Below are 66,363 nucleotides of genomic sequence, written 5' to 3' on the forward strand. Positions count from 1 at the left end.
TAGCTGACAGTGTACTGACAATGAAATATATGTGAGTGTGTTTGGCTTAGATGATTTTTCACTTATGGCACAAACATTTTCATCATATTCGATAGCATACACTACTTGAAGTTTAAGTCTGCTCTAAAATTTCTATGATTAATATTAAACAGTAGAAATATTTTCAATAAGTTACAACAATAACTGAATCAAATTGTGGAAGTATTTGAAATTATACAGATTAGTTCCAAGTTAATAATCAGCTTATTATCAAATTTTATTTTAAATTATACGAATATTTCCAAATAAATAATCAGATTATTATAAAATTTTATTTTAAATTATTCAGATTATTTCCAAGTTAATAATCACATTGTTATCAAATTTTATTTGAAATTATACAGATTATTTTTAAGTTAATCATCAGATTAATATCAGATTTTATTTGAAATTACCACAGATGATTTTCAAAGTTAGTATTTAATCCAATTTAATGGAAATATTTCTTATTAAGGGTCGGAACCTTGGAGTTTGTTTAAAGAGACTGTGTGTATTCCAAGGTAGGTGGAAGTGAGTTTGAAGGGAATCCTTCCCACCGTATGTACCGTCGCTACTTAGGACTAACAGTGTGTCTCCGTTTAAGCCAACTCTGTTTACTGCCTATAGACCACATCTATACTACAATTTATTCTATATATGAATTTTGTGTGATAAGCTCCTGTGGTTAATTATTCCTAAATGTATAAATACATCTGTATACAAACTAATGAATTATCGTTTGTAAACTATTAAAATATTCTTACTATTATAATTCTGAAATAATATAGATTAATTTTCCATCATGTTTCTTAATATTTTCTAATCCACATGATCACCGAGATTTATATTATATATTATATATATTTTTTTAAATTCTATATATGTTTATGAATAGAAATTTTATCTATCATATTCCCAACTCTCAAATATTATCTATTGAACTGCCTATGATCAATTTAGATACCAATGAAGACTCTCCAGTTACTGCGAAATAGATGTCAATATCGATCACACAACAAATAGTACACTAGAAATAAAACAAAAAAATATTATGTGATACTAAAATAAGATATATGCTGAGTAGACTGTCAAGATTGATAAGAACAATAAACGGAGCGACTGACGACTCAGCGATGCCTGAGCCCGGCAGTGACTTCATCATAGTATATTCGGCCCGCGTTCGACGCTTGCTCATTGCACTTGCTATATCATAACAGTCATCACCGACCATTTCAACGCCTGTTCTTGTTCTTCTGCGTTGTTGTCCTATGGCGCTCCTATTTCCCCTCTCGTTATTGAGTTTTCTGCGGGCCCTTGTTTCTCCACACTTCATTCAGCCACTAGACGTGACGTCGCTATTGGGCATCAATGTGTCCATATTTCTTTTCATTATTGCGTATCACACTGCGTTATCTTAATCCGATATTATATATCTCAATTTCGCCATAGACACTATTCCATAGAAACCCAGTACAGTAAACAAAGGCTAAGAATGACAAAAACTATGTTTGAAAATAAGATTTTAAATACAAATAAAAATTATTAGTTATTTCTGATTAGCTATAATTAATAAAGCAAATTGTAGTTATAGCAATATTATTATTGTAAATTAATTTGCTTATTAATTTTATACAAATAGGAAAATAAATATTTGTATAACAAATTTTTGTTGGCTTACCTTACTTATAAAAAATATAATTTATTCAGCAGTAGCATATAAATTTTTAAAAATTAATAATATAAAGATAATTTATGTTGCTTTGCTCTTAATTTAATAAATTATTAAATTTAAGCTGCTATATTTATAAAATAAATATAAATATTTTTATTACATTTTTGCTGGCATATTTACTTATAAAAAATATAATTTATTTAGCAGTAATTAATAATAAAAAGCTAATTTATGTTGCTTTTATTATTATTATGCTATGCTATATTCTTAGGTTGCCTCTTAATTTAATAAATTATTAAACTTAAGCAACAACAATTCGCTTATAGTGCGTACTTACTGTTTGTGCTATATTGATGAAAATTAGTATTGACTGAATGCCCATTTCGTGTTCTTATCGCTGTCACAATCATTAGGCAACGCCCAACTTTCACCACCCACACAGACACACAGACACACACACACACACACATACAGAGACACCTTTTGACAAGGCCAGCGTACTTAGAACATAATGGAAATATACTCAAGTATATAGTATGCGCTTTTCTTTTGTGCTGTTGCTGAATTGTTGTTGCTTGCCTGGCAATTATTCTTCTTATCATTTGACACAAATCGCCATTTAATTAGTCCAAAGCTCTGCTGCTTGTTCATCGATACGTTAACAATAGCAATTGTCACTTTAGCAAAGCATTTGAGATTATAAATTTAATAAAACAAACGAAACTTTCATGCGAAATATGCAACTTAAGCTGCTTTTCTGCTTTAGTTCATTTCAATTTCATGATAAATAATAGAACTTGCCACTTAAAGTTTAAATGTTACAATTTAGCTTGCATATTTCTTATGCATATCAAACATATTAATTAACTGTATTTATAGCACAATTTGTAGTCGGGCGAGAGGTCAGTTGGTTGGACAACAACAATTACTAAAAGTTTTGCTGTCGCTGCAGCTGTTTGCCCTGTTTTTGTTAAAACATAAATCTGCATAAAATAAAATCCCATTCCGCTCTGCCAAGGTAATAACTAAAGCCGAAAGGGTTCAACTTGTTTGTTTCCATTGTAAGTTTGTGTGCGTGTGCGTGTGTGTGCTGTGGCATGCAACTTAATTAACATGAAGTGTGGCTATGTGGCAGCTATAATTTACTGCTTGCTGCATTTACACTAAATACACTTGCCCAAATTATGTATATTGTAAAATATTTAAATTTTGATTTCTTAAATTAAAGTCATAGCTTTTAAATTTCGATTGTGATTAGCAATTTACTTTATTATTTAATTAATATCCCAATTACTTGATTGATAAGAAATAAATGAAAAAAATTCGAGTGTAGTATTTCAGATTATTAAAAATAATTCAAAATAATCTTTAAAGGTAGTTAGTAAAAATTTTAATAAATTATTTATTTATTTTATAATTACAGCGAAGACTATAAAATTGTAATCGGAGCCAAATTATTTCAGCAATAGCTACGGGTCCTTAAGCTGACATTTTTCTTATTAGATGTTGACATAATTTTTAACACTAGTTTTATATTAAATTAGTTGAGCTATGTACGGATAGTAGTTTTTTTTATTATTTACAGGTGGGTTGTTTATATTTTAATTAAAGTTTGTTGATCAGATTCTTATCATGAAGAAATTGAGCTATGAAATTTATGTTTTGCGAGTTGGGGTTGAATATATGATGAAGAGGGTGGGGGAGTTTAATAAATATTTTGTTTTATTAAGGTAATTCCTCAGATTGATGCGATAAATTAAATGCAAGTATTTTAATACTATAATATAATAGTATATGCATACTAAAGAAAAATTTACAACCAACAATTAATATAAATTGTTTAAAAAAATTATTTTGTTGAAACTTAGTGAAAATAATCTACGTAATATTTTCTTAATATTTTTTAATTCAATTAATTTTCAATAATCTGAAGCTAATGCCGAATTTATTGACAATTCTTTTGAATCACAATTGAGCAAACTGTACTTTAATAATTTGTTCATCTTATAAGAAATTAGAATCTAATTTCTAACGGTTATTTAACAGCTATGTTCTATTTGAAATGAAGTTCAGTAATAATTTTAGCTTATAAATAATTATAATTGTTAATTAATAATTTGAATAATCATAAATTATAAACTAATCATCCATATATTGTATTTATTTAACAGCTATGATTTAAATTAATGCAAGATTTAAATGTTTCATATTTCTGAGTGTATTGCATTTTATGCTGCTGCTGCTGCTGCTGTTGCTGCTGTGTATCTTTAAGATAGAACTTTGTTAAAGTGCAGTTGGCTACTCGTTTTGTAAGCCGCTTATCTTAGCGCCAAATGCGATTAGCTGACAGCATCGACTTTTAGCACTTAAAATGCAATTGCCATAATGTCCTTAGTGCAAAGTCCAAAGTCCAAACGCTTCGGCATCCACATGCGCTTGCTGCGCTCGCCTCTTTTCGTATTTTATAGCTTAACTTTCGCCAATGCCACGCCCTCCTAGTTCAACAACGTGCATGTGCAAGAGCATGTGTGTGTGTGTGTGTGTGCGTGTTTGTTTGCTATTGTTGCTCTCTGTTATCTGCTTTGACATTCTATGCCATCGTTCATTTTGTTTTCACTGCAATTTCTTGCTGCTTGTTGTACACAATTAACAGCTATAGTCACTGCTGCTGCTGCTCTGCCACGCCCTTTATGCCTTGTTTGGCCTTCTGGGCGTGCTCCCATTGTAATATGCATTTTAGTTGCCCAGCGAGTTGTCGGTCGGCTCAGCTTAGCTGTGGCTCAGTGCTTAGCTTAAGCTTGATCCCTGCCCCTGCTGACTTGCATAATGACTCGACAAATATTTACAATAGATTGGCTTAGAGCCGCTATTATGCCATTATATAGATGCCTAAATTCTTAAACAATTCTTATTTAAAATTGTAAGCTCGCTCGATATTTATTTTAAATTTATTTCGAAACATTTGTTAATAAATTTGATTATATAGATGCCTTAACTCGTAAACAATTCATATTTCAAATTGTAAGCTCGCTTAATATTTTATTTCAATTTATTTCTTAACATTTTTTAATCAATTTGATTGTGCATATTTCTTTAGCTATTTGTTGTTTCTATAATATTTAGTAACCTGAATTAAGTCAATTCTTTCTTTATTATTTTTATATAATATTTATATATATTTATATTTATTTTCAAATATTTGTGTGCTTATTTTTAATTTTATTACCTAACATATTACTATCGCAACTGTTGTGCTTTTATTTCTATTGTATTTCTGTGATTTTAAAATGAACTGAAACTCATTTGAAATTGAATTTTTCATGCGCTCGCTTCACTTTGATGTGACAACCATTAAGCCATGACAGCTCTAAACAATTACATTGCACGGCAGCAAACAAGGCATAACAAATTCGCTTAACGATTGGCTAACAAAAGTCATTAGCCAAAAAAGAACACACACATACAGAGAGAAAAAACTGTCAGTAGCAGGGGCAGCAGCGCAGCAGAAATCGAATGTCAAACTAACATGGCCATAATGACAAATCAATAGCAAAGCATCTAACAAATTGTGCATTGCACAAAATGTTTTTCGGTTTTTCTTGACTAACTGAAAATAAAATACGATTTTATGTGTGTCTGTGTGTGTGTGTATTGGTTACATTGTCATTACAAAAATGGTTACATGTGGCATGTGGCAACAACAACAATCAGATGCTGGCAACAACACAAATCACATAACTAAAACGCATTTGCTTGTCAACTTGTTTGAGGGCGTTGCCTGCCAAAGTGAAAATTATAATTGATGCGTTATTAATACGCGTTACGCCAAACAGAGAAAGAGAGAGACAGAGAGAGAGAAATGCTGAGCGACAGGCAGCTGCTGTTGGAGATTGATGCGCTGCACTCGCGGGGGAAAAAAGATTTGGCAACAGGCTTTTCCAGTTGAAACAAATGCTGCTGCTGCTGTTGCGCCGCATAAACTGATGTTGGCGCCATTAATGTCACACACACACACACACACACACACGCACAACAAAACGTTGACAATTGTCAACAGCTTTCTGTTTTGGCTTTTTGCCTTATGGCCGTGGTATTGGCTCAGCATGCAGCGCCTGCCCGCCTGCCTGCATTATTGTGGTAATTAGTTCAATGCGCCATAAATCATTTTCTAAATCATTTGCTCTCAAATCACGAGCCCATTGCAATTGCAATTGTCATAAAGCAAAGCTTTTAGCATAGACGCAGTTCGTGCTTAGCAATACTATTTGCTAAAATTGTATTAAAAGTTAGTAAACTTATTAATATTTATGTGTATAACAAATAAGAAATGTTCAAGCAACCTAAAAGTATGCTACATAAAACTAGCATCAGTTAGAATTCTGTGTTTGAAATTCATAGCTAAATTAATAATACAAAAAATGCTAGAAATAGCTAAAAGTTAGACAATTTATAAGCTTCAACTGCTTGTTTATATTCAACAGTTTCATATATAGAATACAGTTAACAAATAAATAAATAAAATATTTTATGTTTATTAAACATTGAAAATATTTGTTGGGCAATCTGCAAAAAGTTTTAAAATGTAGTTCATGTTTCAATTGTGTGATTAACTTCAAATCAAAATTTAATTTACTATTTATAATGTTAAATGGCTTTAGCATTTAGAAAATAAACGCTACGTTTTAAATCATTTAAAAATTTTGTGCAGCCTAATTTTGGAATTTTGTTCTATTTGCTGTTGTTATTTAATTTATATATATAGCTCAAATTAATTAAATTGCATTAATTACTATTTTTTTAAAACTTACAAACCAAAAAAAAATATTCTTTTAAATTTTAAATGAAATTTTCAAATCCTGGTATAAATCGTTAATTTAAATAACAATTTCTTGAAGATTATTTCTCTATTTTTGTTCTATTTGCTGTTATTATTTTATTTTTGTATATATAATATTGCTCAAATTAATTAAATTGCAAAAAAATGATATTCTTTTAAATTTTAAATTAAATTTTAAAATTCTTTTCTAAATCTTTAATGACAATTGCGATACTACTTTGTGATAATTCTTTACTCACAATTGTCCACTGTTTTGTTAAATTCAATTTTCCAGCACATAAGTAAGTTGGCACTTCAAAGGACATAAATATGTTTTTGCCGCATATAGATCATCTTCAATGTCAACTGTCGCTGACAATAGCTTAAGCATATCAACAAATGGTAAAAAGAATTTAATTCGAATCCGACGAAAAGAAAGAGAGAGAAAAAAATACAAGGTAAACAAAGAATTTCAAAAGGTTTTGCCTGGTGGCTGCGCTGGCTGTGCTGGGGTTTGGTTGCTGTTTTGTCAGCATCTGATAGAAAAATAAACAAAAACTGTAAATTTTATCGTTGTGAAACGTTTATGCGCAAATTGCTTCCAGGTTTTCTATCCGTCCGTTCGTTCGTCCGTCCGTCTGTCTGTGCGTCTCACTGTATGTCGCCTTATCGAATTTCAAGCAACAACAATGAGAATGAAGCTAGCGCAGCAGACAGGACTACAAGGAATTGCTTCAAGTGCTACAGACATTCAGTTGCGTTCGTTGTCGTCGCAACTCGCGTGACAATGGGCACAGATTTTCGCATCATAGTAAAGTTTCTTTGCTCAAGGCGTAAAATGAAATCGACAGTAATTTGTGTTTATCTCCGCTACCACTCACTCACTCTCTCTCTCACTCTCTAGCTCTATCTCTTTCACTTGTATGTGTGCTAAAATAACAATTGTCACAACTTTTATGCGACTTGAGCGGAAGAACTTATTTTTACAGGAAATTACTTTAATTTGTGCAACATTATCCAACTAACATTGACTGACGAAACATATTTGATTTTTCATAAGCCATATGACTTGCTCAATATGGAAATTGATGCAACTATTGGCTCCAAAGTCACTTTGATGCCGCATAAGTAAGTGCCCATGAATAATTCATGCGCTACCAACACACACACACACAAAATCGAAATGATAATCGTGCACTTTAGCATTTAAATCAGCTAAAGCTACCGAAAAAATCGAAGCCAATTCAGTTGCAAGCAGCAGCGCTTAAGTAAACAAATTTACATAGAGCTAAAGTCAATGATTTTTAGCAAGCTTAACACTTAGATATTCATGATTTTGAAATAAATATAGCAACGTCTGTTAGAGATTTAGGTCTCAAATCAGTAGTTAGAAAGATTTTGTTGCAGTTTAAAAATAAATATTTTAAAATATACTTTATGCCTCTATTTAGAGCAAGCTGTAATTTTAAATTTATATGAAACACTGCTCATGCATTAAATAGCAAATATATTTAATTAAATTAATTACTGCTGCTAGTTTCCTAAGTTATTTTAAATTATTCACATTTTTTTATGGGCATTATTTTAAAAAAGTTAAAAAATATATACAAAAATTTTATTTATTTAAAAAAAAAATATTTAAAAATTAAATCCTAGTCAAAATTCAAAACTAAGTACTAAGCGTACTCATATTTATTTTTATAATCAGTCAATATGCCAAATTATCTGAACCTAGGTAAGTTACACATTTCGAAGATAAGAGCTAAGCGAATTTCTAATCTTGTTTTGTTATCAGTGCTTACATTGTTGCAATTTTTATCAGCATATAGTATATGTAATTATAGCTTAAGAGCTGCAATAAAGTTTAAACAATTTATATTTGACCAAAAATATCACTTTCCTTGAGATTGTACTGCTGCAAAAAGTTTGCAATCCATTGATCCAGATCCAGTCTTTGCTCTGCTGTTAATTCATCTTTGTAGGCACCAATAATGCCGCGACGCATGAATCTAATGTAAGAAATATATTTATAAGTATTTAAGCTAAATAAGTTGGTTAGGCTTACTCAAAATCTTCGCTGGTCTTAGTTGCATCTTTGAACAAACCGGTTAGATTGCTGTACTTGGTGACTGCGTAAAGTAAGAAATTGTGTTAAAGCAATATACAGGGTGTTGCAAATTTTTAAAAATTATTTTTAAAATGAATTTACAAAGTAAATCAAATGAAAATTTAAGTTTTAAATTTAAAAAAAGTATTACAAATTTGAAATAAATAAAAAAATTCCAATTAATAAATTTGCCATAAATAAATTAATAAATACACAAAGTTGACTAAGACTTGAATCTTTGCTTATATCGAATTTAGTTGAGTCTTTTGCTTACCTTTCATCTGCTTAAAGGAAAGATGCTGCAGCAGTTGATTTATTTGTGCTGCACTTAAGTTACCAACTTCAAGAAAATTGGCCAATTTGTTTATAACTTGGCCCAAATCACGCTGCATTTCTTCATATGTAACAAAGAAAATATTTGACTCATGGCGCATGTGCCAAAATTCGATCAAATGCTGCAAATATGAAGTGAACAGCAATTTATCTGCGATAAATTCTTCAATAAAAGTTGCCATGTCACCGCGCCACAAGCCGACGCCAGTAAAAAAGTGATAGCTGGACACTAGCACGTCCTTGGGATTGCGCGCCACATAGATGATGCGACGTCCATGTTGCCACACTTGAGATGGCAGCAAATGCGCAGGCAGATGCGACTTGATTAGACGTGGACTTGCCATTTGCTCACACTGCGCAACCGAATCAAAGTCGCGCTGCGACACCGTTGAGTGCCTTAAATAAAATTAGAGAATAAATAATGCTTAACTAACTGCTTAATTGCTTACTCTAAGTAATGACTACGCTGCCAGGCGTAACTGCTTTTGGCCAGCTCAAAGTCCAGTTGATTCAGCAGCAGCCAGGCCAGCTCCTGCAGCCAGGTGGAGCCTGTTTTCAGATAGGACACCAAATAGACATCGTCGTGACGTGTATCAAACTCACGTATGCGTTGCACAAAGTCATCTCTGAATCGTTGCGGAACTGCACACCAACGTTTGCTCCAATCCTTTTGCAGTGGCAGATTCTTTGCTCCACTAAATCGCAAACGCACCAACGGCAAAGTGGAGCAGCTAATCAATTCTTCGCTCTCGTACATTTCGACTAACGCACTGCGAATTCATTGCGCCCATTTAATATCTTGCATTTCATTTGTTATCTGGCAATAACAACGTTTAATTAGTTTTAATCTTTGTCATATAGATTGCAACAATCTAACAAAATAGAATTTAAGCATTAAAAACTTGCTTATCAAAGCCAGAGGCAGCTTCAGTATTTTTTGACAGCCGTAATGCTATAAAATCTTAAAGTATATATCTATTATACAAAAATTAAGTAACAGAAATCACTTTAGAAATTTATATATTATTATTTAGTTGAATATATGCCTAACTACAATAGTCCAAAGTCCCTTTAAATAATTTTTTTTGCTAACTTTTGCATTTACTTCACTTATTTTCTTAGCTCAACTCGCTCAATTGTGAGCTAAAAATATTTTCATTGCTTAAACAATAAGCTGCTCTTAATTAAGTTTTGCAGTCATGGCAACAATTTTGAGCATAAATTCAATTTATATGTAGAGCGCGCTTTTAAAGATGAAAAATTAGCACAAATTTGCAGCTGCTATTTTGGAACTAAATAATAAACAGTTGTAAATCATTTCAACAAATGCTTGCCACGTGATTTCCGCTTGCTGCACGTGCAGCAGCAGCAGCTGTCAAAGCACAAATTATTGGCAACTCGCTTAAGCGCAATAAATATGTTTGATTGCTGCTGGCAACTTGCCCGAAAATACTACAAAATACTCTGCTAGTATATTTGCAACTGAATGTGGGTGCTGCTGCTGCTGCTGCTTTTACTGCATTATCCTTTATGTGCTGCTCTCTTTGCTGTCGGCGTCAATTTGTAATTCATTTCAAGCAAGGCGCAAGCAAATCGCTGCCAGCTGTTTGTTCAGCATTTTTTAATAGTCGCTGGCTGCTGCTGCTGCTGCTTGAAATGCGAGTTAGTGCCAAAAAGTGTAAAGAAAACTTGCAAATCGGCGAAAAGCTAACATTTGAATTGAAAATTAAATGCTTGCAATTTTTGAGTTGAGTTACAATGAATTAGATTTGCTTTGATAACTAATATTATAATATTTTGATTGCTCAGTGTGTTTTCATCAGAAAAATGTTAAATAAATATATAAAAATAATAGACATTTGAATCTAACAAAATTTTTTAAGTCAAATATTATTAGAAATTTATAATATAATAAATCGCCTAAAAATTTAAAATTATGTTTTAACGAATTGTAGAGTACCAAATATTATCTAGAAATTATAAATATAATAAATATAATTCAAATTAAAAATTATATACAACTTCTTCCGCTTTAAACTTATATAATCAATAAATTATAAATATTTAGGTTCAGTTAAGTTACTCAAATAAAAATATATGCTGCATGATTATTTGAATAATTACCAAATGCTTAATACATTAATTGAATGAACTCTTTAGTTAAAGCTAAAAATATTTATGTATATTTTTGAAATTTATTTAGCATGCAGAAAAGCATAAAATATATTAAATAGTTATTTATAGCTAAACAAATTGTTTTAAAGCAGCTGAAGTGGCTGAAATTGAATTCAATTTGTTTGTCTCTCTCGCTCTATTTGCTTCTCTGTCTCTGTTTGTAGTGCTGGCTGCTTACAACCGCCAGAGGAACATTAGCAGAACATTAAAGCAAACTGCAGCAGCAGCAGCCAAAGTGGTGCCGTGGGTGTTGCCAGGGCTGGGTGTTGGCAAAAACGCTTTTGTGCACAATTCGATTATTTACGTTTTACTTTTTTTTGCTTTTAAGTTATATTTTCCGTTTGTTAAAACGAGTTAGCGTTAGCGTTAGCGTGTTTGCTTTGCAATTGAGCAGAAACAAGAGCAGCAGCAGCAGCAGCAGAAAGCAATTATCTGTGGCAGCAGCAGACGCTGCTGGCCGTGGGGCAAGTAGTTGGCAAGTAGCTGCAGCAAACAAAAGATCGAATTAATAGCATAGACAATAGACTTTAGACTTGCAACAACAAACACAGCTGGCCATGCCACTGTCTGTGGCACAAACATTTAAACAGCTGCTGTGTGGCATGCAGCGTGCGGCACTATAAAACGCATGCGATGTCGCAACAAAAGCATCACAAATACTTACAGAGTTCCAACGAGTCGAACATGTCAGCCAAATGTGCCTTGATCTTTGCGCTTGCCGCACTTTGCTGCTTGCTGCTTGCCACAGAGGCAGCCAGTCCGCGTCGCGTCGCCGTGGCACGCAACACGATCGTGCAAGCCGATGAAGATGACAGCAAGCTGCCCGCCTCCGTCGATGAAGAGGGCGTGGTAGATCATCAACAAGAGCTGGATTCGCTGGCCCACGCTGCTGCGCAGTTCAATGCGGGCAGACAGAGTTCAGGCGTCTACAGCGAGGACGATGCACGTGCCAGACGCGTCGTGCGTCGCTCTCGTCGTCGTGGCGGACGTCGTGGTGGCGCTCGACGTGGTGGACGTGGCGGTCGTGGCGGTCGTGGCCGTCGCTCTGGTCCGCGTCGTCGCAACTCGTTCAGAAGACGCAATGGCGCTCGCAGAGGTTAGAAGAGAGCTTAAGAGAGAGTGTAGAACTGACTTTTGTATGCAACGTCTGCAGCTTCTTTGAAAATATATTTTCACATTTTAACAAACTCTATGAAAAAAAATAGATTTCATTTGACTTGAGGTGTTTTTAGTATAATCGAAAATATTACTAGCGATTGCAATTACAAATAAGAAAATAATTATTTTATGTAATATAAATTATTTTAATTTTGAAACTAATATTTGATATCAAGCCAACCAATTAGAATCCAAAATAATTTCAAATAGTCGAAAATAATTCAAAGAATGTTTTCCCGATAATTAGTAATTGAGCTAAATGGGAAACTATTCATTAGTTTATTTTTGAAACTACAAAATTTCAATTACAAATATTTTTTTTCTAACTCAAGATAATTATAGTTTATGTTTCACAACTGTCAGTTCCTCTGGAAAGGGCATAGAAAGTAGATATATATCTCATAGATCCTACAGGTGCCAACTGACTCTACGTATAAATCATTCTATAACCAAAGCGACTTATTACATATGGTCGCATCATCATGGCATCTTCAGATATATAGATGATACATACATATAATATTGTCGTCTCGTGAGACATCATGTAGCCCAGAGCTTTACTAATGTAACTCCTTTTCTCTAGCATTGCCAACGTGTCGTGTAGCTACTGTTATCTGTCCATCATATCTATGCGCAATAGTTGCGTTTTTCAATGATGTTGTACCATGATCGTATAATTTCTTGATGCGCTCCTATTTGTGCAGATAGTGTCGAGCTGCTTCTCCGTTAAGCGTGAGAAAGTGTTCTACATTTCCTTTACCGGCTGACACTTATTTCTCTCGCGGCACATAATTCCGTGAGCGCACGGCGACAGATCTGCTCTATCATCGTCTCATTGAATAGCTCCAATCATCTGTGTCCCTCTCTGCTGTTTTAACTGCCGCTGCTTGCTCGATATTTGTATTATTCTATAGGTTGGATGCGCGTGAGTGTCAGGCACTACTATTATAACAATCGAAAGCCGGTTCGTGTGGGTATAGACCAGTACTGTCCAAACTGTGCTGAGTCTTGGTGAAATCCATTTTTTATATGGCCATCACGTGCTAGAGTTTTTCTGGGACACTATTAGGAAAATAGAGTTAGTCATAGACTCCCTTTAGTGGTGTCCTGAGCAAGGATTCGAAAGTGCCTTCTAGCTATGACAGACCTTCGACTCTCAGCATTGTCAATCAGGACTGTCTCCACTATCGCAAATGATGCTCATAGTGTGCATAGTCGATAACCAGGCAAAGTATTGACACAAAAAAAAAAACCCAAAAAGAATTTTGCCCTAGAGACTCAAATCCAGTGACTGTCAGTACAAGTGTAATTACGACATGTGGATATTTAGTCGATACTAGTCTGCTCATAGCTCCGACATTTTTGTAGCTTCTTATAAATAATATGCATTACGCAATAGTTGTAAAATTAGCAAGCGCACCCAGAATCGTCATATGAGTGCTGTTTGACAGATATATCATAGATGAATATACTTGTGAGTAATGGGTTATACTTGAACCGTGTGGGTGCGTGTGTACCTCTACTATAATATACATTTAATAGCTCCTAAGTGATGTGAGGCTGTTCCGGTGATGTGTGGACTAACCATAAGCGTGAACTTGTCGTCGTATAGTATTGCGCAAATGTTGGCAATGTATAGGCATCGCGACAATGCGCGACCTATCTCCGAGGCTGGTAACCTGTAGATGTTTTATACGTCTGTTCACATTCTATTTCCCAGAGATCTGAAATGGTGTAGTGGCCTCCGCTCTTGTCGCGCAAAGTTTATTGCTCGCGTGTCCGCTCGCTCGCTGTGTGATGATTACTCTGAGTCAGATCTACGATAGGCGCGCCTTTGTCACTTCTGGCAAAAGTATTAAAAGAAAGTCAAATGTGGCCAGCAAAACGGAGTAATGAGCAAAGCTCATCAGGAAGTTGCGCGCCACCAAGTACAGCATGTGAACATGCGTGGCTATGGAGCGTATGGGCAGGCCGCCGATTTGCTGGACCAGATTTAAGGTCATGAGCATGATGGCGACAACGGCAATGAAGCGCTGCCAGTCGAGCGTTAGACTAAGAAACTGCGAGTTGAGCAATGTAATCAGTAAAAGTGCGACCTCAAGCCAATTTGGACGTAGTCTGGTGGTCGCATAGGAGAAGATCATATTAAGCAGATTGTACAGCATAATGGTGCAGCAGATGATTTCGGCTGCATAGATGAAATACAAGTGCTCAGTGTGCTTGGGAAAACGCAGCAGCACTTGGGCTATGAGTGCAGCACTGTACAGCAAGAGGATTAGGAAATGCATGTAGAACAAGCTGCCCAGACGTTGCCACTTGATTTGCAGCAGACTATCAATCAACGGATGCTGCAGCAGCTGGTGCAGCTTCTCACATTTGGCTATATAGAGTATTGGCGCTAAGGCAGACGATTCGTCGGCTGTACAAAAGTTTTTATATTGCAAAGTGAGCTCAAAGTCTTTGCTGCCCAGTTTGCCGCGCGTGCTGAGGCAGTCATCGAAATGCTGCTCCAAGAGCTCGAGCGGAATGTTGAGCAGCGCAAGCTCGCGTTGAGCATTGAAGTGAGCCAAGCTGGCGCCATGTTGCAGCAGCAGGCGCATGGCCAGCGCATTCTCATGCTGTGCGGCAACGTGTAGTAAAGTGTCATCATCGATTGTCTCATCAATGCGTTCAATCCAGCCCAACAGCATTTCCATGCATTGCGCATACGCCGCTTGATCCACACAACGCGGTGTTTGCGCCACTAGCGCCTTGAACAAATTACACTTATCCTGCGTTTGTATTTCCTCCAGCGCCCATTCGTCAAGTCGCTGCAGCGCTTTCCAACACTGCCTGTCTATGGCTGCCTCCAATATTTGCATATTTTGTTGCTTCTGCGACAGCGGCATGGTAAGCAATAGCGTATCCAATGCGCTCTCCAGCTGTTGCTCCACATACGTCAAAAGCAGCGCCATCTGCATATGGAACAGCTGCCAATCGCTAATTATTTTCTCAAACTCGTGCAATTTAGCTACAAGTTGCTTTTCATTTAAGCCCAACAGTGCACGCACTAATCGCTTATAGCATTTAACTGTTCCGCCACTCAACTTGATGTTCTTCAATATAAATTTCAGCGCCAGCTGATAATCTTCTAGGCTCAGCGCTGGGTGTGCTAAAAAGTGTAGCAGCAATTTTGCTCGTTGTTCAGTGCTTAGTTCTTTATTGCTCCACACATAATGCATGGCCGTTCTTTGGCGATAATCCAGCAGCTCCGGTGAAGCGCCACATTCTAATAAATATCTCATAAGCTTGCTCACTTCAGCTGCGTTCTTAGCTGTGAGGCTTCTAGCTAGTCTAATTAGGGGCGTCATTGATTTATAGACACAATCTAAATTCACTTGTTCTTTCTTATATTTCACTAATGCGCAAAAGTTTGATAAATCTAGTGATTCTATTACATAGTGAATTGCCGGCTTGTTTAGCTTCGGGTTTATCTAAAATATATGTATATCGATTAACCACTTGGTATTACTTTTTATATGTAATATATAACATTTTTGTATAATGTTTCTCACTTACATAATTTACATCACATCCAGCATCAAGGCAAGCTCTAATGAACTTATGGCTTTGGCTGCTGACCAAAGCACACTCAAAGAAGCTCGACCGATTGCCCCGTCCATCCATGTAGTAACACAAATTTGCATTTGCTCCTAACTGCAAAGCATCCACAAAATTAGAAATATCATTTTTATCGAATGCCTCTTTGAGTCGAGCTTGTGCGACGGAGGGCATTTTTTATTTTCAATTATATTTCACTGTTTTTGCACTTATGCAGCACTATACACATTTCGACGTCTTATATAGTTAGTTAGTTACCCAAGAAAATAGCATAAAGAGCATATTGTTATTAAAACTCAATGTAAAAATTTAATGCTTATGTTTTCGAACAAACTAAATTTTTTTTTTTTTTTATGTATAATTTTTTAAACATTTCAATTATCATTAATAATATATTAGTTAATTAAATATACAGGGTATTTATTTATATATCATTAAAACTATTTCGCAATCGAATTTATGCATGCCATGTCTCATTTTTATTTTATTTATCGAATTTATGCGAATTTATGGGTCATACCAGCAAACTTAATGATTAATTTTTTATACATTTCTTATATATTTTTTATAAATGATGTATGAGAGAAGCAGCCATGGCTGACACCAGAAAGTGCAGAGATTGATTTTTAAATCTTTTATAGAAAAGTCATCTACTCAATTATGAACTGATCTCATAAAAAATTCCACAAATTCTATTTTGCAAACTATACCGAGAAATTTTGTAAAAGTATTTTATTGTGGTTAGTAAGCCAAACAGATTTTTTATATATTATATGTTGTGGTCGTCGTTCTGGTCTGCGTTATCGCAACTCGTTCAGAAGACGCAAAGGCGGTCGCAGAGGTTAGAAGAAAGCATAAGAGAGAGAGAGAGAGAGTAAACTCATAGAACTGACTTTTGTATGCAACGTCTGCAGCTTCTTTGAAATAAAATATATTTTCACATTTTAACAAACTCTATGAAAAAATAGATTTCATTTGACTTGAGGTTTTTTTTAGTATAAACAATCAGTTAGTATAATCGAAAATATTACTAGCGATTATATATAGCAGTTTACAAATTTACAATTACTTACAAGATTTGTTTAAAAAGAAAAATCAAAAATAATTCAAATGTTTTTTTTTAGCAATCTCGAATTATACTTCAAATATTTGTAATCGCAATTCATTAGTAATTGAAAATAATTTAAAATAATGCAACTTTCCAGAACAACTCATTATTAGTCAACTCGTTTACATAGACAAAAAATTTTTATTTTAATAATTGTGTTAATTAATATCAGCGGAAAATAATAGACGAAATATTTTTTATTGAATTATTACATACATTACATTACATATTGCAAACAAAAAAATTAAAATTATAATAAATAATAAGTAATTATGCTAAACTAACTTCTCGAAAATTTGACTTTTTTTAAGATTTAAGATTTCAGATCAATGCACTTTTTTATTTCTTTGAGATTATTCTGAATCTCGCCCTTAGCTTCCAAAAGTTCTTGTAGATTTTTCTGAAATAGACTGAGATGAAGTTGGATATCCTTAATCTGATTGTCTTTAGCTTTTGATTTTAGATCCTCTCTGTTCCTCTTTGATTTAAGTGCAATAATTCTCAGCACACGCTGAACAATTTCATCGTCCATTGTAAACCTAAAATGGCTCTCAATATCATGATTACTTTCAGCATCTATTTCTTTTTTTAACGGTGCGGTCATTCTATATCTCTTAAGTTTGTAGAATAAACTTGGATCAAATAGATGATTCTTGTATGCCTCAGCTCGATTTTCCAGCTGGGGATATATGCAAACCATGCCATAGTTGCCTTTACTGCGTATGCGGAAAATCCAGTTGAAAATTCGCTCTAGCCACTTGGCACGTTTCCAAATATGTCTCAAGACGCAGTCGTAGCGGTTTAAGATATCAGTGCGACATATAGTGGCATATATCATATTTGCGCGTACAGTCTGCAATGCCCAAATAATTACAATAAAAATACAAAGAAAAATTAAGGAAAATAAGTAGAAATTAATAAATATTATTTAGGAAGAAATAGTTAAAAAACAGTTTTTTTAAATTAAATTTCGTGGAAGGAAGGGGAATAGCTTTGCATCGGTAAAGAACTAAAACAAGTTTCAAATATATTTGCTAGATATAGAGCTATATTCGTTGAGATCTTGTTGCTCATACAGGCAGACAGACAGGCGGACGGACGGACAAGGTTCAATCAGCTTGAACTTGTCTTAATATATACTTAAACTATATATACTTTATAGGCTGTGCCACGCCTCGTTCTCCATGTTACATACATTAACCATTTATACAATTTTTCAACGAAATTAAAAATCTGAGCTTACCTTTGTATCGTGCACAGCCAAGCCGCTCAACAAATTGCTCAATATCATGGCCAAGAGCATAAAGCTGAGCACCACCAGTGTACTGTAGACGTTAATAAAGTCTGACTCATCGTATTGACCCCAGAACATGATGAACGTTTTAAGGAAAAGTGCTGCTGGGCTTAGTGTGTGTTAGGAACTTCTCATGCCGGAGGAAGCTGTTCAGTCTCTGGCCAAAGAGTATGTAAAATATTAAGTCCAAATGGTGGCCCAGCAAAACGGAGTGAATGAGCAAAGCTCGTCAGGAAAGTTGCGCGCCACCAAGCTACAGCATGTGAACATGCGTGGCTATGGATGCGTATTGGGCATTCCACCGATCTTGCCGGATCCAGATTTAAGTGTCCATGAGCATGATGGCGACCAACAGGCAATGAAGCAGCTGCCAGTCGTGCGAGAATTTCAGAAAGTCCGAGTTAAGAAATGTAATGAAGATAAGTGCGGCCTCAAGCCAATGTGGGCGATGTCTGCTGAGAAAATAGGAGGAGATCATATTGAGCAGATTATAGACCATAATGGCCCAGCAGATGAGCTCAAATCCATAGATCCATAGAAATCCATCGAAAAGCGCGGACTCATTTCGATTGGGAAAACGCAAAAGCACTTGGGCCATGAGGGCGACACTGTATACCAATGAGATGATAAAATGTATATAGAATAAGCTTCTCAGGCGCTGCCACTTGATTTGCAGCAGACTACCAATCAATGGATGATGCAGCAGCTTCTGCAGCTCCTTACATCTGGCCATATAGAGTATGGGCACCAATGCAGACGATTCGTCTGCTGTACAAAAGTTTTTATATTGCAGAGTCAGCTCAAAGTCCTCGGTGCCGTGTTTGCCGCTTGAGTCGAGGCAGTCATCAAAATGCTGCTGCAGAAGATCGACAGGCATGTTAGCCAAGGGAAACTGCTTTTGTTTATTGGAGCAGGTCAAGCTGGCGCCCCGATCCAACAGCAAACGTACGGCTAGTTCATTGTCTTGCTGTACGGCCAAATGAAGCGAAGTATTATGCTGCTCATCAATGGGATCATCAATGCAGCAATAATTATGACCCAATAACAAGTCCAGGCTGCCCTCATATTCCTCGCGATCCTCACACCGAGGTGAGCGCTGAATCAGTGCGTTCAATAGCTGAATTCTGTCCTCCCCTGAAACAGTGGAATTCTTTCTACAGCATTTTCCAACTTGCCACACCACTTTCCAGCAGTCCGCGAATATGGCCGCCTCCATCACTTTTAATATAATCTTCCTTCTGCGACCAGGGCACAGTTAGAAGCAGCGCATCTAGCGCGCTCTCCAGCTGTTCCTTTCTATACGTCTGCAGCAGCGCGATCTGTATTCTGTAAAGCTTCCAATCGCTTATCCTTCGCTGAAAATCCTGCAATTGATGTGATAGTTCCTTTTCATTTAAGCCCAATAGCGCACGTACTAATGTCATATAGTTTGTTTCAATTTTTGCATCGCATATAAATTTCAATGCCAGGTGATGGTTTTCAGTGCTAAGCGTTTGGTTTTCTATAAACGTTTGTAGAATGGTCGCTCGTTGCTGTGGACCTAACTCTTCATTTTCCAGCACATATTCGAAGGCTGTCTTTTCCTGATCATCCTTTGCCTCCAGCGATGCGTCATAATCAATTAACTCTTTGAAGAGCTTGATAGTGTTACCTGCATTACTCGAGGTTAAGCTTTTAGCCAACCTAATCAAGGGCGTCTGCTGTTCATAGACACTCTACATACTCTACATTCACCTTGTGATTATGGTTTAGTAATACTTGCAAGTTAATACTATCTAGCGACACTATAGCATAGTGAATTGCCGCCTTGTTTAGCTGCGGGTTTATCTAAAATATAAAATTTATTATTAATGCTCCTATTCTCTTTCAAGTCACTTATTATTACTTAAAAGGTTTAAATTTTTTATGTAAATATAAGGGTGAAAAGGTTGATTTCGATTTCCCTATCAAAATTACTACTTATTCGGTCAAGGAAGGGTATCCAAAAATATTTGAACATCGATGCATTGATAGAGAATATTTAGCGGGGTACCTTTAGGTATTATAGGGGAAAAAACCTTTTACAAGCCCACAAACAAGTTTTAATTTAAATCCTCCATATACACTTACATTTTTACACTTACGTATTAAGTGAACCCCCCATTTTCTACATATATTTCGAAAAACTTTTATAAGTTTTTGTAACTCACCATAGTCAGCAACTCAGTTCGCTTATTCATTTCAAATATTAGGAGCTAAATAATAGCTTGTCTAATTACATTTCTAATGAAACCCTGAATATAAAAGACGCTTTTTTCCCACTTACATAGTTTACATCACATCCATGGTTAAGGCAAGCTTTGATGTAATGAGCGCTATCTTCAGTGATCAATGCCAGCTCATAGATGCTCGTCATATTACCCGAAACATCCTCGTAGCAACAAAGATTGGCACTTGCTCCCAATTCCAATGCTTCGTTAAATTTCTGATATTCATCTTTATCAAATGCTTCTTTCAGTTGAGCCTGTGCATACATTTTTTTTGAAATTCTTCACTTTTTTTTCGCACTACTGAAAGGCAATACCGATTGCAACTGCTTATATACTTAGCTTGAATACCCAAGAAAATAATTCGAAGAATTACAGAGCATATTGTTATTTAATGTAAATGTAAACTTTTAAAATGCAACAAAATGAATTTATTTAAAATTAAAATAAATTATTTTGTCTAACCTTGCATATATATTAATTATATTTATTTATATTTGCGTAAAACTCAAAGATATGAATATTCCAATGAATATTAATACAAAGGGTATTTATATGATATCATTGAAACAGTTTCGCAAACGAATAAATTCATTTATTTATTTTTTTTTATGCGGGGGTATACCAAAAATAGTTTTAACATGAATTTAATGAGTGAGGTGAGTGATGCATTTTTATAAAAAAATAGTACAAATTCCAAAAATTCTATTTGGAAAACTATGCACAGAACTTCTTTTTGAAACTAATTTTTTATGCTTGGTAAGCATAAAACTGTAGGGAATAATATCAAAAGCTCTGAGTCTGTGTATATTTAATGGGAATGGATTATCAGTGGGTTTGGTTAAAAAAAGTTAATTTAAAGTTTTTTTATATATATTTTACATAAACATCTTTTTAACTAAAATTAGTTTAAAATGAATGCAGTTTAAAGTAAACTTGAAGCTGTTGCTGTAGCTTAAAGAAACGTTTGCAATGTGAACTGCACTTTGAGCAAAACTTTTGAACAGAAGGCGAAAAATGCCAGTGGCTTAAATAGCAGAGAGAGACAGATGGAGTTAGATCTAGAGCCTGAGCCTCTCAACTGAGGCAAGCAGACGTGACATGTGACAAGAACTTGCCGCGGCAGGCTGCAACAACTGAAGCAGCAGCAGCAGCAGCATCAAGAGCAATGCCATGTGTCCCTTTTGGAACTAGTGCGAGCACCGAGTAGCCCCGAAAAATATGATGAATGTGCCAATGTTTCTGGCCAGTCGTTGTCTCAACTACACTAAGACAAAGTTCTGAGCAAGTTTGCCAGTGGGAAGTCTATACAAGCAGTTGGTAAAAGTTTGTGCGGTCGCGAAGTTGCTGCATTATGTGTGTGTGGCAGCATTTGCTGCTACATTGTGGCAGCAGAAACTTTTTGTAGTGTAGGCCGCTCGCCATAAATGGGTAAATGGTAAATGAGTTTGTCAGCCTGGGCACGCATTAAAACTCAAAATAGTTGGGCCAAAGGAGCGAGACACTGACTCTGCCACACACCGGGGGCTATTGCAGGAAATTAAAACCATGTGTTGTGCAAGCAGCAGCAGCAGCAGCAGCAGCAGCAGCAGCAGCAGCAGCAGCAGCAGCAACAACAACAATGGCGACTGTAAGTGGCGCCACCATGTGCACATTTTGTTGAGGCAGCCAACCGCATTGATGAGCATTTGCTATTGTTATTGCTTAACAGGCGCCAACGGACGCATCAGCTTCATGGGCAGAGTAAGCAGGTCCAGAGGCCAACAAAATAATTACAATAATAATGAGCTGCTACAGCAGCAGCAGCAGTAGCAGCAGCAGTGTGGCAAGCAAGCTTGCAACGAATTAAGTTTCAAGCCTTAGACGTTAATGAAGCAAAGAATTTGGAAATTCAAAGTGCTTAAATTAATAATAATTTAAAGTGTGCTAAATAATAAAGTTAAAGCAAGTAATATGTTGGCAAGTGACTCAACTTGATACGCACAGTGGTGCACGCTACATTGAAAATCAATCAAATAATTTTAACGCACATTAGTTAACATTTGACATTAACAAAAGCAGGTTTTTTATTAAAAAGCTTAACATATTTTTTAATACACGCATAAATACATTTTTTTTAAGTTTTTTACTTTATTGTTCTCATAATTGCTATGGGAATTTAAATAAATTGCAGCTTAGCTTTAAAATAATATAAAATGCTTAATGCTAAATATTTTTTAATTATAAACTTTGAAGCATTTGTCTTTAAATTCGATCGATTTATTATGTATATAACAAATAATTAAATTAATATAATTTGATTACTTTATTTTTAAATATTTTAGCTTATAATAATTTTTACTCATTTAGTTTTTACTTAATGCTTTTGTAATTATTAACTTAGCTGATATAAATCTTAATCTTCAATTAATCATGTTTTTAAAATATAAGAAAAAATTATTCTAATGAAACTTATATTGATTCATTACTTTTTAACAGAATTTCGAATTATCGCAAGTTTTTTGTTGCATTACAAATAATTATTAAGTTATTTTTTAACATTTTGAATGCAATTTTGTTCTACCTCACTCGTACTTATTTCATATTAAGTATACACAATTCTTCTACTCACTTGTTACTTGCTATTTATTTAAGTTTACTGCTTAAATTCATTACAAGCCGCACACTGTGCATTCAGAATTTTGTAATTTCCTCTAGTCAAAGGCGCACATGTGCTTATCAGCATTTTAGTCCGATGAATAGACAATGCAGTGTCTACCTGTCTGAAGAGCATTGTTTATGTGTGCATCTGTTTGAAAAACAATAACAACAACAACAACAACAATAAACAATGTCATTGCTTGTCTTTTCCAAAGCAAGAACAATAGCCAAACATGCAAACAATTTAGTTATGACAATATGGAAACAAAATTTTACCTTTAGTAGACAAGCAAATAAACAGAAAGGCAAACTGTTAAAAATTAAATTGAGTTTATCTGAAGAACAGCTGCATCAATATGCTTAACACAGAAAGTTTTGCTGCAACTTGAAAATATAAAAATGGCTTAGCAGTTTTATTGGCATAATAATTCGTTGGAGAAACACAATTTACATGGGCAAATGAAAATAACACAATGGCCTGGGTATATATTAAAAATGAACGTTGAAAAGCAAAAAGGAAAAACGAAAAGCGAAAATTGTAGTGTATATATTTTTAATATTTTTACTGACTGCTGCTGCGCCTTTGCTTTTTGACAGGCAACAAACAAGCATAATATTGCACTTGTGGTGTGTGTGTGTGTGTTGAGTGGGTGGGTGTGAGGCATGCATGCGGTAAAGAAAGAAAATCACACGACGATTTTCAATTGAATGGCGGAAATGTAACGGAAATAAATTTACATAAATACAATATGTTGCGTATGCTTGTTGTTGCCATTTTATTTGCTCAACACACACACACACACACATACGCAACATATTTGCACTGAAGTGCGTATTGATTTGGGCCCGAGCTGAAATTTGCGCAGACTTTTGTCAATTTTAAAACAAAATCAAATTTAAGACATGACACGAATTCTCTGACAGACTAAAAATCTTGCATATTCCTTTATAGCTGAATATATATATGTATATATGGCATTTCGTGACGAAAATTTGCAGCACACACACACAGCCAAAGACACACCTGGCCTATAAGCTGTGTTGCAAGCATATTTTTGCATGCTGCATGCATTATTTGCATAGGTTAACGTATAAAAAATAAAAAAAAAACAACTTAAGTGCTTGCAATGTGTGTTGAACCACAAGATATCCTGCAATATTTTCAATCTATAAACATAATATGCAAAATGCTTAAAGAAATAAATGCATGAATAATCTTTATTTAAATTCTGCGCACTCAAAAGCTAAAATAATATTTAAATATAATTCAAATTAATTGCTTAAATATTTCTTGTGCATAAAATTATTAAATTGCTTTGCCAAAAAAAATATTAAGATATAATAGTTTTTAAAATTAAAATTAAGTCGTACCAAATCATAAAAATGTAAGAGGAATATTTTTAATTTTATTCAACTGTAAGCTGCACATAATTTGAATTAATCATAAATATATTAAATGCAATGCGTTAAGTTCTTTGAATTTTGTTGAAAAATCAATAACTAATTTAATTTAGTTACACAATTTGTTATCATTTTAACTTAACTTATTTATTTGAATTAAGCTTAGCGCACAACATGATCATACAATATAATAAACCCATATATATCCGATGGTATCATGGTGCGTTGAACATTTTTCTCATGTATGCTGGGCTTGGTGGTAACCGGTATTAGCTTATGATCGCCCTTATGCTTGAATATCAAACCATCGTCGCTACGTAAGGCCTCAAAGCTTTCCGTATTATTGTGGCTAACAATGCCTTTGTGCCAATCGTAGTAGCTCAAGTCGCTGGGCTTGGGCCGCAGCGCTACGCGACCCTCGAAGACGCCACGCCAATTGGTATGATCGGGCGTCTTGTAGATGCAATCGCGCAAGCTTTTGGCATAGTCTATATAGCCGGAGAGATCGAAGCCGCTGCGCTGGCGCACTTGCAAAAATATAATTGTCTGCGAAATGAATAGCAATAAATAATTTAACAATAAATAAATTTCAAACTTACGGCCAATTTGTTCATCATATTGAGCTCTTCGCGATCGGCTAAGGCAACCAAAGCTGCATCATTAACTTTCAGATAGCTGCCAAAGAAGATGGCAGAGTTGAATTTTGGATTGAGATACTCCAGCAGCTGATTGCGCAGCTTTGTATACTCATGTTCCTCATAGACTTTGGCATTGGTGCGATAGCCGAGCTTAACAAATCGGCGTATAGCACGCATGCCGCCCAAATAGCGATAGTCCTCGATTTTAATGAATGAAAGCAAATAGTCCTCATAGGTCTCAAACTTGAGCAGATTGTAATCAATATCAGTGGCCATTGTGTGAAAAGTTTGTAATAAAATTTCTGTATGTTATTTGATATTTGTTGTTTGCTTGCTGATCAACTAGTCTATGTCTATATTGTTTCAATTTTACAGGATATTTTGTTTGCCAAGCGTTTGTGTCGTGCAAAATGTGAAAATGTATTTTCTATAAAAGCCAAAAAAAAAAAAACGAACACAAACGACATTGTTGGATACGTTGAGAACGTTGCTGATAAAGACAACACACACACACACACACACACGCACACACTGATAGACAAGCAACGTGGCCGCCTGTCGCCATTTTGTTGCACTCGCTGCTTACATATATGCATATGTGTCTGTATGTGTGTGTGTGCACACTCAAACGTGCTGTAAAAATTACATTTTCCTTGCACGAATATTTGCCACAACCAACTGCACAAAAATGCACAAAGATTTTTTTTCTTTTACCGTTCCCTCTATTTTCTTTACGGCACTTTGTTTTTACTTGAATGGTGGTATAGAACGTTTTCGAATTTATGGCACAGTGGTTAAGTAGTCAAAAAAATGCGTCAAATGAATGCAATACATTTATTAATTAATAATCACCTTATATTTAAAAATATTTTTATTTTTCTTGACATTTGTGTTTTAATTGGCTCTGCTCTTGCTACGCAATATATCATGAAAATTAATTATGAAGACGTGCTTTAAAATTTACATTTATAATTCGAATTTGCTTACGCATTTTTGAGAATTTGTTTACGGCTTAGTTTTCTACGAACTTATGCATAAATTTATATGTTAAATTAAGTTTTATTTTTCAAAAACTTTCAATGCACAACAATTATATCGGAAGATTGTTTTGATTTTAAATTTGAAAATTTTATTAGCAAAATTTATATATTTTTTTAATTAGCCCACTGTGCGCAAAGTCTTGTTTGTTTAATTTCAATTAAAATTAAAAACGAATAATTAGCAAGCGTAATTTATTTTAATTTAAATTTATATTTTAATTAACTTTAAATATTTTCAAAAACTTTCAATGCACAACAATTATATCGGAAGATTGTTTTGATTTTAAATTTGAAAATTTTATTAGCAAAATTTATATATTTTTTAATTAGCCCACGTGCGTTTAATTTGTTGGGTTTAATGTAAAATAAAATTTTATTTATGTTTTTTTCTTGCGCTGCTTGAATTTTCAAGAATATGCTACAATATTAATTAACACTGTGCACAACACATTGTTAGTTTTAAATGGCACTGAAATCGGTTTTGCCACTCGTACGTTTGGCATATTTTATAAATGCATTTGAATTAAATTTAGCGAATAGTGCACAGCAGACGCAGCGGCAGCAGCAGCAGCAGCTTTTACTGCTGCCACATAATGTGGCGCATGATAAGAAGATGCCTACGACGCATACGCTTGAGAACTTGGGCAGGGGCTTGGGGCTGGGCTTGAGCGTGTGTTAAATCCTTTGCCAAGTGAAGACATAAAATAAGGGCAATTACAGTTGAGATCATAAATTATGCAAAGCCGTAGAGCAACAAGTGTGAGCGATAAGCTTGCAGAGCAGTAAAGTAAAATAAAATAAATAAAATAAAAATGAATGCAGGCAACAGAAACGTCAGACAATCATCACTCACTTTACTTTCAGAGCTTGCGGGAAATTCCACAATTGAAATAATGTGTGTGCCGCTGCCATTTTGCATGCGTGTGTGTGTGTGTGTGTGTAGCTAAGTCAACTGGAGTCTGTTCTAAGTACTCAGTGTGCCAGTGTCGTTTATCAACTGTCTGGGCAAAAATGCATTACAGCAGCTGTTGACAACAAAGCATTATCCTTATCCTTATCCCTAGCTTATCATTATTTTTATACACTTTGACATTTTTGTAAAAAATGGAAAAAGTGTATTATGAAGTTGCTCAAATGTATGTACAGGGAGAAGGAGGGTGGCAGACTCCTATTAATAGTATATATATTCATTTGATCAGCTCGACGATGAGTCGATTATAGCGATGTCGTCTGTCCGTCTGTCCGTCCGTCCGTCCCTCCGGCCCCCCGTCGTCCGTCCGTCCGTCCGTTCCGTCCGTCTGTATGATGCGTGTTCCTCGCAATATAACAGCTAGAGCAACCAAATTTGGTATGTATGTGCTCCTGCCGACGCAGCGGCGGCGTCGCTACAGCAAAACGAGCTGTGACGCGTTAGCGTTTTGTGTGTATGTGTTTGTGAGTGCCTGCGTGTGTTGTTTGTTGCGATACCCTATCAAAGTGTATTTAAATGTGGTGGCGCCAACTTTAACCTGTCCATGTTTTTAGCAGCAGCCAGCAGCAACAAGACCAATTTATGCAAAATTGCATCTTGACAACAGTCAGAAATGGTGATGTTTATGCTTCTGCTGCTTGACTTTGGTATTCCAAAATGGCAGCAAGTGCCAGGACACTTGGCTGTTAAGTGATCCGCATTATATGCAAATTTATATTTATTTCAGTTAGTTATGCTATATTGTTAAAGTGTATATTGTAGTCAGTACACTTCATTTAGCTATTTAGATGTTACTCAAAGCGAGACACTTGACACATTTCTGAATATTAAATTAATTAAATCGCAATTAAGTTAACTGAAGCTGCTGCCAAATTTCTAAAAGACTCATGTGCATATATTGCACATGCATATGTATATATGTATATATAGCAAAAAGTGAATTTTAGTCGAGTAGGCTCAATTGCTGTTTTAACATTTAATTCTCAATTACACTTAAGGCAAGACAAGCACATTTTAATAAAATAAATGAATAATAACAAAATAACTGCTTTGATAAGTAATTAAATTCTACTAAAAAAATAAATATAAATTTTAATAAATACAATTATTATTGCTAAAGTTTAGCTTTTCGAACTGTGCTTAATAATATTTTAAAAATAAAGCTGTAATTTATTATTGAACTTTATATGCAACAAAAAATTCGAAGTCGTTAGTAATTATTTTTTATTTAATTTGTTTTTGCCAAAAATCCAGCGGATTATTAAATATATGAAATAAATATTCATATTTTGTATTTGAAAAGTTAATCGTATTGAATATGAATTCAAAAAATCTTAGCTCAAAACTAAGAATGACTTTGGTATTAGCTATAATATTGTAAGTTTATTATAAAAGTGTAATTGGTAACTGAGCACAGTCAAAATTAAACTACACAAGCAACTGGCGCTTGCTTAAGCTTAAACAGTTAATTTCAATACTCAAATGGTTTGAGTATTTGCTAAGAGAGCAAATTCGTTTGCTGCTTCGCGCTCAGCGCTCAAATGGTTTGAGTATTTGCTAATAGAGCAAATTCGTTTGCTGCTTCGCTCTCAGCGCTCACTACGATTGTTGTCCGCTCTCTGTCGCTCTCTCGCTCAGCTGCGAATCGCAGCTTGCTCTAAGCTAAGCGACTGCGCTGCTGGCTGAGCTGCAGTAGTTAAACAGCGCTCAAGCTGTGCGCTTCGATCTTGACGCTGTCTGTTTTATTTTTTGTTAAATTAAATGGCAGCCGGCATTTTGTTTTGTCAGTATTTAAATGTGTGTTCTGTATATTTATATTAAACAGGCTTCCTAACAATATAATCGTATAAAACCATTGTGTCGCCATTGAGATAGTTAAACAGCATAAAAGCGGCGGCGGCACATTCACCATATTTTGCATTATGTTGTTGGTGTCGATGGTAATGAATCTATGATCGCCTTTATGCTTAAATGACAGTGCATGGCCAAGGGGAACGACCTCATAGTTGCTGCTATTGTTATAGCAAACCAACTTGCGGTGCCAGTCGTAGAAGCTCAAGTCGCTGCGCTTGGGTCGCAGCGGTCGGCGGCCCTCGAAGATCGCACTCCAGTCTCTTGACCCAATCTCCTGCATATTGCCGCGATGCAAACTATTGCTATAGTCTATATAGCTGGACAGATCAAAGCCGCTTGCATCATGCACCAGCAGAAATATAATGGTCTAAGCAATGGTCTAAACTTTAGCTCGCACTTATCATTAAATTACATTTGGCCAACTCACTGCTAACTTTTGGGTTAAGTTTCCATGTTCACGATCTGCCAAAGCGCATAGCGCTCGATCCTCTCCCGTATATAAAGCACCATGTAAAGCGCTCAGATTCAGCCTGGGATTAAGATTCTCCAGAGTGTGCGCTTTGGTCGCTTCGAATTCGGCTTCATCATAAACCTTCCCATTTGTGCGAAAACCCAATTCGGCAATTTTCTTAGCTACGCGTGTATTTTGCAAATATCTTTTATCCTCTAGCGTTATCAACGACATCATATAGTCGGCATGGCTCTTGAATTCCAACAACGCGTAGTCTGTCTTCATTTTTTGGCTTTTTACCTTTATTTATTTATTATTTTTTTCTTGCTTTTTTATTTTTTTTATGCATGTGTTGTTGTTATGTGTGTTATGTGTTGTAAACTGTTGACACATTAAACAAGGAGTTGTGAAAAATGTCTAAAATTTTTATTAAAATTTGGTTTGCTATTTCCCTTTTTGCAGCCTTATTTAATAATAAAAATTTGCCAATATTTCAGAATGTAAAAGGACTCCAAAAGAAAAAATAATTCAGGACAATAAAACTTTTTTTTAATATGCAATTGGAATATTATCTAATTATATTTAGAAAATAATGCTATAGGAGCATCATGTGATTCTTTTCTTATTTCATTCATATTTTATTCTATTGATAATTGCTTAATATTTTTATTATACGTTTGTTGCAACTGCAATTCATTTGCTTATGTGGAAATATTTATGCATATTTTATATTTCATTTTTTAATTAATTCTCACCTTGTATTCTATTCATAATTACCTTATATTTTTATTATAATTTTGTTGCAGCTGCAATTAATTTAAATTAATTTAATTTTAATATGAATTTTGGTCTATTTTTTGTTTTCCTTTGTTTTTGTTTTTGCTAATTTCTTCTAAAAAAAATATATAGCAAAGGATTTTATTAATAGTTAGTGCTATTGCCCAAATGTATTCTTAGACTAAGTATTTAATACAAGGCTTTTATATACGGTTTTATTTATTTTTTTTAAATTTATTACCTAAATTGTTATTTGAAGTTGAGTCATTAGTATTAAATTGGTAAATTGATTTTTAAATTACAAATTAATTATATTATATGAAATTTGTTACAAAAATGGCAAGAAATTAAGTTGGGATATATTCGATCTTTTGCCTTGAAATTTTAACCTTTTTTAATTAACATTTTTTTTTAAATATAAACAAAACTCGTATGCTTATGTGAAAAGTATATTATTTTATTACTCCATAGATGAGGATTGATATCAAATTTGCATTATAAATATGTTTGGTCTGTTTCGCAATCAAAGTGCTCCCGGCTTGCGCACAATATGATCGTATAGAACTACAGTGCCCATAAAATCGCTCTCGATCATCGTTCGCTTGACGTTCTGATGAAAATGAGTGAATTTCAGATCAACCGGTATCATCTTGTGATCGCCTTTGTGCTTGAACATGAGCGCTGAGCCATGATGCATTGTCTCGTAGTTGTCGCTGTCATTGAAGCTGACGATCTTGTTGTGCCAGTCCAAGTAGCTGAGGTCGCTGCGCCTGGGTCGCAACGGCTTGCGGCCCTCAAAGATGGCCTTCCAATCGGTGGCGCCACGCGACTTCATGTTGCAATGGCGCAAACTGCTCTCATAGTCGATATAGCCGGAGATATCGAAGCCAGTGGTTTGACGTATGAGCACAAATATTATGGTCTGTGCATATAAATAAATAAATGAAAGTTTGAAATTTGCTTGCCCGATTTACTTACAGAAAGTTTTTGTATTAAATTCATTTCCTCGCGTGCAGCCAAAGCCTCGAGCACTGGATCCTCTCCATGTTTTCGATATTTGCCAAACTTTTGGCTGCCCAGCACTTTGGGATTGATTAGATCCAATACTTTAGCTTTCAGCCTATAGAACTCGTGCTCCTCGTGTAATTGGCCATTGCTGCTATAGCCAAGCTTAACTAAATTCTTTTGTGTTCTTGTATTCGACAAATAACGTTGATCCTCGATTGCCACATAGGACTGCAAATAGTCGTCATAGGTTTTGAATTGCAATAAGCCGTAGTCTGCAGTGTGTGCCATTGTTTATTTATGTATTATAAATTATAGAAATAATTATTTAAATATTTTTGTTTATAAGTGTTTGCTGTGTTGTGTTTATTTTGTGAATGAGACTTGTCATAAGTCTAGCGACTACTTTGCTATTATTTTTGTATAATTTCAATTAAATTGTATAAATTGTTACTGCATAAAGTTAGCCCAATTAACTGCTATCTATACAACATATGTCTGTCTGTCTGTCTGCCTGTCTGTTTGTTGTTTAAGCCTTAGAGAAGTGACTGCTCTAAGCCAAGTACAAATGAGCCTTGCGCAATTTGCCTGACAGCGTAAATTACGCGCATAAAATGAACATTAGATTCATATTTTAATACGTCAAGGCACACGTAGCGCTCACATACACACACACACACACATGCAAACACTTGTGTATGTCATAAATAAAAACAGTCTAGCACTGAGGTCTGCCAACGACAGCAGCAGGAGCTACAAAAACAAATAACAAAAGAAAAAAATGAGTAAACTCGAGCATAGACGACTCAGCGAGACTCGCTACATGAGCAAGTTATACATATATATAATATAATATTAAATAAATAAAAATTAATATATAGTATACAATATATTTTCGCAGCTTGTTCAGTTTGTTTAAGAACTTAATAGAGTCTAGCCAAAAATAAATTGAGTTACTTTTATAAGAAAATAAATTTTTAAAAAAATGTAGCAATAAAAGAATAATTTTAAATAAATTGTACATACTTTTGTATAAACTTTTAACAAAAAATAGTTAAAAATAAGTTATGAAAATATTTTTATTATTATAGCAAGTCGGACTGCTGCTTAAATATTTATTTGGTGTTTAGTTCGACTCGCAACTTAAAAAACAGCTTTATGTTCATCTCTAGACTGTTTCGCCTTCTTCTGTTTTTTAGCTCATGCGTCACAATTAGAAGACCCTTTGTACACTTTTCTGTACTGGGTCTAAAAATGCCAAATAACCTGCAGCTATTACAAACATACAGCCACAAATATTTAGCTTGTGTATGTGTCTGTATGTGTGTGTGTGTGTGCTTACATATTTACATTACAAATGAGCTTATTATGCGCTTGAGTCACAAAGTCATTGCGACTTTAAAGGATTTGCATGTGATTAGCAAAAGCACAAAATGTAAACAACAATTCTTTGTGCCGAAAAAGAAAACGGCAAGTGAAAGTAAAATGTAACAACGAAAATAGAATACGCTTTAAGTAAATTTAAGCCATTCAAATATATGCAAAAAGCTTAGAGAGTGTTGAGTTGGCTCACATGGCAAATTAAACGAATTTCAACTTTAGCATTTAACATAAAGTTACCAGCAGCTTAACATGGCTGTTAAGGCTGCAGCTTAAGCAGACACTTGAGAAGTTGCCAGCTGATAAAATTATACACACATGTGCGTGTGCGTGTGTGTGTGTGGTGTGTTTGAATTTTTATTATGCGTGCGTATTTGGCAAATTGTCTGGCTTAAGGCATTAAAATAGTGGTACGATCTGGCTAATTTTTTTGTTTTTTATTTCAGCACCCCATATTTGTCTACAAGGTTAGGTGAGTTTATAAAAATTGAAATTACTGGTGCTTTTTTAAGTAATCGATAGACTTGGCTACTGACAGTCGAATTGACTTTGAGTGGCACTTTGCGCTTCGTTTGCGCTTTTGCATAATGGAAACATTTTTCACCTGCAAGCGCCGCATTTTGCATTTTTAAGGCCAAGACGCCTTTGGCATCTAATTGAAGTTGACAGTAGTAAAGTAAAGCTGAACAGATATTGATTGCTAGCCTGAAACTTCAGTTGCTTGCTGCTTAAATTATATAAATAAGTCCCATGCTTAGTAATGACGTCAGTGACTTGCAGTTAATATAAATAAATCTATAGCATAAGCAAGGCAAGGCAGTCGGCAGCTGTGTCAAGTGCGCATTTGTACAAACTGAACGCACTCAGGCATGAAAAATCAAACAAGTCAAATGCATATGTGTGGGTGCGGTGGCAGGGGGTGGTAAAAAAGCAGCGCATTGAAATGAAAGTTGGCAAACATTCTTGGAAATTGAAAATTGTTTAGCTTTTGAATAGATGCAACTGAATAGCTATAAAAAATAAAAAAAAATCAATAAAAATTAGGGACTTAAAGTTGACTTAAGTTTGGCTTAAAGTTGACAGCAGTTTACATATTCGAAATTTCGAAATTTTTTCTCTCTCTTTTATAAGCAAACTGCATTTTATATTTAAAATAAATTGAATAATTAAACAAAATTATTTTATGCTAATTTTCAGTCACTGAAAAATATTTTATTCAAAACCAAATTATCAATTACATTTTTTTTTAAATTAAATTACAATAGAAGTAAATATTTGATATGAATATTTATTAAATAAAAATTCCTATTTAAATATTTTTGATTTCTATTGTAGTAACTTAAAAATACTAATATTAAATAGCCTAAAAAAAATACTAAATACCCTAAGAATAGAAACTTAGCAGCTCAACCAACGTACACACGCAAAATTTGTTTAAATTACATTAAAAATTAAATTTATATAATACTATACTAATGCATAATTATAAAGCTCAAAATTTACTAATTGTACTACCTTGAAAAAAGTGCTCGATAAATGCGAAATTTTGCCCAGAGTGCGCCGTATCACTTGAATTAAGTTAGTGGCCTGCTGGCTATTAAGCAAAACACGCAGCGCAACCAAACTGTGCATAAAACTTAATCAACTCAGGACCTTACACACATCAATACACATGCATAGTCTTGTGTATGTCCCTGCAGGACTTGTCAGGCTCGCTCTTGCCAACATTGACACGCTCAGCAAGACGCCGTTTGCTATTCCCCAGCTGCTGTCCTTTCACTTTGATGCTAAATCAGCGTGCAAGTCTAAAGCCAAATATCCAAAATTCCAATGTAGCCAGCAGCAAAAAGAAAACAAAAAAAAGAGAAATAAAACAAAATGTGAGCAAAATCCGTGTCAAGTAGTGTGTGTTGCATCTTTTGCTGCTTTGGCTGCCTTTGGGGCATTTGTCACGCCAGCAAGCAACAAACAGACAAAGGCAGTAAAAATAAACTACAAGTCAAACAACTCGAGTAAATGTTAAGTTAAGTTAAGCCTTAAGCAAAGCTTGTGCAAGTTTGCGCGCTTAATCTTTATTAATTAAAGCAGTGGCCACTGACTGTGAGCAAAACTTTTGTAACCTAATTTTTGTGCTCGATCATTTGATTTATAAGCGTTTATTAAAACTGCTGTGTGATTTATTAAAAAAAACACACACATATGTTTGCCATTGGCAATTTTCCATTTTAAATGTGAGCTAATTTATTAGCGCCGAACACAACAAGCGCAACACCTTGAAAATTTTTCTGTTATAAATGTGCCACATGCCATTGCTGCTGCTGCCCCAAGTTATTGCTGCTCATTTGTCACAAGCAACAAACCATAAAAATAAGCAAACAAATCGAAAACAAAAAACATGCATTAAATAATATAGAATACGCTGGCGTGCAAATAAATGCAATAAATAAAAATATTTTTAATTAAAATACCAATACAAGCGCAGAAAAAAGTGAGTTATTTATGGCAAAAGTTAGTGCGATGCGACTAAGTTTGAATTTAAAAAGAACTGTGACGAAATTTAAACGAAATTGTTAAAGACAACCCTTAAATGTAGGCAATACTTTTATATAAAGTGCATGCACTCAGATGCGCTAAAAAGCGTGCTATGTTTTTTAAAATTAGTTTTCATGCTTATAGCGTTAGAGTATTTCATTTTTCACTTACGAGTAGCAAAAAAAATTCTTAATAATTGTCGCGTAAATAAAATGCGTTAAATTTTTCTGCAGCACGTTTCAGCTTCGTGACATGCCAAGCTACAAAAAATTTATGTGTGCTCGCTTTCTTCGATTGTTGCAGCAGCTGTTGCACTTCTGTAGTTCTTTTTCTTTAACGCTGATTATATAGTTTGTTTTTTTTCTGATAGCGTCCAGTCGAACCGTTGTCATAAAAGCGACTTGACCCTTTTTCTTTTTGCGCACATGCTTCAGGCTACTTACAGCTTAATCGCAGCATTTTCATAAAATTTTATTGAATTTAAAGGCAAGCAAAAAACTGAACACTTGAGCAAATATCATTTATTTTATTGTTCAATTCCGTTACGTAACGTAACGTAACGGATGACGGCGTTTGGCGATTTACCCACAGCGGCGACGACGTCGTGCTTGTTACAAGATGCTTAAGATATAGCATTCTATATAAATATATGTATGCATGTGTGAGTGTGTGTGTGTTTTGCTCTGATTTTCTGGCTGTGTTGGCAAGTGGCAGCTGTGCCATAAAAAATAAAACTAAGACCAGTCGAGCAGCTTCCGCCAATGTGTGCAGCATGTGTTGAATGTGCGTGTGTGTGTGTGTGTGTGTGTGTGTGTCCGACTCTGTTTGTGGCATGCGGCCATACGTAATGAATGTTTATTGCACACTACATGGACATGTTTTGCTATCTCTATCGCTCTATCTGTGCAATTGTACTCATCGTTTGTTCTGACCAACAAGATGCCGTAATTGCTTTTCCGTATTTTTTGCACATGTAGTTGTAGTTGTTGTTGTTGTTGTTCGCCTGTACACAATTGAGCATCTTAACATTTCTTGACCACAAACAAGACTAAAATAATGTCGAAAGTGCAAACAAAAGCCGCATTTATATTAAACTGCATCGAATATTCAATTTTATTAAATGATCATATTTATTTATTTAATGTCGTCGACAGACAGTCGAAGGTAAATGAAAATTATTCTAGTTAAAATTAATAAAGTTAAATATTTGCAAATTAAATGTGCTTTAAAATGTGACAAGTGAAAAAAAAAACTTGCTATTAATAGTTAAATAAGATAAACTAATATTTAAGATTATTATTATTATATAGTAAATATTCGTGTCTGAATTCTTTATACAAAGCGAATAACTTTAAGCATATTTAAGCTATGAAATTCAGCGGCAAGTCTTTCAATTTTGCCATAATAATTTAATTAAAATTTTTTTACACGATTTTTAAACTTTAAATAAATATTTATTAAGCATTATTTTAAATAACATACAGCAAAATGTTATCGCACTACATTTATCTAAATTTCAGCTCAAATTAAGCTTGTTAAGCTGCAAACATATGTGTGTGTGTGTGTGTGTGTGTGTGTGTGTGTGTGTGTAGGCAGCTTCTTAATAATCATAAGAGCAAACAACAAAAGCTAAAATGCCCACAAGAAAATCTGTGCAAAAAATCTAAGTTGTATAGCTAAAAAAAGCGTTTATATAAATACAAACACACACACACATAAATATATATGTGTGTGTATATTAAAATGGCGAAAAACTTGAAAGTTCCGTGGTAACAACAGCCTCAGGGGTTTATAGCGTGCGGCCCTATTGAAGTTGGCACACACACACACAAATACAGAGGGAGAGACAGACACACAGACACAGATACAAGTCATTGTTATGCATGACGGCAAGTGGCAAAGCCAAAAGTTGGTCGGAGCGAGGTAGCCGTGATTTCCATAAGCGACAACAACAGCAAAGGGAGCGGCGACAGGCAAACAAGTGTGCGAGCGAGAAAGAAAGAGAGAGAGAGAGCGAGTGCTTGGCAACAAGAAAAATATTAAAGATTCTGAAAACCATAATCTTATTGACGTGATAGGATTACACTTTGCTAAGTGAATTAATAAAGTATGCGCACTGTTGCCACAGCGCGCGATACGAGGCGCCAGCTACTTAAGGCTACACCACACACACACACACACACACATAGAGAGAGTGAGAACTATAGCTAACTAACTACGGATGCGAAGCATGAGCTCGCGCTTGTTGAAGCTGCCTAAACTTTTGCTTCAAGTTTCGCTTGCCCGGCATTATTAACATAATTTATCATTGACAGCCTCAAAAAGTGCGCTAAGCAGCTACTCAATATGGCTAACACCAAAAAAGTTGTGCCCGAAAGTTACCCCTCAACATATTCATTACATCATTATTATTATTATTATATAAGGCTCGAAAATTTCAGGCTGTCAATGGTCGCTTCACTTAAAAGTTCTTGTGGCCAAAATAATTATGTCATGCTGTCAATGATTAATCATTTGCTACAATAACAGAAAAGAAAAGAGCAGCGCACAATCGAGTAAATTGGCATTTTATTTAGACGTCACGTTGGTTGCTGCTACGAATTTTTCTTTATATAGCTATATATCAAAATGTCCAGCACTCGTTTAGCTCAAATTGCTCTCCGGGGAGCATTTGAAACGTCTTTTGCTTTATGTTTTTTTTTTTTTCATCTGCGCTGCGTTCTTCTTGTTGAGTTTGATTTGGATTGTGTTTTTGCTATTTGCCGTGGGCCGAATGGGGCGGGGCAGGACAGGTTATTGTTAAGCAGCTTGGCCAACTTTTAAGTGATTTTGTATACAGATTAGAGCTTGATTGAATTTAATGACATTGACAACTTTTGCTTATTTATTTATAACATGTCAACTGAGTTTTCGAAATTGTAAAATTCAATTGAAGAACCCAGAGTATTAACAAAACAGCATAAACAAACAATAACTTAAGTACTTAAGTATTTTATATAAATATTTAGTCAAGCTTATTAAATATAGAGCAAGCAGAAGTTTTCCACTCCAGAGAAAATATTGTTTTATTTTATTTAATTTAAAAAATATTTAATAAGCTTAAGCTTTAAATATTATTTTATTTAATTTAAAAAATATTAAATATATTTTGTAGCCTAACTTTTGCATTAATTTATTTATTTTAATTGCTGTTAAGCAGAGAATTTTAAGCTTAAAAAATCCATTTACTTTACATTTTTACAATTTAATTTTACATTTTCATCTAATATATAATTTTTTATTCATTCACTGCTGATTGCAATTTAAATTTATAATATTGAACTTTTCTGCGCTTAAATATTTAATTCACAATTCCAAAAACTTGCTGCTGCCCACAGCTTTTCAATCTTTTCAACTTGAGAACTTTCTTAGCGACACTCATAAACGAAAAGTTTAGTTTTTTTTTTATATTTTATGTGTGCAAGTCAGCAGCAAATGCTGTTGAGTTCTCTCTCTCTCTCTCTCTCTCTCTCTCTCGCTCTGGGAAGTTGCTTTGCCAAGATCTGGGGGCCATTAAAAAGTTACGCATTTCATTTCAATTGCAGCTGAAACAAATTACAAAACTATGAAAATGTTGCACTTGGGCCGGGCCAGCAGCAAATGTCAGAATCAAGTGCCTGCAAGCTTCAACAAGTGTTGCAGGCAATTGTTGCATGCAAAACTTTTGCTGCCAATAACTGTGCTCGGCAACAAATTAGTTGGCGTGATTTGCAATAAGCCCAATTAATTGGGCCAGCAAAAGTTTTTTGTTGGCCGACTGACAGCACTTGAGGCTTTTTGACAATCTACACAAGGCATAAAAATGAAAAGTGTTTTGTGTATAACAAAAGATGTTGACTCTTAATTAATGCAAATAAGCCAAGAGGCCAAAGCTTCAAATGTGTTTTACATCAGCGAGGCTAACAACTTAATTAGCTCGTAAAAATGACGCCCCGGAGCTGCGTGCTGTGGGCCACTTAAGCGCTGCACAGATTGGTAACAATTTGCAGGCCGGAAATGCTGCTGCTGGGTATGGATGTTGAGCTTTATTAACCCAGGTCATAGGTCACGATGTGTAGGCGCAAAGCTAATTAGTATTAAGTGCCCTCCGCTGGCACTTGAAACCACCCGCAAACACCCACCACCATTTAGCTGTTGCTACCATTGTGGTTCGTTTTCCATCTCCAGCTCCATCTTTTTGTTGTTGTTGCTGTTGTTGTTGTTGTTGTTGTTGTTGTTGGGGCTGGCGCGTCGCCTCGGGTGTGGCAGCAAATATTTTTGTGTGTGCGGTCACTTGTGAAATTCCAGCAAAGCGCTTGCCTCGCCAAAATACCCGCCAAAAAAATGCCAACAAGCATAATAATAAAGACATTTGCGGCCCTGAGCATAGCAGAGCTTAAATACGCTGCTTTTGTTACAACAAAAGCTGTTAAATCATTAAAAATAATAAGCAATCATTCAAAATAAATGGCTAAATAAATACGTAAATAAATAACAATTTAAATAGAATAGCTAATTCTAATTTTACTACAATTAAAATAATGATCATTTCAATAACTAAAGGCTTATTTAGAAATTATATAGAATATATTTGAACATTTATTTATTTAAGAGAATAAATAGCATTTATAGCATTTCTAAAATATATTTGATTATTTATTTATTATTAAAATAATAAATAGCATTTATAAAACATATTTGCTAAAAAATATTTAAGAAATAAATAAAATACTTATGCATATTTATTTGTAGTAGTAGTAGAAGAATAATATATAATTAAAAATAATGTAGAAATTATATTTAAAGAATACTTTAACAATTTAAAAAATGAATAGACTTGTTAATAAGTAAAACCTTCAATGCAAAAAGTATAAATAATAATTAATAATTAAAATAATAAAAAAATATTTAGGCATATTTAATTAACAATTTATAATAGATTAATTTAAAGTAATCAATAAATTATAAAAAATATAAGAGCATAAATATTAAACATGAAATAATTTAAAAAATGAAAAGTCTTGTTAATAAATAAAAGCTGCTATAAAATTAAAAAAATATATTTATGTATATTTAATTAATTTAACAAATAAATGAAAAATTTATTTATAATAAATTAGTTTAAATCAATAAATTGAAAAAAATATAAAGCATAAATATTTGTAATTTAAAAAGCAACTATAATAAATTACTGCTGTCATTTAAAAACATAACTACAAAATTTATAAATTAAATAGAAAATAAATAAATATAAAATAAGAAATTAATATTAAAAAAATTCATTTATAATAATTTACAAAACATTTATTAGCTATAGAGTATACATATGTGCACTTTAGCTTAGCTTGACTGTAGCTTTTAAATATAAACGATTTAGCAACGCTCGAGTGCATAATGAACTTCAACTTGAATTAGCTTTTTTTCCCCAGTTGCCTAATTTGTGGGCTGCTCAATTTTTGTTAAAGGTCAAACAAAAACAAAATATTTGCATTGCAATTGGCATTTGCGTGAAATAACATTTCAATAATTTTTATTTGTATGCAAATTTAAGCAACAATTTGCCAAGCAAGTCAATTAACTTATTAGAAAGCAAATAGTTCAGTTCAGTTGGGTCACGTAGCAATTTTTACTTTTGGTACAAGTACAGAACTGAATGCGTTGCAATAACAGGCAAATAAAATTATCTTATCAGACGTTGAAGCGTTTTGCGTATGCTTCGAAGCTAATTTTATTGCACAAAACTTCTACTCGTTACACGCTGTGTCCAGTCGACAGCAACAGCAATAAGAACGAGCTGAAAAGCAGGCAAATGTTGCACGTTTTGGTCATACAACGTATACGTGATCGCTTGGCAATGTACCAATGTGAGTTGTCATGCATACACGTACTCGATGCTAACTCTGCCCCGCTCCCACTCCTTCGCTCTGGCGTTGCTACTGACCTGTACCAGTGTCCTGCATGCACGTTGTCCTATAATGGGCACGACTTGGATACAAAAAAGCAGCGCGTCAACTAGAGATGAGCCAAGACGGTGTTCGCCAAAAAAAAGAACTGCTCAAAGGCTAGGCAGCAATTTGTCGCATATAGCAAACATAAATAAACTTATTCTTTTAAATAAAATATGTATAACATATAAATAAACTTATGCGCTTCATATTGATAACAAACATTAAACCAAAATATAAATCGACGCATTTCGCGAAAGTATCGTAAATCGCTTTTTATTGAAATTGAGATTTTGATGCAAACATGTTTTAAATCCAATCTCTTATAATATGAATAAATATTGGAATGATTTACTTGCTTGATTTTGTTGAAGGCTACACCAGAAATAAATCATTATAAACGCTCTCCTGTAAAATTTGGTGGTGTCGATATAATAATATAAATAAAAGCAAATGTTGCATCATATGCGTGTGGCTTTAGTTTTGGCAGCTCTAAGTCTAAGCATTGTTGATATATTTGAAAAGTTTTGGCTTAACGTATTATTTTCATATGGTTTGAGCTATAAAATGAAATGAAATATAATTTAACAAGTCGTTGAGTTCAAGTCAAACCAAGTGCTTAAAAAATTAAATCGAGTATTTTAACGCTTCGGGACTCGATTATGCTCTTTTCAAATTGGTTTATTGAAATTTAAATTTAGTGTGGGGTTCGAGGGCTCTTTACAAATTGAATTGATACATTGGCTGAAGTATTTAATCGGCTTGAGTCTAGTTCCATCACTAGCGTGCGCAAACGGCAGCCAAATGACAGTTATTTGATGATAACTTTTGTATATCTTTAGTGTCTCGAATATGACATTTTGGTATAAATTGGGTTATAGCAATTGCTATAATGCGCTACAGTTAACAGTTATGTTTAATCAAATTATAAATATAACGCTTGCAAATATTTAAGTATTAAATATAAATATAATTTGTAGCTTGGCAGCATACTGTAAATTAAATTATATTTTAAATTAAATAAATAAATTTATTAATTATAAGAGTTCAAGTTGTAATATATTTTATTATATATTTCTACTATTAGGCATATGAATAATATTTTAAATTAAATTGTAGCATTTATTTTGCTTTTTATTATAAGAGTTTTAAGTCTATATGCTATATATTTCTACTATTTTTATGCATGCAGACTACTTAGTTAGTAAGCATGATTATCAGCGAAATGAGGCAAGTGTCGAACGTGTGGCAACTTGAGGCGAATGAGTCACGTGCGCTTTTTAGCAATGAAATGACAACGACAAGTACAACATGCGCTCTCACATATATATACATATATATATAAATGCAAATGTATATACAATTTGTGGTAAACATTTGTAGCTCGTTACACTAATACACACACACACACACATGATGCACACTTTATGAGTTGTTGTTGTTGCCTACATTTTGGGTTTACCATTTAGCAAAGCGGAAGTGTTGATTTTCATTCAATGGCGTTAGTTCAATTGGAAAAATATTGTTCTAGCGCCCCTTGTCTGTGTGTGTGTGTGTGTGCGTGTGTGACTTATTAAATTAGCCTGGTTCACTGGCTCATGTTGTTGACTGTCTGGTTGCCTGGCCTGGGCTTGTTTTTATCGCAGCTAAGTCAAACGAGAATTGTTGATAAATTTGCAATACGCTTCAGCGACTAAAACCAACAGCTATGTGGCTTAGGCTAAAATATAATTTAATTGGAAATTAAATACAACAAAAAAACAATAAGTCAATCAATAAAAGTAAACATCGCTAATTTATTTTTAAGCTTTACTAAACTATTTCTTGCAATTTACATTTTATGTAACCATTTATAAAAAAATTTAAACTGCTAACAATTTATTTGTCTAAGGCTCATTTGTAATTTTTTTAAATTAAGCTAAACACTTAAAGCAAACACAAATTGAGGAAATGCATATGCCTCATTCTCTTACCAATAATAATAATAAACTCTATTAAGTTTTTCTTAGATATGATACAGCAAAATGAAAATTAACTAGCAATAAAATAAATAACAATTTAAAGCCACATCAAAGCACTTCTAAACTTTCGATTTAAAATATTTTCTTTAATCAATTGTTGGGCAACAGCTGCCTCAACAGTTTGAGCCCAAAAGCAAAAATAAACATAATAATCTTTTGGTCACTGACAATGCAGATAAAAATTGTAAAATTTCAAATGCAACGACAGCAACAAAGTTTGACACAATGATAGAAATACAGTCTGCACTACAGTAGTTGCCATAAGTATGCACACACACACACACAGAGCTGCAAAATAAATGTCAAAATGTTGTTTGAGCCAAGTTTATAGGCAAGTTGTTTGAGTTTATTGTATAATGTGTAAATATTTGTAAATAACAGCATGAGCTCTTGCATGTTCTTGCGCTCTTCTTCTTATAACAATTCACATGGCATTGAGTGCTTAAAATATAACTAAACGAAATATATTTATTTGTTTACTTGTTGGCTTTGCATGTGCAGTTAATTTGCTAAAATTTCACTTGATAAATAAAATGTTGCTGCAATTTGTTGTTTGCCCAACACATAAACAATAACAATAACAGCCACAGATATGAAGCATAACAACAAATTGCTGACTTGTAAACTGTGTTCAGGCATAAGTTTGCGCATTTACCATAACTTGCCGTTGCAGTTGCGTTGGGCCATAAACTATGCAAAAGCTGCGCTGCTGCTGACTGCTTCTGGCTTATCTAAGGCGTCTTTTAAATGAATTTTGTTGGTCGCTTTGCTTTTAAAATGCATTTTTTGTATAAAATCATTTACGATTTTACCATATTCAGCAAACTTTGCTATACAAGCTTCGAAAATCTGTTGAATCGCTTAGAAAAAACTAAATTAAAATAAATAATTTAATTAATACTGCAGTAAATTAAAATAAAATGCACAAAAACAAAATAAGTTTATTTTTTAATATAATATTTTTTTTTATTAGCATAGCGCATATTAAAACTGAAAATAGAAAATTTACTTATATTTTAACGACAAAGAGTTTTTTTTTAGAGATTTTTATTTATATAACTACCAAAAATTAGCGTTTAATTAAATTCTACTTTAATATTCTGGCGCCCTAAATACAGCAATAAAATTCTAATTAATTTTGAAGATCGAATTAAATTATTCAATGCTTGTTTTCAATGATTTAATAAGCAATTAATTCATGCTTAAATCAGTTAATGCTTGGCTAAAGCCTGAAGTAAATGCAGTCCAAGCAAAGCCCACGCCCCAATCGTCTCAGCGACGCTCAGCAGCTCAGAGCGATCAAGCGAAAGGCGTGAGCAGCTCTTCGCTCACTAGAACTTACGCTCTCTAAGAGACTTGCGCTCTCAGCTTTATCAGTGTGTGTTGTGAGTGTGAGGCTGGGAGTTAATACAGCGAGCGAATTAATAACTTAATTATAAGTTTTTATTTCCAAGCAATCTATTGAGCTAGTTTGAATTTAAGTTCAATGTATAAACAAATTTTATAGACAATGTATATTCGATTTTGATGTAGAAATATTAAATATATAGCTAAGCAGCTTGCTACATTTAAAAATTTTACATTAGGGCATGCAATATTTATTTAAATATTTTCGCGCTATTAAAATCAAATTTACAAATAAATGTTGTTAGTTAAAATTAAAAAAAAAAAAATTATTAAAAGCGATATTTTTCTAAATATTGTCTAAATTCTAATTTTATGCCTTTTGCTAAATTTACGTTAGTATCAAGCAATAAATTAGTTAAACTAGCAGCAATTTTATTTTTATTATTAACTTAAGCAATTTGTAGATTTTGCTTAAAGCAATAAAAGCTATAAAAGCAAATTGTTGTGTGTATTTTTATATTATATATATTATTTAGCTATATGTTGTTGTGAATTTTCAGTCGATTTCATTTATTTAGTTACTTGCCATAAATACAAAGTCAGTGGGAACCTTTCATATTACAATTTAATATACAGCATAGCACACAATGGCATCGATATATATATATATATACTAATTATTTTTACTTTCTAAGTTGAAATTAAAATCCAAATGATTTTTGAGTTGGGCCATGAATTTTTTGATATCAAAAGGATTATAATTTGGACGCCTTGAAAACATGCAGTACCGTTCGATCTGGAGAGCCTTACAGATAGTCGCTGTCTGGCAGCGGCGCCTGCTCCGTGTGCGTCTCGTCGACGCCATCGATGAAGATCATAACAATGCCCAGGACTGGGCGTAAATTTTCAGCCATGTGCGAATTATCGCCACACAGGACGACCACACAGGGTTTGCCTGTGATGAGAACGGGCAGCAGACGGGTGACATACTGCGCCAGGCGATGCAGATTCATGCGCCGCATCTCCAGCGTGGACAGACCCTCGGGCCAGCTGTCCTCATAGCAACAGTCCATGAGCACATTGATCAGATGCATGGGGCAGCCGCTGGCGCGCAGCCCCTCGCGCACCATCATGTGCATCGAGGTGTCCGGCGTCGAGATGAGGCTGCCCCAGGTGCGCACCGAGGCGAGCGGCAGGCTGCGGCCCCAGCGCATCAGCGCATAGCGATCCAGCTGATCGCCCACATTGCGTATGACCGAATTGGTGGAGCGCAGCGCCGCTATATAGTACTGGACCAGCTCCAGCTCGCGACGATGCTCGCTCAGGCGACGCTCCTGATGGGCCTGCATGTCGCGTAGCTCGGATATTTCGTTGATCTGTTCGCGCAGCTGCTCGCGCAGCTCAAAGATGCAATTGTGCCGGGCCAGCTCGTCCTTGGGCACTTTCATGCCGCAGCCCTTGGTGCAGGTCACGACCACCTTGGGATTGTTCTGGCAATTGGCCACATGCTCACGGAATTCGGACAGCGGCAGCAGCGCTGCGCAGCCGTTGTCGGCAAAGCTGCAGCGAATCTTCAGGCGCCCCAGCATGTTGCGCATGAGCCTGGAGACCGGCACCAGATGTATGGCCAGCAAATCGGAGCGATCCACCGGGCAAATCTGTTTCTCCTGTATCCATTTCTCAATGCAAAAGCGACAGAAGGCGTGCTCGCAGCTCGAGGATTGCATTGGCTCCTCCAGCACATCGGCGCAAATGGGGCACAGCAGCTCCTCGTCGACATGCCCGACAATCAATCCCAAATCGTAGCCCATGACTAGCCAAAAAAAAAAAACTGTAGCAAAGTCTCGACAGCAAAATCTTCCGCTTACCTTTAATTGCTTTAATTGTTTGCTCCTACAGATGCCGAAATAGTGTAATCTACTTATTTTTGAGGTTTTCAATTCTTAAATTCTTTGGAAATTTCGTTTCGAAATGTGAGAATTTGCCGCACAGCTGCAAATCGAGTTAATCGTAACTGAAGTTTTGCGCAGTGTCAACTTAAGTATTACTAGAGAATTTTTTTTGCTTGATGGAATTGCCTTTGTTTGATAGCTCCAAGGACTGACTACTACGATTGTAAATAATAGTGGCTTTGGCTTGCTGTGATTATAAAAATAATATTTGAATGCATTAAAATGCAGCAAATTTTTTATATATTTATTTTTAAACATAAGTACAGTAGGCTCTTAATACGTTTATTATTTATGCATTCACTTTGACGCTTTAAGAAAAATGCTACAAATATTTAAAATTAATTAAGCATACATATGTATTTTAAATAAAATTTTTTATATTTTTTAAACAAGTTTCTTCTCGTTAATGGACCCAATACTATTTGCAATGACTGACAAAAGCACAAATAGGTCTGCATTAGTATTTAGTTAATAATAACAATAGTTACATATATAAAAAAATACTAACTAAGCGTTATTAAATACAAGAATTCAAAATTTGTCATACTTATTAAATTCTTGCTGCATTTTGCATTTTCCGTTGCATATTTTCAGCTAGCAAAATATTTAAAATTTCATTTAGCGAGCGCTCTCTTGCCTGCACTCCATTTGAGTCCGGCCAGTGCTCGTTCCGTTGCGAGCTTGCAATTTTAACTTTTGTGAGTAAAAGAGACAAGCGAACATTAAAATTAACTTTATATAGCTGTCTTCTTTACTCTTTTGCTCTTCATCGATGGTGTGCAGCGTGTTCAGCCGCCAACTCAAACTCAGAGAACAAATAAATATCAAACTGCAATACAAATGGAACAATAAATAAAGTTATTATAATATGAACATTGTGCAAAGCGTTAGGTATTTATTTATTTCATTTAATAAGCAATTGAGCGCATTAATCTCAAAACAAAAAAAAAATTAAATTGAATTCTTCAGTCTAAGCTTGGGCTTGGCACTAGTGTTGGAAATATTATAGCCTACATGTGTTGTATAATTTTTGTTGTTAGTTAATTGTTTAATTTAATGTAAACTTAAAAGAAAATGAAAAGTTATTGCTAAAAGTATTTAAAATACATTAAGCTGTGTATTTAAATTTAAAATAAAATAGGCAGAGCCAAGGTTTGTTGCAAGGCTAAGAGATAAACAAGAATTACATCATATATTGTTTAATGTTAGTTAATTATACATATAAAAAGCTAAAATGCATATTAAGAATTAATTTTTATTTAAACTAGCTCTTGATATTATTCAATACATTTTTTATTCTTTAACTTTTATGCTTTAATTTAATTTTTGAAGTATAATTCACGCTTTATAAATAGGATTAACTTTATTATTCCAAACTCTTTTAAACTGATCCAATTGAGTGCTGGATTATTGTTTATATTAAGCTTATTATTAGTTTTGAATAACATAAAAAATGAGCTTTTAATATTTAAAGCATTGCAGATTCAATGAGTGGATTATTTATGAATATTTAAATTGAATATTCCATTTCTTACTGTGTGCAAGGCTCAAAATATCTGCTGCATGTGCTTTTGGGCTAATTAATTAATTAATTTGCCACAAACCAATTTGATAACTGCAGCTGTTATTAATCTCAATTAGCGTGCAGCTCAGCTTAAGCTGCGTATGCGTAATGTGCTATGAAAAATTAAGTAGATTAGGCTGCATTAGCTTGTGCACTCGCTCGAGTTTGCCCTGAACTGCGTAAAACTTGTAATGGAAATGCGAAAACTTGCGCTTTGCTTTCTCAAGTTTGCTGCAAACTGTTGGCGACACCATTTTGAGGCACGAAGCAGCAAGAAAAAAAAAAAACTTTACAGCGAATGCAACGCTGTCGAGATAATTTTTATGGCTCTTACTTTGCAGAAATGGCGTCAAATTGAAATTGAGTTTGGCCAACTGCAGTAATATTTGCATTAATATAAAAATTAAATATTTAGTTAACATGAATTAATTGAATTAAAAAGTTATAAAAACAGCTTAACCAAAGCAGCAAAGTTTTAATAAAATAATAAATACTATAATCTCATCTAATTGTAGGTAAAATTATATTTTGTTTATTAACAAAAAATGTGTGGCAAGCAATTTAATAATTAAAATGATTTAATGCAAACAAGTTGCTGCTTTTTTCAACTAAAAGCTATGAAAATATAATTGAATTAAATAAAGCTACTTAATGTATTCACATAAATTGCTTATTATAATTAATCAAATTTAGAAATAAATTTTATAATAATCAATAAAAAAAATGAAAGACGCAAGCATATAATAAAATTTATGAAATATTATAAATAAAAATCAAATAAAGCTACTTAATTCATATGCATACATTGCTTATTATAATTAATCAAATTTAGCAATAAATATTATAATAAGCGATAAGTAAAATAAAAGTTAAAATTAAAGACGCAAGCATATAATTAAATTTAAAAAATATAAATATAAATAAACAAATAAACATATATTATAATAAAATAAATTTATTTTTATTTACTGCCTGCAATTTAAATTGTAGCTAATATTTAACTTGATTAGTGCTGAAAATTAAGTTGCAATCTGCAATCCAAATGAAATTATAAATAATTTCCAAGGCTCAATGACAACAACAACAATTGTAGCTTGCATAAATTTAGTATAGTGCAAATTAGTGTCAAACTAAATGAAACTCTTTTGTCAACTAATTAAGTGCATTGGCCAGTGCGGCCCTTTGGGGCCGAAGCCACAGCACGAATAAGTTGATTAAACAAAGGCCAATTTGCCAAGGCAAGCAAACTACGAAACATTCGATAACACAGCTGCTTACACCTGGCTTGAGATATTCTCTGGTCCAGACTGGCAGCTCAGACTGCGAAGGAAAAACACAAGTCGCTTGCAACAAATGCCTAAAACTTAATTAATATTTACATGAGCACACAGCGGTTATGGTCACACACACACACACACACACACAGGCAGACAGACAGACAGATTGTTGTAGTGCTGTCATGTTTGCATTTGCATAGACGTTGCATCCTACACATGCCGCTGCCTCTGCCTAGAGCTTGAAGCAGGCGGCGTTGCATGGCTGCTAGAAATCAATTCGCATTGTTAACCCATGATTGGATATTATTGATTCAATTTGCTGCCATCAGTACCGAGGCATGTTTTATGCATGCTACAAGCCATGTACACACACACGACACACACACACACAACACACATACATAGATATATGTATGTGCTGATAATGTCTGACTTCAGTGATAATAGACTTAATGCACGCGCAACTTGCAGCGACATTGACTTGACTTCAACTGCTGCTTGCTGCTTAATTTATGCATTAACAACATTAAATTGAGTAGTAAATATTTTGTTCTTTGCTTATTGTTAACTAAGCTGTCTAATAAATTGATTAATTTTTAGACAAACTACAGTAACAATTAATAAAAATTTAAAATCATATTTTGGTGTATATTTTCATAAAACAAAATTTAATAATTGCAATTTTTGCTAATTTTTCATGCTCGATAGTCTAAAACAATAATAATCGTGTTTAATACAAATGTTATATGCATCAATAGAAAATATACAATAGAAAAGAATTCTAATCATGAACTGACGAAATAGAAATAATAACAAGAATGTGTAGAAATTACAAATAAGAGTTATAAGCTCAAGATTATCTTGAGCGAAAATAATAATATTTATTTAAATTCCAATAATTTATAATACATTATAGAAGTTTTGTTTGAAAAATATATTATAGAATATCGTGTATATTTTCATAGAAATTAAATAATTAGCATTTTTGCTGTTTTTCTTGCTCATGTTTAAAAAATAAATAAATAAATTTTAATACAAAATTTATAAATGCACAATAGAAGTTTCTGATTTAGAAAAAAATATAGAAAAATGTTGTGTACATTTTTTATAAAACAAATTTAATAATTAGAAATTTTTGCTGTTTTTCTTGCTCATGTTTAAAAATAAATAATATTATTTTAGTATTCTGTTTTAAAAAAAATATATATAGAATAATTTCGTGTATATTTTTCATAAAACAAATTTAATAATTAGCAATTTTTGTTGTTTTTCATATTCTTTGCTTATGTTAAAAAAAAAAAACATTTTATTTCAAAATTTAGTTTAAAAGTTTCTGATTTAGAAAAAAATTATAGAAAAATGTTGTGTATATTTTTCATAAAACAAATTCAATAATTAGCAATTTTTGCTGTATAATATTTATAAAAATTTATAAATAACCCAATTAAATCAGAGCCTGCGCCTTAAAAACTTCACTTGAGCTAGAAATGTCAAACGTTGTAAAGAGTTGAATTGCATATAAATTACACAAATCACTACAATAAAATTGAATATATGCAGCACATAATTCACGCATAAATAAATCAATTTAATGTGTACTTAATAAAAGCCATTAGGGTTTTTATTGCTTTACGCTGAGGCGGCAACATAAATTGCCCAAACACAGCGAGGCAAACACAGATTTCGGTTCGAATTGTTGGCTTTAAGCGCAAAAACAGGTAAGAAACGTTAAACTGAAGCCAATTGGAATCCCCACATGCAGTCGGACGCTTTTGTGGCATTTATCCACTGAAAGTTATGCCGAGCATTTCCGCTCGAATTTCACAACTCAACGCTCAGCTTCAGCTTTTCTACTTGTTTTTTGTTCACGTTTTGTTTTGTTGCATTTTTATTTGTATCTGCGTTGCTTTTGTGTTAAGCTGCGCCACGTTTTGTATTCGGCTACGTGATTTATGCAACGTTGATTAGTGCTGGCCAACATAATTGCTCATGCACTTGGCCAAGACAGAAAAACAAACAGAACACAATGTGGCGTTTTTTTTGAAACAATTTGACTTTGTTAATGATACGAACAAAACAAACAATAATTCGCAGTTGTAATGCGATTTTCTTGTTTACAAGTGCACAAATAATAACAATGGCAATTAATTAACAATTTTTTAGCAATTTTAAATTGAAATAAAAACGGTAAAGCAATTAAGTTAACTAAATTAAGAAGCGAACACAATTTGTTAGCAGCAGTAATCACATTTTATTATTCAACTTTTAATATAATAAATAAATTTAAATTTTTAGCGTTTTAAAACTTAAATTAGAATTTTTATTTGCTTCAATATCTTTCTTTTAATTTCACTTTAGTCAAAAAGTAACAATTTATATAAATTAAAGCTTTAATATTTATTTATTACATTTTATATAAATTAAAGCTTTAATATTTATTTATTAAATTTTATATAAATTAAAGCTTTATTATAATTATTTTATATATTTATTAACAATCTAAGATGAACTTTAATATAAATTTAAGTATTTTATAAACATATGCTTAGGCTTAAAGTGTTGAACAACTGAAAACCAAAAGCACTTAAGCAATGAGCTGTAGCTCTCAAGTGTTGAACAATTTGTTAAGCTCTTGGTTTTCATGCAATCAATGCATGCATTATAAAAAAAACAACAACAAATCAATTGACACTTGCCACTTAGACAAAGAATTGCGCTTACTCTGAGCCTTATCACTTTTTTATGCGCTTGCAATTTACGGCGAATGCCAAAGCAAAGTGCAACTTTCATTTAATGCTCGCCCGCACTTTTGGGTGTCGACAGCTGCCACGCTAGTGACATCGTTTCGAATTCAGCTAAATGCAGCTCCCAATTGAGTTCAAACAGTGGCTGGGATTGGATTTGCTGCGATTTTTCTTACATTTTTAAAGTTGTTGCGCCACTTGAGGGAAAAGCAAAGCAAATGAAAACTGATGCTGACAGCTGTGCGCTAGTAGTGAATTTAAATTATTTACTAAGCGCTTACTAAAATTAAATATTTATATTAATGCCATTTGATTTATTTTTTTGCATCGTTAGAGTTTGAAATGGATACAAAAATCTAAAGCTAACAATGCTTTAAGTATTATCAGCATGGCGGCAGTCTAGGAAGTCTGAGCCTGGCTAACCTGCCACACAGTTGTAACTGTGTATGTGTGTGTGTCCAGCCGTTTGTCAACTTTATTTTGAGCGCGTCGTCAACAACGTTTGCATCATCATCCTTGTTGTTGCCTTGTCCCTTTTGCCTTTTTTTGTGTTTTGTTATGCAGATGAAAAATGATGCCGGCAAAACGGTATTTTTATGCGAAACACACACACACACACATACCATAAAATCCGTAGCCTGGATCAAGCAGTCCCACAGAATTGCTTTCATTTAATAGTACACTCAGGTCGGATCCAATGCTTTGGCGAGGCATTTAAACGACAAACGCGAAACGAAGTGTTCGTCTTTTTTAGTTTTCACTGATTTGTAGGCTTAGCGTCATGTTTAATTCTGAATTGTTGCAGTGCACACGGCTGCGATGTGTATTTGTGCTTACTGGTGCCAATAAAATGTTGCTAGAAATTCATCAATGTGTCAATGTCACTTACACTCTTTGATAAACTACAAACATTTAAAGTCTCTTTTATATATATACATGTATATTCGTCTATGCTGCGGAATAGCTTCTTGAGCAATACATACATATTCATAATATATATATGCATATATAGTAGCTAGTAAGCCAGACCATACTGAACGTTTTATATTTACATATGTATATAACTACATACATATATATCGTACACCCACATACAGGCACATACACCTATAGTAATCAAATGAATAGTTAATCAAATTCATATTGTAACTTATTTGAAATTGTCAATTTCGCGTAATTTAAACCTATCAAACATATTATTGGATATATTGCAATTATTAAATATTTAAATTGTCTACTGTTAATTAGTTATTTTTTATTAAATTTTATTTTATTTTTTTATTTGCAGCTATCTTGTAATATAAATGGACTTAAGGTAAGTACAAATTATTTTTATTTAAAGTACTTTTATTAACTACTCTAAATTGCATTTATTTCATAAATAAGGTCTTAATTGTAAAATATTTGAGTTTAAATTATAAATTAACTGTACTATTAATTTTATTATGCTGCTAAGAGTTATAGAAATTGTTGCTCTCTAATTAATTGCGGCATGAAGTTTTATGTTATGCCAAATTCCTAAGCCTTGCTTTAGTATTTGATAATAAATGAATAATTTCATTATATATATTAAATATAAAAATAATAGGCTTGCATTTTTGAATCAAAAGAGTTGCCTATTGCTAGTCAGCTGCGCTCTGTGCTCAATCGAAGCATTTTTTGTCTATCAAGCGGGCAGAGCTGACGATTGACTCGAGTATCGAAATCAAATTTAACCAATCAACTGGCAGAGGCACGCACAACGTCGCCTATCAACGCACTAAGCAACTAAACCTTTTGCTAAACACTTCAAAGTCGCTGCGGCTAAACACAAACACACACACACACACACACACACACACTGACAAAAGCCACCCACTTGGTTGGCACTTCCAGTCGGCGCTCTTAAGTTGGCCGCTCTCTCGGCTTAAGCTGAAATTCGAAATTCGAAAAGTCGAATGCACGCAACGAACGCAACACGAACGCAGACGAAGCTTCGCAGCTGCTCGGCTAGGCGCTGGAGTCGCGTCCAACCAATGGAGTTGTAGTCTAGGCCAGCAGAGCTTCAGGTTCAGTCGTGCATCGGTTTTGCTTCTGTGCGGATTGTCAACGTGTCAGTGCGAATATTTTACGCGCGTAGTGTATTAAATACGATTTGCCACGAAAATATGTTGCGATTATTATTGTTGCTGTCAATTGCCGGCTGCAGGCAACAGCAGCAGCAGCAGCAGCCAAAGAACTTCTAAAGTGAAAGTGTAAACACACTAAAAAACAGTTAACACACACACACACATACACAGTTGCAGTAAATGTGTTGGCTCTAATGTAATTAACGACATGTAAATTTCCCCAAATGTTTGCTTGCTTGTTTTGTTTGCCAGCTTGAGAGCCAAGTTGAAAGTAGTTGCTGCACTTAATTTTAATTGGTGCAGAGTGAGAAATTAAGACAAATTTTAAAGCTTCAAAAGATTGTTGTAATTGTTAGATATATTAAAATAAATTGAGGCAGGCTGCATATTTAGCATAAATTGTTATGAACTAATTTATTTACAATAAATTGAGTTATGCTCTCAGTTTTTGGCTTCGTTTGAAATTATTTTATTTAACATTAATTTCGCTGAACTAATTTAGTAAAAATAAATTGAGCGAGTCTCTTAGTTTTTAGCTGCGTTTAGTAAAAAAGTTTTTGTTTAATGCCCAAAAGGCATTGAAGCTTTAAAAGCATAAAATAAATATTTAAAAATATTTGTGATGCTTACAAATAAATTAAATAAATTTTATTAATTCCCATTTATGTGCCACAAGCTTAAAAAAAATATTTTAAAATTCCTTTTAAATTCTTTATGCTATAAATGAGTTTATTTGTTAATAATAATTGGCAAATGAAACAAACTAAATGGCAATAAAAAACTTTTTTGCTTGCCACAAAGGCGTGGGGCAAGTGTGTGGTGGGTCGAGTAGACAGCCATGTAACCAGCAAAATAATTTGTTGCAATAAATATTTGAAAATCCAGTTAAGCGAAACATTTTCGTCACGAAGAGGGGCCAACCACTGGCCAAACTAAAGGATTCCCTGAACTGGCAAATAGTAGGAGCCGCAACGGCTACGGCAACGGCTACGGCTCTTGCCACTGGCATGCGGCTACCTTTGCTTCGTGCAGCATTTTCCACACTTTTTCTTGCCGTCGCCGTCGCCGTCGCCGTCGCTGTTGTTGTCCTTGTTGCTTTGTTTTTTCTTCCTTTTTTTTTTGGAAAATGTTTTATGTCGTGGCATTTTCATGCAGTCGCGGCTTTTTTGCATGCACCGCATGCCTATGGGTAATTCTTATTGTTGTTGTTGTTTGTTGTTTGTTGTTGTTGCTGCTGCTGTGTTGCATTTTGTTTGGCATAGTCAGGCTCTGCCTCTCTCTCCCTCTGTGTCTCTCTGGGTGTCGCTTTATGTCTCTATCCCCCACGCCATGCTTTAATATTAAAACCGTTTAAAATTTTTGCACATTTCGTCGCCCGTCTGGGCAACTCGCCTGGGGAGCGGAGGAGCTCAGCGTTTCGCTTTTGTTTTTGCCTGCAAAGGTGAGCGCAACAAAATGCCGAAAATGTTTTATGGCAGCTAACGAAAATAAATATAAATTATAAATTAAAAGTTGATTTCATGATTAAGTGGGCAAGGCCGCGTCAAGCTGTTCAAATTGTTAAGGCTTAGCGTTAACTTTTAATAAATTTTTCTTAGCTCAAAATAAATAAATAATAATTTTTCGTATTGTAAGAAAATGCTGCAAAAATTCAAAAATATATTTTTATTCTTATTATTTCTTTTTATACTTTTAATTCATTTTTATCAGCTGAATATAAATAAATAATACTTTTTCATATTAGAAGAAAATGCTGCAAAAATGCATAAATATATTTTCTGTTAGTCTTATTATTTTTTTTGTTAATGTGAGCCTTAACACATTTTTTTTTACTACTTAACAATTTTTTTTTTAAATTATTAAAATTTGTTGCTTACTTATTTCTTTAACTTAATGAAAATCTTAGCGCTTACCATGGCCAAACAATTAACAGTTAATGCTCGAATTTTAAAACATGTTAATATTAAGTATACGTAGCTACAGAAAACTTTGTCAAGCTTTTAATCGTAAGCAAATTTGTTTTGCTCAGAGCATTTGCAAGTCTTTGTTGCATCAAATATTTTGAATTGCAGCCTGTGCCAGCATGTGGAAAATTTTAAGCTAGTTTTTTGTTTGTTTTTGTTTCTTTGCCCCCTGATGTTGGTGTGTGGGGTGGAGTGGGGTGGGTTGCTGCAGCGCTAACAAGCTTTGTTATGTTTTTGCAGCGTCTGTTGCCGCTGGCCCTTGTAGTTTGCTCAACGTTTTGCCGCACAGTTGGCACCGAAAACGACGACAATGACGCCTGCAGCGCCGGAAGCGGAAGTGTTGCCATTGCCATTTTGCCAGCCATGCATTTTGGCTGAGCAGCTCTCTCTCTGCTTTGGTTTTGGCATTCTGCTTGCTGCTGTTGCTTTTAATATTCCTTTGGCTTTCCGCTTGTAAAATGTTGCCCCGCCCCCTGTTCAGTTTATGGGCTGACTGTCGCTGACAGGTGGTTTTGGCCAACATGTTTCTGTGTTTACTTTGTGTAATCATTTCATTTGTCAAACTTGATTTGCTGGCATACACGGCGGCGACAACTTGACAAGCAACAACGCAAAGACATAAAAATTTATATAAAACAATGCGCAGCTTATGTTAATAATTCATTAAATAAAGCATTTAGGTCAATAATAATAGCAATTAATAATTATCATAGTTAAAACATTTTTTTAGTAATATTTAAAAGCAAAAATTGGTTTTTGAAATTTATTTTTGGGGTTTCATAACTCACTGAAAATAAAATGAATTGTTTGCTATGCATTTTATATATTAAGCTGTTTGCTATAATAAAATCTAAGCGAGAATTATTTTTAGTTTCAGAATTTGATATGCGCTACTTTTCTTTTTTCTCAACAACAGCCCCCGAAGCTAAAAGTTTGACTTAAGTCAGTACAATTAATAATTTGTCTGTTTGCGTTGCATAGTTTTAGGCTCAGTACTCAATTTTTGTAGGACACCATCGCTAAAAATTTATTTTAACTGCCATAATCTGCCATAAGCTTACACTAAATTATTCTAATTTACAACTGCATTAAAATTATAATAAAATTTGGCTAAACACAAAAAATAATTTATTTTTGATTTAAGCTTGTTCGCCACTCAACCAGCTCAAATCTCTGTGTAGGCGGCACTTCAATTAAATTGAAGCAAACACAAGCAGCGCCAAACACAAGGCACAAAATCAAATTACTGTCTAAATGCTGTCTAAGCATATTTCATTTAATTGTCTCAACTTAAGCTAGAGCCGAGAGCCCAAGCGATAACAACTCAACCGAGCAACGCCTCAAAGTGTAACTTGGCCCACTCGAGCTAAAGTTAAAGCGCGCGGCTATAGTTAAAGCAAACAAACAAGCAAACAAAGCCACGTTGGGGCTAAAGTCAAAAGGCTGCAGCCAAACTAACAACAGCAGCAACAGCAACAGCAACAAAATTTAGACTGAGCCTCGGCTACGCATTCGCATCCGGCTGTGCTGCCGCCGTTAAGTGCTGGCAAACCCGCACGTCATCAAGCTCAGAATCAGTTGCCACCCCACACATTGCCTTGCCCAGCAGTTTCGGCTTGCCGCGCAGCCATCATGACGCTCAATTTCAATGCTGTCGGCGGCATTGCTGTTGATTGCCATGTTGTTGCTGTTGCTGTTGCTGCTGCTGCTGTTGTTGTTGTTGCTGTTGCTCTTGTTGATTACGCGCCATTTAAGTGATTAAAGGTGAACAACGCGCTCTCCCACTCCCTCTCTCTCTCTTGTTAGTAACTAAATTGTGGGCAGCTATTCGCAAACATTTCACAAAATACTCTGAGTCTGCATTAATTCGTACGTTGCAAACTTAAACAATAGACAATGCCACGCCCACGTGCCAATGGGCGCATCGCCACATTGGCGCTCATTATCAATGCCGCATCCATTCTGCTGCTAATGATGACAACGCCAGCGCCCACAAAGGCCGAGATACCTTCAAAGGGTAAGTAGATTGTTAATTTAATGAGCGCCAAGCCGCCGCGCATTGAATGACTGCTGCATTGATTAATTGATTGCCTTTAATTATGACATATATACTTATATAACAGCGCGCACACACACACACATAAGCGGATTTTCAAGCAGCAGCTCAAGTGCTATTTATTATAAATTATGCAAACGCTTCAAAGTGACTGTTGAGGGTTAAGCTGTTGCAAAAGTGTTAAATTAAATATATAAATTCATTTATTGCTGCTTAAACATTTTAAGCTTTTTAAGTTTATTCAAATTAAAAAATAAATAAATATTAAAAATACAAATTTTAATTAAATATTTGTCGTATCCTTTAATTCAATTCTATTTAATGCTAACTACAATAAGTTTGCCTAATATTCAATGAATATCATTAAAAATTATATAGTAATAAATTAAATATAAATTCTTTTTAAATTATTTTTTAAAAATTATCTATATTTCTTATGTTTTAACTTATTATGTCATATTTAAACATAATAATTATGTTTATTAAAAATTAGGCAAATACTTATGTCATTGAAATGCATAAATTTATTAAAGCCATAAATATTTACTGTAGTTACTAAGCGAAAAATTAATATTTAATAAATTAATAATATTAAAAATTCTTTAAATATTTTTTTTAATTTACATATTTCTTTTCTTGAGTGCAAATATTTTGCATAAAATTATTTTTAAGGCATCAAGTGCTCGTCATATTCATAGCTAATAAATTATTACCATTTTATTAAAGCCATAAATATTTACTTTAGCAACTAATCAATCTTAGCTTATTTTTAAACATTTTTTTCAAATTGGCATCAAATCAGTTTAGCTGCTAAATACATAAATAAGTTTATTTGCTTCAACTTGACTCTGGCCTGCATATTTTAAATCAATACAAGGCTAAAGCATATTTTTGTAAATTGATTGGATTGAGTGTTAAAGAAAATATTTGCGTAATTGTTGAAAATATATTTATGTTTGTCATTAGAGTCTATATATTTTCAATTTCCCAAATGCTGTGCAGCACTTCAAACAACAAACGAGCTGAAATTGCGCATATTAAAAAAAAATAATTTGAAAATAGACTGAAAAATGAAAATTGCCTATGCAACTGGCTCGGCATTTATTTGCATATTTCTTAAATTTATCTCGTTGCTAAACAAACAGCCGGACGAGCGGGTGGGTGTGGCAGTGGGCGGGCGGGCAAGCATATTTCATGACATAATCAAATATGCTTTAAGCCAAAGACAACACAAACCCTTTTGAAGTAATTTTTTTTTTTTTTGGCCAGACTGGGACGAGCATGAAATGAACTGCAGATAAAGGATACAGCGAGCTGCTTTCGCTTTAGTTATTTATTTATTTTTAGCAAATTTGTTTTCTCACTCGCTTTCGCTCTCTCTTGCTCTCTCTCCGCTCTGTCGCGCTGCTTTCGCTTGCTCGTAACGTATGCAAATACTTACAAGACGTTTAACTTGTCACCTGCGGGCAAAAGTAGATGCTCTGCAAAATGTTGCTTGCTTGCTTTCCCACTTATCTGACATTTGTGCAGCTCACTTTGCACTCTGCCACCCACAACCACCCACTACACACCAGCCCAGTTCCAGCCCCAGCCCCAGCAGCACACTTGTTCTACATATGTATAAAATATACATTTGTTTGCCTTACATCTTTGTCACTTATCGTTTTGCCCCAATGTCTTGCAGCTGAGTGCCATTTGGCTCTGCGTCTCTCTCTCTCCCTTTCTCTCTCTCGCCAGACTAGAAAGCGTCGGCAGATACTAGCGACCATATATTATGATTTTATGCATGGCGTAACCAAATAAAATATTCGAGTGCAACTTCTGGCTGTTGGCAGTGAAAACTCAAGTTGCTGTAAATTGTTGGAATTGCATAGAGCAAAAACACTAAGGAAAAAATAAAATAAAACTAAATTGCATATAAATAATTGCTCAAGTAAATTGCAAATATGTTGCTTACATTTAATATTATATGTTAAAAATATTGTGTGCTAGTTGCAAATCATAAAAAAGCAAAAAATAAAATATAACTAAATTGCTCAAGTAAATTCCAAATATTTTGCTTGCACTTAATAATTTTTGTAAAATCATAAAAAATCATATTTTTATAGCCTGAGCCAAAATAAATTTTTATTTCTAATTTTTTAAGAAAAAAATCAGTTTTAAAAATTAAAATGCTAAGCCTTAAATATTAATTTTAAATTTTATTTTGAATTTTAATTTATTTATAAAAATAACAAAATATTACATTTTAAAATAATTTTATTTATTTATAATAATTGTTATATATAAATAAAAAAAATGTAGCATAATTTTTCATTAAATGCTTTAAAATATTATATAAATTTTATATTATAAATATATATTACAATGCCTGATTTAGAGCAAGATTAGTCATAATTCCAAAATAAAAAGCATAATAAAATTAATTTGCGCATATTAAAATGTGAAATTTTATTTATTAACGTTACACTTGCTTTGAAATTTATTAAAAACATTTTGCTTTACTTGTTCCTGGGTCTTATCATCATTTGCACAAATTTCAGCGGCTTATAATGCCATTTGGTCCAGACGATAGATAGAATATGTATCTTATCAGTTTCGTTGTGCACATAAACTCCATTGGGATTACTATATATAAAAATATAATGAAGAAATTTATATAATTTTTTAATGTTATGCTTACCAATCGAAACACTCATTGAACCACCAACCACTGGCAACTCTTGCAGCACAATTGGCACCCCAATTATCATTGTCGCGCTCTGGAGTTGAGAATTTCATATGCTTAGCGCTACGATCATTTCCACTGTCCAGTGCGTTGCCAGCATTTCCCGAATATGCGCCCAATGTTAATAGTTCATAGGCTTGCAGCTCACTGCCTATGGAGAAATTGCTATAGCGGACATAACGTGTTTCATTCTGAAAGTCGCGCAGCTCTATGTAGAGCTCGTGTGGCTGAAACTTTGTGAGCAAATGCAATTTTTCCAAGCCCAGCCACAGATCGCCATGCAAATCGCCAAAGCCTTCGCGATACTCCTGCCAACTGCGATTAAAGTTCACAGTTCCATCAACTCTGCGTTGAATTACAGTCCAGCCAGCGCCAGCGATCTTTGAATCGCAGCAAACTTGAAAAGCATCTGAGCCAGGCACACGTATCGTTTGTATATCACTTGCATTACCAAAGGCTAGACAACTAGACGCTTCAGCTGGATGTATCAGATTCTGCATTTTCAACTCGGCCATGCATTTGTCCTTCTCAATTAGCAAAGCGTTCGTAGCCAATTGCTGCTCATTAAGTTGCGCCTTTAATGTGGTAACAGTGGATTCCAGTTCGCGTACTTTAGCTTCAAGCATTTCAAATGGTTCGCCCGCATAGCAATGCTAAAATTAAATTTTAAAGCAAATAATTTAAATTAATTTTGTTTACTTACATCACAATCAACTGCAGCATTAAATTTCACATAGAAAAGCAAAAACACAAATGTTAACACACACTTTAGTTTAATCATGTTGAACGAACTTTTCAAGCGCAGCGCTTAAAATAAAATGAAACAAAATTTTGAAGATCAGCAAAGCTTATCAACTTAGAAATTGCGCAAATGATGTTTGGCGTATTATCAGCAATGGAATGATCTTTGAACTGAGTTCGCGACAAAGCAAAGATTAATATATTTTTTATAAACAAACAAAATATGTAAAATTATGATTTATTAGACTAAAGATTTTAATTTTATTTTAAAGGTTTGGCTATAATTTTATTCATTTTAAATTATGAGCTGAACTGAGTCTGCGACAAAGCAAAGATTAATATTTTCGTTATAAACAAACAAAATATGTAAAATTATGATTTATTAGACTAATGATTTTAATTTTATTTTAAAGGTTTGGCTATAATTTTATTCATTTTAGAAAGTAAAACTTATTTTATTTTATCGCAGTTTCGAAGCATATGAAATATAATTTATTCTAATAAGACTTTATAGTACATATTACATATTTTAGTATATAAAGCTTACAATATGCGCACTTTTGTTTTTCTTACTGTGTACTCATTAAAATAAAAGGCAAACATTTATTTCAATGTAAAGCAAAGTTTGCTTATTAGACAAGTTCGTGGTAGTGAAAAAACCCTCAAAGTAATAGCAATATAATTTGTACTATTTTATATGTAACACACTTTTCTCATTTTCACACACACACACACATAAAAATGTGTGTGCAGCTGGCGCTTGTTGTGCTCTATAGATAAATGTAACGTAATTTCAACCACAAACGTATGAAAGCAAAAATGAATATGAATATGAATATGACTTCCTGTTGCCTACTTTTCAGCTTTCGCATAGAAGAAGAAGAAGAGCGCTCCAGCAGCATAGAGAGCATAAAGCTTATTTTATTGCACACTATTTTCTCGGTATTTCCGTTTGACATTTATATATTTTTTTCTACTATACGCAGCGTTGTGCGTTTTATAAAAAATAATGTTTGCTGCTGCTTTAAAGCGCTTTTTGCAGTAATTTCTGTATGTCCTTGGACTGCATTATAACAAGCATGTGGCTCTCTCTCTCTCTCTCTTTCTATATGTGAATTTAATGACTGCGGTTCGCTTTATATTTTTTTATATTTATGCTTGCGTGTGCATTTTTATATAGTGCATAGCTATATAACTGCTAAAGCGATGCTTATTAAAATTTTATACCAACCTAAGCGTTTACCAACACTACCACACACACACACACACATACAGCAATTTATATTTTCAAGTTCTTGTTGCCGCCGTCTGCAAATTGTTGAAATAGTTTCGCGTGTTGCAAATTGTTAACGAAACTAATCAGCATAAAAATGCCAGCACTCGCTCTCGCTCTCACACTAACTCGTTCTCACTCGCTCGCACTCACGCTCGCTGCTGAGTTGAGAGTGAAAGTGTTTGGCGTTAGACCGACTTAATGGGTTTGTTTATGGGGCTCTACTTGAAACTGCAATGTAGAAATAGTTTTAGACTCTACAGTGCGTGCTAAAATGAAATTTCACTCACACACACAACTTTGCTGCACATTCAATTTTCTTTAGTAATTGATATGCATTTACATGATGACAGCAATAAGAAATTTTAAGCATTTATTAAATTTTAATTTTCGGCTATTAGTTCAATTTTATTTTTTTTTTTAAATTAACTAAATTGGCAAAAATATTTGCCGCTTATATCAATTTTTGAATTATTGTTATTGCCACTCGCTCGCTCTTTGAATATGCTTATCGTATAAATATTGCTTTATTTATTGGTCGATTCGAGGGTGTGTGTGTGTGTGTGTGTGTGTTGCTGACTAATGTGTGCTCGTTAGCTGCGCAAATGAGTTTTTTATGGCCAATTTAAAGTTTGAAATTTGAATAAATGTGGCATTAAATTAATTTTAAATGCTTATGCTAAAAATGTTTAACAAAATTTTTGAGCTAAAGCTTAAAGCTGCGCCACAGCAAATTGCCGAAATATTTACTGAGCAGTAAAGTTCAAAATCGCAGGTTAGAGAGCTAAGCAGCTGCCCTTAAGTTAAACAATTAACAAGCAGACGCAGCGCTAAATATGCAAATAATAAAGATAAGCTGCAAGCTTAAGAATTTGCAAGCTTTTTATTATTAAAATACTTTTTATGGCTGCGATCTCATTAAAAGGAATAATTTAAAAATTATTATTTCGAGTCATATTTTCAATGATTTTGATTATGCAGTAAATTAATAATGCAAAGAATTGCACAAAAATTAAATCTAACGTTAGCAACTTTATTTTTAAAATTTTATTCAATTGCAAGTTTTAATTATTTAACTGAAACTTGCTGCTGAGCTTTAAAAATTTTTTTCATCTTTATTTAAATTTCTAATGTTCGACACGCACACACACACGCATGCTAACTTACATACACATAGAAACACATAGACAGCAGTCGGCATGCATGTGTGTGTGTGTCTGAAAGTGAAATCAAATTTTGTTGCATACTTTTAAGCGCGAGACTTTAGCTTCAGCTTTTGGTGTCGCTGTCGCATTTGTGGCTTAGAACAGAATCAGTTTGGCTTAAAATGGTGTCAGCTGGCTGACTAGCACTGCTAGTTACTGCAGCTAAATTGTGAGACATGCACGCCTTGGATCTTTTAATGCGCACGCTCATTTGCAGCGGCTGCTGCGCCTCTAACGCTTGAGCAATTAATTTGGCGCGCATGGAAACAATTGAGCCCAAGCCCATTTCATCGACAAGAAACTGCTGCGCAGCGCGTAGCTGTTGCTTCTGCTCACACTGCGTCCAGCCGTGCTGCTCGCTCATCAGACGCAGCACATCGGGCAGCAGCTGCAGCGCAGCCAGCGCATCCACAAAAGCAACGCGCAGACGTCTGGCAATAACATCGACCAAATTGCAAGCGTATTCGCGTTGGCAGGCATAAGTCACCTCAGCTTCAATGTAGGGAAATTGCGGATGCAAACGCTGCTTGTCGCTGGCGCTTGCGTGGGCGCACAGCTCGAGCGCATTGCTGCCATAGGAGTCGGCCAAGTGCTGTGCCACATCCAGTGGCAGCTGATGCTGCTGCACCAGCTGCAGCGGCAGCAGCTCGCAGTAGTCCTCAGCGCCATCGAGCAGCAGCTGCCTGGTGCAGCTGCGCGTCTCCAGCGGCTGCAGCTGGCAATAGTCAATGGCGGTTTCGATGGCTTCCAGCGCCATGACGCGGTAACTAGCCCAGCGGCCGCCTGCCAAGCTGATCATGCGCTTGTCGCTGACTTCGACCAGGAAATGCGGCACCGGCTGCTGCTCGCTGCTGCTGTAGGGACACACAATGTACGGCCGAATGCCTGTCCAGGCGCTGAGCACATGACGCGGCTGCAGCTGCACATGCGGCTCGAGCGTATCACGCGTTTGCTGCAGCAAACGCTCGACAGCAGCAACGCTGGGTGTGGGCGCTGTGACGCCGCTGCAGCCCACACGCTCCACATCGAGACCGCCGACAAGCAAATGCTGCTCGAAGGGCAGCATAAGCAGCGGATCCTCGCCCAGCCGCCGACTGGGCAGCAGCAGGCCGCAGTGACTGCTGCCCAGAATAAACCGGGCAGCGAGACGTGCGTGCCGATGCGTGGCAGCGCGATTTTGTGCGCTCTGGCATCGTCCAGCTTGCGTATGCTGTCGGTCTCCGGCGCCCGTGGCATTGATGATGCACTTGCTCTGCATGGCAAACTCCTCGCCCGTGAGCACATTCTTGCATTAGCGCCAGGCGGCAGTGCAGCTTGTCGTCGGCTATGTGCAGCAGTCGCACATAGTTGGCCACAGCTGCGCCCCGCTGCGCTGCCGTCAACGCTAGTGCCAAACACATGCGCGCATCGTCCAGCTGCCCATCGTAGTAGACGAGTCCACCTCTTAGTCCTTCACTCTTGAGCAGCGGAAACTGCTTAAGCGTTGCCTGCCGACTCAGAAAGTGCGAGCCACGCACATTTGCATTCCCCGCCAGCACATCGTAGAGCTTCAGCCCCAGCCAATAAAGCGGCAGACTTAGCGCATTGTATATCGGCATTAGCATTGGCTGCACCCGATTCAGATGCGGCGCTATATGCAACATTGTTGCACGCTCCTTCAGCAGCTGCTCCAGCATATAAATCTGCTGCACATCTCCATGCTGCAGTGCAGCGTTCATATAACTGCTGCTGCCTTCGATCAGTTTGCTCGACTTGCTGCTGGCGCCGCTGGCAAAGTCCGCAGCTTCCACCAGCGCCGTCTTTAGGCCGCGCGTCGCCGCCTCCAGCGCACAGCCGCAGCCAATGGCGCCTCCGCCCACCACCAGCACATCGTACTGCTCGCTCTTCAGCGCCGCCAGCTGCTGCTCGCGCGTCGGCAGCCTGCGCTGGCTCAGCAGGCGCTGCGCCCTCTGCATCCAGCAGCCCCATCGCTGTGGCTTCAAAAACGCGCGCAGCATCTCCTCAGCTCTCTCCTAAGCTCGAGCTTGCGCCTTAAAGTTGCATTTTCCAATTTATGAATTTATTTACTTTGATTGCTTATGCATAGTTGTCTATATGAAATTATAAAAACTCCAAAATAGTCTCATTTTATTTTTAAAATTTTTAATTTTTCATGCACATTTCAATATTTGAGCTTTATATAATAATTAATAAATATAAAGTATA

The 66,363-nt window shown here is 34.7% G+C and overlaps 10 protein-coding genes across 10 annotated transcripts in view; 2 read left to right on the forward strand and 8 right to left on the reverse strand.

Annotated features, from left to right (window-relative positions):
- Positions 1–8,338: 8,338 nt before the first annotated feature.
- LOC108608423 (luciferin sulfotransferase) lies at positions 8,339–9,703 on the reverse strand. Its single transcript, XM_017999793.2, has 4 exons — positions 9,396–9,703; positions 8,888–9,342; positions 8,572–8,635; positions 8,339–8,515 (listed from the first exon to the last, which is right to left on the reverse strand). The coding sequence occupies exons 1-4, from the start codon at positions 9,701–9,703 to the stop codon at positions 8,380–8,382; spliced, it is 963 nt and encodes a 320-aa protein (XP_017855282.2). The 3' UTR covers positions 8,339–8,379.
- Positions 9,704–11,754: 2,051 nt separating this feature from the next.
- On the forward strand, positions 11,755–12,222 carry LOC108608417 (protein nemuri). The gene has a single exon (XM_017999780.1). It carries the CDS (start codon positions 11,755–11,757, stop codon positions 12,220–12,222), a length of 468 nt encoding a protein of 155 aa, XP_017855269.1.
- A 1,874-nt stretch (positions 12,223–14,096) lies between these two features.
- On the reverse strand, positions 14,097–15,233 carry LOC117135049 (transient receptor potential cation channel protein painless-like). Its single transcript, XM_033294923.1, has one exon. It carries the CDS (start codon positions 15,231–15,233, stop codon positions 14,097–14,099), a length of 1,137 nt encoding a protein of 378 aa, XP_033150814.1.
- Positions 15,234–18,603: 3,370 nt separating this feature from the next.
- Positions 18,604–20,796, reverse strand: LOC108608406 (transient receptor potential cation channel protein painless). The gene is made up of 4 exons (XM_033294924.1): positions 20,587–20,796; positions 20,016–20,108; positions 19,453–19,918; positions 18,604–19,415 (listed from the first exon to the last, which is right to left on the reverse strand). The coding sequence occupies exons 1-4, from the start codon at positions 20,794–20,796 to the stop codon at positions 18,604–18,606; spliced, it is 1,581 nt and encodes a 526-aa protein (XP_033150815.1).
- Positions 20,797–24,695: 3,899 nt separating this feature from the next.
- On the reverse strand, positions 24,696–25,537 carry LOC117134997 (cilia- and flagella-associated protein 299-like). The gene is made up of 2 exons (XM_033294725.1): positions 25,168–25,537; positions 24,696–25,114 (listed from the first exon to the last, which is right to left on the reverse strand). Exons 1-2 carry the CDS (start codon positions 25,480–25,482, stop codon positions 24,731–24,733), a joined length of 699 nt encoding a protein of 232 aa, XP_033150616.1. The 5' UTR covers positions 25,483–25,537; the 3' UTR covers positions 24,696–24,730.
- A 3,491-nt stretch (positions 25,538–29,028) lies between these two features.
- LOC108603695 (CG8138) lies at positions 29,029–29,877 on the reverse strand. The gene is made up of 3 exons (XM_033294925.1): positions 29,498–29,877; positions 29,126–29,437; positions 29,029–29,046 (listed from the first exon to the last, which is right to left on the reverse strand). Exons 1-3 carry the CDS (start codon positions 29,804–29,806, stop codon positions 29,029–29,031), a joined length of 639 nt encoding a protein of 212 aa, XP_033150816.1. The 5' UTR covers positions 29,807–29,877.
- An 861-nt stretch (positions 29,878–30,738) lies between these two features.
- LOC117134937 (cilia- and flagella-associated protein 299-like) lies at positions 30,739–31,662 on the reverse strand. Its single transcript, XM_033294477.1, has 2 exons — positions 31,277–31,662; positions 30,739–31,220 (listed from the first exon to the last, which is right to left on the reverse strand). The coding sequence occupies exons 1-2, from the start codon at positions 31,592–31,594 to the stop codon at positions 30,822–30,824; spliced, it is 717 nt and encodes a 238-aa protein (XP_033150368.1). The 5' UTR covers positions 31,595–31,662; the 3' UTR covers positions 30,739–30,821.
- Positions 31,663–45,089: 13,427 nt separating this feature from the next.
- LOC108601043 (E3 ubiquitin-protein ligase NRDP1) lies at positions 45,090–46,612 on the reverse strand. Its single transcript, XM_017988938.2, has 2 exons — positions 46,415–46,612; positions 45,090–46,359 (listed from the first exon to the last, which is right to left on the reverse strand). The coding sequence occupies exon 2, from the start codon at positions 46,355–46,357 to the stop codon at positions 45,353–45,355; it is 1,005 nt and encodes a 334-aa protein (XP_017844427.1). The 5' UTR covers positions 46,358–46,359; positions 46,415–46,612; the 3' UTR covers positions 45,090–45,352.
- Positions 46,613–57,932: 11,320 nt separating this feature from the next.
- LOC108608388 (Down syndrome cell adhesion molecule-like protein 1 homolog) overlaps positions 57,933–66,363 on the forward strand; it is a 54,214-nt gene continuing 45,783 nt past the window's right edge. Inside the window, exon 1 of the mRNA XM_033294926.1 lies at positions 57,933–58,172. Within this exon, the coding sequence (XP_033150817.1) occupies positions 58,052–58,172 (121 nt within the window). The 5' untranslated portion in view covers positions 57,933–58,051. The remainder of the gene's footprint in view (positions 58,173–66,363) is intronic.
- On the reverse strand, positions 64,081–66,248 carry LOC108594540 (glycerol-3-phosphate dehydrogenase, mitochondrial). The gene is given in 4 exon segments (XM_033293467.1): positions 64,081–65,284; positions 65,287–65,379; positions 65,381–65,446; positions 65,448–66,248. Coding segments are annotated over 4 exon segments (1,929 nt in total). The 5' UTR covers positions 66,156–66,248; the 3' UTR covers positions 64,081–64,222.

The sequence above is a fragment of the Drosophila busckii genome, chromosome 2L (genome assembly GCF_011750605.1).
Source record: "Drosophila busckii strain San Diego stock center, stock number 13000-0081.31 chromosome 2L, ASM1175060v1, whole genome shotgun sequence".
Classification (NCBI taxonomy): Eukaryota; Metazoa; Arthropoda; class Insecta; order Diptera; family Drosophilidae; genus Drosophila; species Drosophila busckii.

What these genes read in the sequence shown, in the direction of transcription:
- LOC117134997 (XM_033294725.1), bottom strand. Translation starts at nt 25,482, where the DNA reads ATGGCCACTGATATTGATTACAATCTGCTCAAGTTTGAGACCTATGAG. An exon ending in ATATGATGAACAAATTGGCC is followed by an intron (nt 25,115 to 25,167) that starts GTAAGTTTGAAA and finishes TTCATTTCGCAG; the next exon opens with ACAATTATATTTTTGCAAGT.
- LOC108603695 (XM_033294925.1), bottom strand. Translation starts at nt 29,806, where the DNA reads ATGAAGACAGACTACGCGTTGTTGGAATTCAAGAGCCATGCCGACTAT. An exon ending in ACTTAACCCAAAAGTTAGCA is followed by an intron (nt 29,438 to 29,497) that starts GTGAGTTGGCCA and finishes ACCATTGCTTAG; the next exon opens with ACCATTATATTTCTGCTGGT.
- LOC108601043 (XM_017988938.2), bottom strand. Translation starts at nt 46,357, where the DNA reads ATGGGCTACGATTTGGGATTGATTGTCGGGCATGTCGACGAGGAGCTG.
- LOC108608406 (XM_033294924.1), bottom strand. Translation starts at nt 20,796, where the DNA reads ATGTATGCACAGGCTCAACTGAAAGAAGCATTTGATAAAGATGAATAT. An exon ending in ATGGATGTGATGTAAACTAT is followed by an intron (nt 20,109 to 20,586) that starts GTAAGTGGGAAA and finishes TTTATATTTTAG; the next exon opens with ATAAACCCGCAGCTAAACAA. An exon ending in TACTAAACCATAATCACAAG is followed by an intron (nt 19,919 to 20,015) that starts GTGAATGTAGAG and finishes AACACTATCAAG; the next exon opens with CTCTTCAAAGAGTTAATTGA.
- LOC117135049 (XM_033294923.1), bottom strand. Translation starts at nt 15,233, where the DNA reads ATGGCGCTGCTTTTGACGTATGTGGAGCAACAGCTGGAGAGCGCATTG.
- LOC108608423 (XM_017999793.2), bottom strand. Translation starts at nt 9,703, where the DNA reads ATGTACGAGAGCGAAGAATTGATTAGCTGCTCCACTTTGCCGTTGGTG. An exon ending in TTCCTTTAAGCAGATGAAAG is followed by an intron (nt 8,636 to 8,887) that starts GTAAGCAAAAGA and finishes TACTTTACGCAG; the next exon opens with TCACCAAGTACAGCAATCTA. An exon ending in AAGACCAGCGAAGATTTTGA is followed by an intron (nt 8,516 to 8,571) that starts GTAAGCCTAACC and finishes TTCTTACATTAG; the next exon opens with ATTCATGCGTCGCGGCATTA.
- LOC117134937 (XM_033294477.1), bottom strand. Translation starts at nt 31,594, where the DNA reads ATGGCACACACTGCAGACTACGGCTTATTGCAATTCAAAACCTATGAC. An exon ending in ATTTAATACAAAAACTTTCT is followed by an intron (nt 31,221 to 31,276) that starts GTAAGTAAATCG and finishes TTATATGCACAG; the next exon opens with ACCATAATATTTGTGCTCAT.
- LOC108608417 (XM_017999780.1), top strand. Translation starts at nt 11,755, where the DNA reads ATGTCGCAACAAAAGCATCACAAATACTTACAGAGTTCCAACGAGTCG.